Genomic DNA, 72,089 nt, shown 5'->3' on the forward strand with positions numbered 1-72,089 from the left:
CAACCCTGCAACCAAATAACAAAGAGTCTCTTGTGTCCCCAACACACCTAATACAATGGTAAGTTGTATAGGTGCACTAGTTCGGCAAAGAGATGGTGATACAAGTGCAATATGGATGGTAGATATAGGTTTTTGTAATCTGAAATTACAAAAACAGCAAGGTAAAAAATGGTAAAAGTGAGCACGAACGGTATTGCAATGCGTGGAAACAAGGCCTAGGGTTCATACTTTCACTAGTGAAGTTCTCTCAACAATGATAGCATAATTGGATCATATAACTAGCCCTCAACATGTAACAAAGAGTCACTCCAAAGTCACTAATAGTGGGGAACAAACGAAAAGATTATTGTCGGGTACGAAACCACCACAAAGTTATTCTTTCTGATCGATCTATTCAAGAGTCCGTAGTAAAATGACACGAAGCTATTCTTTCCGTTCGATCCATCATAGAGTTCGTACTAGAATAACACCTTAAGATACATATCAACCAAGACCCTAATGTCACCTAGATACTCCATTGTCACCTCAAGTATCCGTGGGCATGATTATACGATATGCATCACATAATCTCGGAATCATCTATTCAACCAACACATAGAACTTCAAAGAGTGCCCCAAAGTTTCTACCGGAGAGTCAAAACATGTGCCAACCCCTATGCATAGGTTCCCAATGTCACGAACCCGCAAGTTGATCACCAAAACATACATCGAGTACTCACATGAATCAAACGTGTGCCAACCCATATGCATAGGTTCCCAATGTCACAAACCCGCAAGTTGATCACATCAGATAGACACGTGCAAGACATACATCAAGTGTTCTCAAAGACTCAATCCGATAAGATAACTCCAAAGGGGAAACTCAATTCATTACAAGAGGGAGAGTGGGAAGAACATCATAAGATCCAACTATAGTAGGAAAGCCCATGGTACATCGAGATCAAGACATCTCAAGAACACGAGAGAGAGATCAAATGCATAGCTACTGGTACATACCCTCAGCCCCGAGGGAGAACTACTCCCTCCTCGTCATGGAGATCGACGGGATGATGAAGATGGCCACCGGAGATGGACGCCCCCTCCGGCAGGGTGCCAGAACGGGCTCGAGATTGGTTTTTGGTGGCTACAGAGGCTTGCGGCGGCGAAACTCCCGATCTAGGTTTCTTTTTGGGGGTTTCTGAATTTATAGGAATTTATGGTGGTGGAATTGCGTCAATTGGGCTTACGAGGAGGTCACAAGCCTACGCACTAGCACCGGGGGGGGGGGGGGGTGGTGGTGGCGGCGTGAGGGCTTGTGACTCCCTCGTGGCCCATATGGCCTTCTCCCAAAGCTTCGGGGGTCTCTTTTGGTCCAAAAAAATCATCGTAAAGTTTCATTCCATTTGGACTCCGTCTGAAAATGGGCCAAAAACACGGAAAAACAAAAACTGGCACTTGGCACTGAGTTAATAGGTTAGTCCCAAAAAAGATATAAAATAGCATATTCATGCATATAAAACATCCAAAGTTGACAAGATAATAACATAGAACCATCAAAAATTTATAGATACGTTGGAGACGTATCAGCTAGATCCACCACTTCGAACGATACTCCCGAGAACGAAGTTCTCAATTTCAAACAAATTGAGGAAGAAAACTTAAAGGACGCTTGGTATAGGATTTGCAATGCTCAAAGTAGATCCACTCATAAGCAATCCACTACCGTCCTGCTTCGTAGTTTTTATGTGGGTATTTCTCCTTGGAATAGGTATATTCTTGACACCATCGTAGGCGGAAATTTCTTGGGTAACCATATCGTTGATTCTTACGGAGCTGTAATAAATTTGGTAGGCTCACCCCCACTCATGGTTAATGGAACTACCTTAACTCTGGAACATGTGATGCGTAGGCTGGGTGTCATTGAAAATAAAGTTGCTACGATCGAACTTATTGAGAATTTGGATAAAAAGATCCACAATCAAATCACTCAGTACAGATCCAAGGTGGGAATGGTTTTGAAAAATTTAAAGGAGAAGGAACGCACAGTTAACAAAAAATTAGGTCATGACTCCGCTAGGATTGGCAAACTAGAGGATGTTATAACTAACTTGGGTTCCGCTTTTGCCGTTGTGCAGAATACTCCAAATTTTTCCCACAATAAATTCACCAAGTCTGCTTTTGTTCCTAGAAGTAGTGGTGAATCATCTAGTAAGAAAGATGAAGACCTGAAGATGATGAATGATCACGCTACTTATGGTTTGAGCAGGAAAGACGACGATACGTGATTCTATCGCTTTATGCCTAGCTAAGGGCGTTAAACAATAGCGCTTGTTGGGAGGAAACCCAATGAATTTATCTTTTTCTTTCTGTTTTGTTGCGTCCACACCATCATAATTCTGTTATGATAGTGTCTTTTTGTGTTTTTTTTGTGTTTGAGCCAAGCAAAACCTTTATGACTAGTCTTGGTGATGGCTGTTTGATCCTGCTGGAAAAAGACAGAAAATTTTCACTCACGAGATTATTTTCATTTTTATTCAGAAAGAGCTTTTGAGTTGATTCTTTTTGCTGCTGGTTTATATGCCTTTTGCCTAGGTAGTCGTAATTTTTCAGAATTTTTGAGGTACCAGAAGTATACAAAGTATACAGATTGCTAGAGACTGGTTTGTTTTTGACAGATTATGTTTTTGTTGAGTTGGTTGCTTGTTTTGATGAAACTATGGATAGTATCAGGGGGTACTAGTCATGGAAAAGTGAGAATACAGTAATCTAACACCAATTTAAATAGAAATCAAGATTTCTACAGTACCTAAAGAGGTGGTAGTTTGTTTTCTTGTGCTAATGATATCATGAGTTTCTGTTTAAGTTTTGTGTTGTGAAGTTTTCAAGTTTTGGGTGATGTTCTCATGGACAAAGGGATAAAGAGTGGAAAGAGCTCAAGCTTGGGGATGACCAAGGCATCCCAAGCCAAATTCAAGGACACCAAAAAGCCTAAGCTTGGGGATGCCCCGGGAAGGCATCCCCTCTTTCGTCTTCAATCCATCGGTAACATTACTTGGAGCTATATTTTTATTCACCACATGATATGTGTTTTGCTTGGAGCGTCTTGTATCGTAGGAGTCTTTCCTTTTTGTTGTGTCACAATCATCCTTGCTGCACACCTTTTGAGAGAGACACGCACTCATCGTGATTTTGCTAGAATGCTCATTGTGCTTCACTTATATCTTTTGAGCTAAATAATTTTGCTCTATGTGCTTCACTTAGATCTTTTAGAGCACGGTGGTGCGTAACTTGGTAGTTGGCTTGTGCTATGAAAGTAGTCCCAAAGGTGATTAGTACCCAGAGAGGATACAAAAACCTCCATCTTCATGTGCATTGACTAGAAAGAGAAGTTTTGATTCCTCTGAATTAGTTTTGAGATGTGGTTTGGTAATATTAAGAGTTATGTTAGTAGGGTGTTGTGAATCTAGAAATACTTGTGTTGAAGTTAGTGAATCCCGTAACATGCACGTATGGTGAACCGCTATGTTAGGAAGTCGGAGCATAATTGATCTATTGATTGTCATCCTTTGCGTTGCGGTCGGGATCGCGCGATGGTTAACACCTACCAACCCTTCCTTTAGGAGTATGCGTTTAGCACTTTCTTTCGATTACTAATAAAAACTTTCGCAACAAGTATGTGAGTTCTTCATGACTAATGTGAGTCCATGGTATAGATGCACTTTCACCTTCCACCATTGCTAGCCTCTCTAGTACCGCGCAAATTTCGCCGGTGCACAAACCCACCATATGCCTTCCTCAAAACAACCACCATACCTACCTACTATGGCATTTTCATAGCCATTCTGAGATATATTGCCATGCAACTCCCAACGTTCCGTCTCATGACTTGTGCCGTCACTCTCATATTAAAATTGCATGATCGTAAGATAGCTAGCGAGATGTTTCAACGTCATACGCCAAGCTAGATTATTGCACATCCGGGTACACAGCCGGAGCCAAGCGAGATGTTATATCTATTAATGGGCATCTCCATAATCCTTTGATACGCCGATTCAATGTGACCATCTCCTCCTTTTTTGTCTCACCACCACCACCACACTCTATTCCACCTATAGTGCTATATCCATGGCTCACGCTCATGTATTGCGTGATAGTTGAAAAAAGGCTTGAGAAAGTAAGAGTGCGAAAACAATTACACCGGGGTTGTGAATGATTTAAATTAGTTGTGTGGGGATGATGGAGCATAGCCAGACTATATGATTTTGTAGGGATAACTTTCTTTGGCCTTGTTATTTCGAAAGTTCATGATTACCTTGCTAGTTTGCTTGAAGTATTATTGTTTTCATCTCAATAGCAAACTATTGTTTTGAATCTTACGGATCTGAACATTCATGTCACATGAAAGAAGTTACAAAGGACAACTATGCTAGGTAGCATTCCACATCAAAAATTCAGTCTTTATCACTTCCCTGCTCGAGGACGAGCAGGAGTTAAGCTTGGGGATACTTGATACGTCTCCATCGTATCTATAATTTTTGATGGTTTCATGCTATTATCTTGTCAAACTTTGGATGTTTTGTATGCCTTTTATATCTTTTTTGGTACTAACTTATTAACTCAGTGCCAAGTGCCAGTACCTATTTTTTTTCCGTGTTTTGACCCTTTTCAAAGGAGGATTTTAAACGGAGTTCAAACGGAATAAAACTTCTGAAAAGTTTTTTTCCAAAACAGAAGACGATCGGGAGACTTGAGAACCAAGGTAGAGGGTCACCAGGGACCCCATAAGTTCCCTAGCCGCGACCAGGGGGCCCGCGCCTCCCAGGCTTGTGGGCTCCCTCGGCCTCCTCTACCCTAGGTCTTTCGCCTATATATTCCCTAAAATCCCAGAAAAAATCAGGAGAGCCACGAAAATACTTTTTCGCCGCCGCAAGCTTCTGTCTCCGCAAGATCCCATCTGGGGCACGTTCTGGTGCCCCGTCGGAGGGGGAATTCGGATACGGAGGGCTTCTTCATCAACAGCATGACCTCTCCGATGATGCGTGAGTAGTTCACCATATACCTACGGGTCCATAGCTAGTAGCTAGATGGCTTATTCTCTCTCTTGGATCTTCAATACAAAGTTCTCCGTGATCTTCATGGAGATCTATCTGGTGTAATATTCTTTTGTGGTGTGTTTGTCGAGATCCGATGAATTATGGATTTATGATCAGATTATCTATGAATCTTATTTGAGTTTCTTCTGATCTCTTATATGCATGATTTCATATCCTTGTAATTCTCTTCGAGTTGTGGGTTTTGTTTGTCTAGCTTGATCTATGATTCTTGCAGTGGGAGAAGTGCTAGGTTTTGGGTTCATACTGTGCGGTGACCTCACCCAGTGACAGAAGGGGTAGCGAGGCACGCATTGTGTTGTTGCCATCAAGGGTAAAAAGATGGGGTTTTCATCATTGGTTTGAGTTTATCCCTCTACATCACGTCATCTTGCTTAAGGCATTACTCTGTTCGTCATGAACTCAATACACTAGATGCATGCTGGATAGCGGTCGATGTGTGGAGTAATAGTAGTAGATGCAGAAAGTATCGGTCTACTTGTCTCGGACGTGATGCCTATATGTATGATCATTGCCTTAGATATCGTCATGACTTTGCGCGGTTCTATCAATTGCTCGACAGTATTTTGTTCACCCACCGTAATATTTTCTATTTTGAGAGAAGCCTCTAGTGAACACTATGGCCCTCGTGTCTACTTCACATCATATTTTCAGCCTTATACTTTTACTACGTTGCACTTTCTGCTTTCAGTTCTCACTTTGCAATCAATCTTGAAGGGATTGACAACCCCTTTATAGCGTTGGGTGCAAGCTCTTTTGTGTTTGTGCAGGTACTTTGGACTTGACACGATTCTCCTACTAGATTGATACCTTAGTTCTCAAACTGAGGGAAATACTTACTGCTCCTGTGCTGCATCACCCTTTTTTCTTCAAGGGAAAAACCAACGCAAGCTCAAGAGACGACAGAAGATTTTTGTCGCCGTTGCAGTAGCCGAAAGAAAGAACCGTACTCGAACTGATTTGGTTAACGCCATGTTAGAGACATTGGGTCTCTCCAAGGCATGGTAGGGGGAGGCGATATTGACTGCATGTCATCTCCTAAACCAAGTTCCCACGAGGAACATAGATATAACTCAATTCAAGGAATGGGATAAGAAAAGGTTAAAACTCTCTTACCTACGAACTTGGAGCTGCTTGGCAAAAGTCAATATACCAATTCCAAAGAAGCAAAAGCTTGGACCAAAAACTGTCGATTGTGTTTTCTTGGGTTATTCTTTTCATAGCATTGGTTATAGATTCTTGATTGTAAAATCTAAGGTATCTGACATGCATGTCGGTACAATCGTGGAGTCGAATGATGCGACTTTCTTCGAAGATATCTTTCCCATGAAGGATATGTTGGAAATATGCCCTAGAGGCAATAATAAATTGGTTATTATTATATTTCCTTGTTCATGATAATCGTTTATTATAAATGCTATAATTGTATTGATTGGAAACTCAAATACATGTGTGGATACATAAACAACACACTGTCCCTAGTGAGCCTCTAGTTGACTAGCTCGTTGATCAAAGATGGTGAAGGTTTCCTAGCCATAGGCAAGTGTTGTCACTTGATAACGGGATCACATCATTAGGAGAATGATGTGATGGACAAGACCCAAACTATAAACGTAGCATATGACCGTGTTAGTTTATTGCTACTGTTTTCTGCATGTCAATGTATATCTTTCTATGACCATGAGATCATGCAACTCCCGGACACCGGAGGAATACCTTGTGTGTATCAAATGTTGCAACGTTACTAGGTGACTATAAAGGTGCTCTACAGGTATCTTCAAAGGTGTCTGTTGGGTTGGCATGGATCAAGATTGGGATTTGTCACTCCGTGTGACTGAGAGGTATCTCGGGGCCCACTCGGTAATACAACATCACAACAAGCCTTCCAAGCAATGTGACTAAGGAGTTAGTTACGGGATATTGTATTATGGAACGAGTAAAGAGACTTGACGGCAACGAGATTGAACTAGGTACGGAGATACCGACGATCCAATATCGGGCAAGTAACATACCGAAGGACAAAGGGAACAACATACGGGATTAATTAAATCCTTGACATAGAGGTTCAACCGATAGAGATCTTTGTAGAATATGTAGGAGCCAATATGGACATCCAGGTCCCACTATTGTTTATTGACCGGAGAATGTCTCAGGTCATGTCTGCATAGTTCTCGAACCCGCAGGGTCTGCACACTTAAGGTTCGGTGACGTTTTGGTATAGTTGAGTCATAGGTGTTGGTAACCGAAAGTTGTTCACAGTACCGGATGAGATCCCAGATGTCACGAGGAGCTCCGGAATGGTTCGGAGGTAAAGATTGATATATAGGAAGTCCTGTTTTGGTCATCGGAAAAGTTTCGGGCTCATCAGTAGTGTACCGGGAGTGCCGAGAGAGTACCGGGGACCATTGGGAGGGGTGTCACACCCCGAGGGGCCTTATGTGCTGTGGGAGGATACAAACCAGCCCCTAGTGGGCTGACATAAGCTCCCACTAAGGCCCATGAGGTTTGAGAGGCAAAACACAAAGGTGGAAAAGGTGGAAAGGGTTCCCAAGTGGAAAGGAGGAATCCTACTCCTAGTAGGATTGGAGTAGGACTCCTCCACCTCCAATTTTAGCCAAACCTTGAGGGTTTGAGGCTGCCTCCTCACCTCCGTCCCTCCTATATATACTAGAGGTATTGAGGGTTTTTGAGACACACAATTTCAGCCACATGCTACCCTCTCCTCTAGTTTGTAGTTCTTCCTCTAGATTGGATTTCTACGGTGCTTAGGCGAAGCCGTGCAGGAATAGATCACCACCATCACTAGCGCGCCATCACGCTGTCGGAGAACTCATCTACTTCCCCGTCTCTCTTGCTGGATCTAGAAGGCGGGGATCGTCATCGAGCTGTACGTGTGCTGAATAGGTACAATCCGTTCGGCACTAGATCGGGATGGATCGTGATGGGATCGTGGGACAGATCATGATGAGATCAAGGGATGGGCTGCGATTTGAATCGCGAAGATGTTCCACTATATCAACCGCGTTATATGCGCTTCCGCTTAGCGATCTACAAGGGTATGTAGATTCACTGTCCCCTCTCGTAAATGATCATCACCATGGATAGGTATTGTGTGTGCGTAGGAATTTTTTTGTTTCCCATGCTATGTTCCCCAACAGTGGCATCATGAGCTAGGTTCATGGGTAGATGATATCTCGAGTAGAACACAAAAGAGTTTGTGGGTGTTGATGTTCGATTTGCTGCCCTCCTTAGTCTTTTCTTGATTCGGCGGTATTGTTGGATTGAAGCGGCCCGGACCAGCCTTACTCATGCGCTTACGAGAGACCGGTTTCATCGATTAACATGCAACTTGTTGCATAAAGATGACGGGCGGGTGTGTGTTTCTTCAACTTTAGTTGAATCGGATTTGACCGAGGCGGTCCTTGGAGAAGGTTAAATAGCAAATTGTATATCACCGTTGTGGCTTGGGGTAAGTAATGTGCGATCATACTAGATACCCATAGCAGCCACGTAAAACATGCAACAACAAACTAGAGGACGTTTAACTTGTTTTGCAGGGTATGTATGTGATGTGATATGGCAAAGACATGATATGATATATTGGATGTATGAGATGATCATGTTGTAATAGTTAAATATCGACTTGCATGTCGATGCTACGGCAACCGACAGGAGCCATAGGGTTGTCTTTAAACTAACGTTTGCGCTTGCAAATGTGTTTACTATATTGCTAAGTAGTAGCTTTAGTAGTAATACCATAGAAAACACGACAACCTCGATGGCGGCACAATGATGGAGATCATGATGATGTAGATCGTGGTGTGGCGCCGGTGACGATGAAGATCATGCCGGTGCTTTGCTGATGAAGATCAAGAAGCACAAGATCATGGACATATCATGTCACTTATAATTTGCATGTGATGTTAATCCTTTTATGCACCCTAATTTTCTTAGAACGACGGTAGCATTATAAGGTGACCCTCACTAAAATTTGAAGATAAAATTGTGTTCTCCCTGACTGTGCACCGTTGCGAAAGTTCGTCGTTTCGAGACACCACGTGATGATCGGGTGTGACAGACTCAACTTTCACATACAACAGGTGCAAAATAGTTGCACACACGGAACACTCGGGTTAAACTTGACGAGCCTAGCATGTACAAACATGGCCTCGGAAGACAAGAGACCGAAAGGTCGAGCATGAATCATATAGTTGATATGATCAACATGGAGATGTTCACCAGTGAAACTATATTCAACTCACGTGATGATCGGACTTGAGTTAGGATTTGGATTATGCGCCACTCGAATGACTAGAGGAATGTCTATTTTGAGTGGGAGTTATTAGTAATATGATTAGCTAAACTCAATTATCATGAACATAGTCAAAAGGTCTTTGCAAATTATGTTGTAGCTTGCGTTGTAGCTCTATTGTTTTTGATATGTTCCTAGAGAAAATTTAGTTGAAAGATGATAGTAGCAATTATGCGGTCTGGGTCCGTAAACTGAGGATTGTCCTCATTGTTGCGCAGAAGGCTTATGTCCTTAATGCACCGCTCGGTGTGCTGAATCTCGAGCGTCGTCTGTGGATGTTGCGAACATCTGACATACACGTTTTTGATGACTACATGATAGTTCAGTGCATAATGCTTAAACGACTTAGAATTGAGGCACCGAAGACGTTTTGAACATCATGGAACATGCGAGATGTTCGAAAAGATGAAATCGGGATTTCATGCTCGTGCTCTTGTTGAGAGGTATGAGACCTCCGACAATATTCTTTGCCTATAAAGTAAGGGAGAAAATCTCAATCATTGAGCATGTGCTCAGATTGTTTGAGTGCTCCAATCGCTTGAGTCGAGTGGGAGTTAATCTTCCAGATGAGATAGTGATGGTTCTCCAAAGTCACTGCCACCAAGCTACTAGAGCTTCATGATGAACTATAACATATCAAAGATAGATATGATGATCCTTAAGCTATTCACGATGTTTGACATCACGGAAGTAGAAATCAAATAGGACCATCAATTGTCGATGGTTAGTAAAACCATTAGTTTCAAGAAGGGCAAGGGCAAGAAGGGATACTTCATGAAATGGCAAACCAGTTGCTGCTCTAGTGAAGAAACCCAAGGTTGAACCCAAACCCGAGACTAAGTGCTTCTGTTATGAGGGGAACGATCACTGAGGCGGAACTATCCTAGATACTTGGTAGATGAGAAGGCTGGCAAAGTCGACAAAAGTATATTGGATATACACGATATTGATGTGTACCTTACTAGTACTCCTAGTAGCACCAGGGTATTAGATACCGGTTCAATTGCTAAGTGTTAGTAACTCAAAATTATAGCTACAGATTAATTGGATACTATCAAGGGTGAGGTGACGATGTGTGTTGGAAGAAATTCTAAGGTTGATGTGATAAAACATCGCACGCTCCCTCTACCATCGGGATTAGTGTTAAACCTAAAAAATTGTTATTTGGTGTTTGCGTTGAGCATGAACATGATTACATCGTGTTTATTGCAATATGATTATTCATTTAAAGAGAATAATGGTTATTGTATTTGCTTGAATAAATACCTTCAATGGTTTATTGAATCTCGATTGTAGTGCTACACATGTTCATAATATTGATGCCAAAAGATACAAAGTAGTAATGATAGTACCACTTACTTGTGGCACTGCCGCCTGAGTCATGTTGGTATAAAATGCATGAAGAAGCTCCATGCTGATGGATCTTTGTACTCACTCATTTTTGAAACGTTTGAGACATGCAAACCATACCTATTGGTATAAACGCATGAAGAAACTCCATGCAGATGGATCGTTTGGACTCACTTGATTTTGAATCACTTGAGACATGCAAATCATACCACATGGGCAAGATGACTGAAGGCCTAGAATTCTAGAGAGATGGCATTTATTGACTCGAAAAAATCGATAGAAAAAAGTTATCTTTTGGGCAAACAAAATTGGAAGGAAGAAAATTTCTTTTTTTTTATTTAAGAACTACTTGAATTACTAGAAAGTAACTTATTGGAAGTAATACATTTGGATGTATGCAGTCCAATGAGTGTTGAGGCAAGCAGTGGATATCCTTATGTTCTTACTTCGATTTGTGTAGATACTAGTGTGTTTGCTTGATGAAACACACGTCTGAATTATTGAAAGGTTCAAGTAGTTTTAGAGTGAAGTTGAAGATTGTCGTGACAAGAGGGTAACATGTCTACGATATGATCATAGAGATGAATATCTGAGTTGCGAGTTTGGTACACAAGTAAGAAAAATGTGAAAATTGTTTCACATCTCATGCCACCTAGAACACCATAGTGTGATGGTGTGTCCGAACATCATAGTCGCGCCCTATTTGATATGGTGCACACTATGATGTCTCTTATCGAATTACCACTATCGTTTATGGGTTATGCATTAGAGACAACCACATTCACTTTAAATAGGGCACCACGTATTTCCGTTGAGATGACACCGTATGAACTATGGTTTGGAGAAACCTAAGGTGCCATTTCTTAAAAGTTTGGGGCTGTGATGCTTATGTGGAAAAGTTTCAGCATGATAAGCTCGAACCCAAAGCGGATAAATGCATCTTCATAGGACACCCAAAACTGTTAGGTATACCTCCTATCTCAGATCCGGAAGCAAAGTGTTTGTTTCTAGAAATGGGTCCTTTCTCGAGGAAAAGTTTTTCTCGAAAGAATTGAGTGGGACGATGGTGGAACTTGATGAGGTTACTAAACCGTCACTTCAACCAGTGTGTAGCAGGGCGCAGGAAGTTATTCATGTGCCGCCTACGCCAATTGAAGTGGAAACTCATGATAGTGATCATTAAGCTTCGGATCAAGTAACTACAAACCTCGTAGGTCGACAAGGTCGCGTACTGCTACAGAGTGGTACGGTAACCCTGTCTTTGAGGTCATGTTGTTGAACAACAATGAACCTACAAGCTATGGAGAAGCGATGGTGGGCCCGGATTCCGGCAAATGGCTGGAGGCCATGAAATCCGAGAGAGGATCCGTGTATAAAAACAAAGTCTAGACTTTGGAAGAACTACTTGATGGTCGTAAGAATATTAAGTACATATGGATCTTTAAAAGGAAGACAAACGATGATGGTGAAAAGTCACCATTAAGAAAAGCTCGACTTGTTGCACAGATGTTTCCGACAAGTTCAAAGAGTTGACTATGATGAGACTTTCTCACTCGTAGCGATGCTAAAAGTCTGTTGGAATTATGTTAGTAGCTGCTGCATTATTTATGAAATATTGCACATAGGATGTCAAAACATTGTTTCCTCGACGGTTTCCTTGAGGAAAGGTTGTATGTGATACAACCAGAAGGTTTTGTCGATCCTAAGGATGCTAACAAGTATGCAAGCTCGAGCGATCCTTCTATGGAATAGTGCAAGCATCTCGGAGTTGGAATATACGCTTTGATGAGATGATCAAAGCTTTTGGGTTTATACAAGGTTTATGAGAAACTTGTATTTCCAAATAAGTGAGTGGGAGCACTATAGAATTTCTGATAAGTATATGTGGTTGACATATTGTTGATCGGAAGTAATGTAGAATTTCTGGAAAGCATAAAGGGTTGTTTGAAAGGAGTTTTTCAAAGGAAAACATGGATGGAGCTACTTGAACATTGAGCATCAAGATCTATACAGATAGATCAAAACGCTAAATAGAACTTTCAATGAAGTGCATGCCTTGACAAGTTTTTGAAGGAGTTCCAAATAGATCAGCAAAGAAGGAGTTCTTGGCTGTGTTGTAAGGTGTGAATTTGAGTAAGACTCAAAGCCCGACCACGGCAGAATAAAGAGAAAGGACGAAGGTCGTCCCCTATGCCTTAGCCGTATGCTCTAAAGTATGTCATGCTGTGTACCGCACCTGATGTGTGCCTTGCCATGAGTCTGTCAAGGGGTACAAAGAGTGATCCAGGATTGAATCACTGAAAAGTGGTCAAAGTTATCCTTAGTAACTAGTGGACAAAGGAATTTTTCTCGATTATAGAGGTGATTAAAGAGTTCGTCGTAAAGGGTTACGTAGATGCAAGCTTTGACACTAATCCGAATAACTCTGAGTAGTAAACGGGATTCCTATAGTGGAGTAGTCATTTGGAATAGTTCCAAATGGCACGTAGTAGCAGCATCTATAAGATGACATAGAGATTTGTAAAGCACACACGGATCTGAAAGGTTCAGATCCATTGACTAAAAACCTCTCTCACAAGCAAGACATGATCGAACCCCATAACTGCATGGGTGTTAGATTCATTACAATCACATAGTGATGTGAACTAGATTATTGACTCTAGTGCAAGTGGGAGACTGTTGGAAATATGCCCTAGAGGCAATAATAAATTGGTTATTATTATATTTCCTTGTTCATGATAATCGTTTATTATCCATGCTATAATTGTATTGATTGGAAACTCAAATACATGTGTGGATACATAGACAACACAATGTCCCTAGTGAGCCTCTAGTTGACTAGCTCGTTGATCAAAGATGGTGAATGTTTCCTGGCCATAGGCAAGTTTTGTCACTTGATATGGGATAACATCATTAGGAGAATGATGTGATGGACAAGACCCAAACTATAAACATAGCATATGATCGTGTCAGTTTATTGCTATTGTTTTTCTGCATGTCAATGTATTTGTTCCTATGACCATGAGATCATGCAACTCCCGGACACCGGAGGAATACCTTATGTGTATCAAACGTCGCAACGTTACTGGGTGACTATAAAGGTGCTCTACAGGTATCTCCAAAGGTGTCTGTTGGGTTGGCATGGATCAAGACTCGGATTTGTCACTCCGTGTGACGAAGAGGTATCTCGGGGCCCACTCAGTAATACAACATCACAACTAGCCTTGCAAGCAATGTGACTAAGGAGTTAGTTACGGGATCTTGTATTACGGAACGAGTAAAGAGACTTGCCAGTAACAAGGTTGAACTAGGTACGGAGATACCGACGATCGAATCTCGGGCAAGTAACATACCGAAGGACAAAGGGAACCGCATACGGGATTAAGTGAATCCTTGACATAGAGGTTCAACCGATAGAGATCTTTGTAGAATATGTAGGAGCCAATATGGACATCCAGGTCCCGCTATTGGTTACTGACCGGAGAATGTCTGCATAGTTCTCGAACCAGCAGGGTCTGCACACTTAAGGTTCGACGACGTTTCGGTATAGTTGAGTTATAGGTCTTGGTAACTGAAAGTTGTTCGGAGTCCCGGATGAGATCCCGGACGTCATGAGGAGCTCCAGAATGGTCCGGAGGTAAAGATTGATATATAGGAAGTACTGTTTTGGTCACCGAAAAAGTTTCGGGCCCATCAGTAGTGTACCGGGAGTGTCGGAAGGGTACCGGGGACCATCGGGAGGGGTGTCACGCCCCAAGGGGCCTTATGGGCTATGGGAGGATACAAACCAGCCCCTAGTGGGCTGACATAAGCTCCCACTAAGGCCCATGAGGTTTGATAGGCAAAAACCCAAAGGTGGAAAAGGTGAAAAGGGTTTCCAAGTGGAAAGGAGGAATCCTACTCCTAGTAGGATTGGAGTAGGACTCCTCCACCTCCAATTTTGGCCAAACCTTAAGGGCTTGAGGCTGCCTCCTCACCTCCCTCCCTCCTATATATACTAGAGGTATTGAGGGTTTTTGAGACACACAATTTCAGCCAAGTGCTACCCTCTCCTCTAGTTTGTAGTTCTTCCTCTGATCGGATTCCTGCGGTGCTTAGGCGAAGCCGTGCAGGAATAGATCACCACCATCACCGGCGCGCTGTCACACTACCGGAGAACTCATCTACTTCCCCGTCTCTCTTGTTGGATCGAGAAGGCGGGGGTCGTCATCGAGTTGTACGTGTGCTAAACGCGGAGGTGCCGTCCGTTCGGCACTAGATCGTGATGGGATCGCCGGACGGATCATGAAGAGATCGCGGGACAAGCTGCGATTTGAATCGCGAAGATGTTCCACTACATCAACAACGTTATATACGCTTCCGCTTAGCGATCTACAAGGGTATGTAGATTCACTCTCCCCTCTCGTAGATGATCATCACCATGGATAGGTATTGCATGTGCGTAGGAAATTTTTTGTTTCCCATGCTACGTTCCCCAACAGGATATGGGTAGCTAATCAAATCAGGAGATGACTAGTTCATCGAGTCAAGATGTAATTGCAATTTCTGAACCTACCATTGCAATGCAACATCTTGAAGATCTCGCGGAGGACAATAATGAGACTCCTAAAAGGAGCAAGAGATAGAGAACTGCAAAGTCCTTTGGTGATGATTTTCTTGTATATCTCATCGACGACACTCCTAGTTCTATTTCAGAGGCGTATGCATGTGAAGATGCTGACTATTGGAAGGAAGCGGTTCGTAGTGATATGGATTCTATCCTGGCAAATGAAACTTGGGAGATAACTGATCGTCCTTTTGCGTGCCAATCTATAGGACGCAAATGGGTATTCAAGAAGAAGCTTAGGCCTAATGGTACTATTGAGAAATACAAGGCACGACTCATGGCCAAGGGTTATACCCAAAAGGAAGGTGAAGACTTCTTTGATATTTACTCATCTGTGGCTCGATTGACCACTATTTGAGTACTACTTTCACTAGCTGCCACACATGGTCTACTCGTTCATCAGATGGATGTTAAGACTGCTTTCCTAAATGGAGAGTTGGACGAGAAATTTATATGGAACAACCAGATGGGTTTATAGTGGCCGGCTAGGAAGGAATAGTGTGCAAATTGTTGAAGTCCTTGTATGGACTTAAGCAAGCACCTAAGGAGTGGAATGAGAAGTCTGAAAGAACTTTAACAACTGCAGGCTTTTTTGTAAACGAAGCTGACAAATGCGTGTACTATCACCATGGTGGGGGCGAGGGAGTTATCCTTTGCTTATATGTTGATGATATATTGATTTTCAGAACAAATTTGAATGTTATTAAGGAGGTCAAGGATTTCCTATCTCGTTGTCTCGACATGAAGGATTTAGGAGTAGCTAACCTGCTGAGAAGTGATGATGGTGGGATTACATTGCTTCAATCTCACTACGTGGAAAAGATCTTGAGTCGCTTTGGTTATAGTGACTGCAAGCTCTCTCCAACACCTTATGATGCTAGCGTGTTGCTTCGAAAGAATCAAAGAATTGCTAGATATCAATTGAAATACTCTCATATAATTGGCTCGCATATGTATTTAGCAAGCGCTACGAGACCTGACATCTCTTTTGCTGTTAGCAAACTGAGTAGGTATGTCTCAAAACCAGGAGATGATCATTGGAAATCTCTAGAAAGAGTTATGCGCTATTTGAAGGGCACTACGAGTTATGGAATTCACTACACTAGGTACCCAAAGGTACGTGAATGGTATAGTGACTCAAACTGGAGCTCTGATGCTAATGAGATAAAGGCCACGAGCGGATATGTATTCACTCATGGTGGTGGCGCTGTTTCTTGGAAGTCTTGCAAGCAAACCATCTTAATGAGGTAAACAATGGAAGCAGAACTCACAACACTAGATACAGCTACGATCGAAGCACATTGGCTTTGTCGGCTCTTGAATGACTTACCGGTTGTTGAGAAACTTGTACGGGGTGTTCTTATGAACTGCGAAAATCAAACTCTGATCGCCAAAGTGAGCAGTTCAAAGGATAATATGAAGTCATCAAGACATGTTCGGAGAAGGTTAAAGTCTGTCAGGAAAATGAGAAACTCTGGAGTTATTGCATTGGATTATATCCAAACATCTAAAAATCTGGCAGATCCTTTTACTAAGGGTCTATCATGTAATGTGATAGAGAATGCATCGAAGGAGATGGGTATGAGACCCACAATATGAGTTGTTCACGGTGGTGGCCTATTCTATGTGATCGGAGATCCCGTGAATTAGATGTGGAAGACAAGCTGTTGGTCAACTAAGAGGAAGGTATCCTTACCATTGATAATGCCTCTCCATGAAGATGCAATACTTTCCTAATCTGCATGACAGGTTGATATATATCTTAATGTGTTCTAAGTGGCTTATTGAAGCAGAGATGTTGTCCTGCAAAACATGTTTTGAAGAACACACCTATATGAGTCTGACTGTTAACGTCCTAATCTATGAGAGTAGGGTGCTCTCTAGTAAACTCATGAAAGGCCTCGGAGTATGACGCATAAGCTCCACCCGCGGGGAAGTCCCACGGTAGCCTAGATTCGCAGAAAACTTGGAGTTTAAGGCATAGTCCATTGTTTAAGTTGCTTACTAGTATAGCATAGAGTTCTAGGTGAAAGTTCAACTTAACAGTCTCCAGTGCAATACCGGTATATAAACAGTGTTTTGGAATCAAAGGTAAATTTTTATGTACCTATGGGATCTGGTGGGGGATTGCTAGAATTTAATCTATATGGGCCAGCCCAATAACCATTTTTAGAATTCCTAATAAATCCTAGAGGCCCACTGTGGCACCCCGACTCAGAGGAAACCGGAACATCCCATATTCCAGCCCAAGGACAAGTCTTTTGGAATACGGCACCGTTGGCATAGAACAAATCAACTCTTTATTACTATGGAAAAGATTACAAGGCTTCTTAGATTACATCGCCAAGGCGATAATACGCCTTCCTACGGTAAACCCTACACTAGCAACGGAACAACGATGAATGTGATGAACTCCACTCCACAGGGACTCTGGCTGGAACGCGCATCCTAGCTCGCAACTCGGAATCCTCGACAAGCAATCATGGCATGACCTGCAAACTGGCATGACACGCCAGGTGAGTACTTTGAATGTACTCGCAAGCTCACAACAAACATCAGCATTAAGGCAAGACAACATCATAACAATCAAGATTAGGTAAAGATTTGCTATCACTAAAGGGGTAGTTGAAAAAAACTATACCAGGCTACTACCACCGTACTCTGTTGATACCAACTCTTGTGATCTTACTCAGAACCTTCAACGAGTATCCTCAAGACGGATACCAAGACTTGTCACCAGCACGATGCCCAACTGTTACCATATTCAGACGAGTTCTTCCATCATTAATATCATAGTTACGATTGACCACCTACTGAGGTCTGGACGGGTTGTCCAATACCGTGGACGTGGCTATTCGAATAGATTTGACACTCTGCATAGGTTGCACACTTTACCCACATCATGGAGCACTGACCTCGTGATCCCATTCGGGTGGACCGACATTCATCCTCCCCCGGAGTCCTGCCCTGGGTGGCCCTGTGTCCTCATGACACCTGCCACCGTCGTGGCCAAACTAAACTGTCCCAAACGGGGATGTGCGCACAAACAACTAAACTGGCTCACAGGGTTATCACCGCCTTCCGGGCCAAGGTAGCATGCATGCATAACCCTCCCTCTTTGGAGGTACCGGTGAAAGGTCACGCGATCAGACCAAGTCAAGGCCGTCCCATATCGCCAAATGTGGCTGCACGGATGAGCCCGGACAGGTGACTCTCGATCAACCAACTAAGTAGCTTATCCCCGAATAATATCTCTCTCATAACTGACACTCCGATGTCATAGTAATCCGATAACCAGTAAGCTCAAGCCACTACTGTTGATTCATATCCATAAATTGTCGGATGAAACCTCGAATAATCATAGACAGTAATCTCAACAGTATGGTGTAAACTAGTGGGTAAAATACTAGTTACTAACAGTCTTGTACTCAACACGGTAGTCATCTATTCAAACAGTGCATACTCAGATTCCAGACTATAAACAGATATACTTGTGATTAAAATAGTTAATTAAACTATGGTATTGCAATACGGTTAAGCAAATGAGAGTTGTGGCTTGCTTGGGATGAGGGATCCACCGAGAAGAAGTGTGAGGAGCTTGCGGAAGGAATCGTCGAAAACAGTTCTCTCTCGGAGGAGGGGATGTTTACGGCAATGGCAACATGGCCATTTCCACTGTGGGAACACATAGTCGAAATGGTACCATCTTGCCGGGCTCGACGAGACGAAGACGCGGGCTTTGGAATCACTGGAATCGGAGTTATGGGTAAAAAGATATGAGTGCTTTTCTGCCAGGGACCTATTTGCGAAAAGGAATATTTCCACTGGGGTCCCTGGCAGCCCAGCGGGTCACGCACTCTGGAAGAATACACTTTCCCTAGGGGAAAGCAACTATGCCGGGACGTCTCCACTTAATCCAGCTGGCGGCGCCTTCTCTCTCCTCTCGTCTCCTTCTTCCTCCTCCCCCATCTGTCCTGACCGAGAGCAGCAGAGGCGACAGCCTCGCCGGTGCCGGCGACGGGAGACCACGTCGGCCTTGGGCGCCGATGGGGATGGATGCGCTGATCCACCCCGCGCCCGTGGGTGGTCGAGGCGGAGACGACGATGCCCTGAGGCGGTCGGTCGAGGTGGAGGAAAAAGGGCAGCGGTGGTGAGCTTGAGCCGAAGCTCTGGTCTATCCTGAGAGGAAATGGAGGCGGGCGGAGCCTGCTGCTGATGGTGGTCGTCGGCCGTGGTGACTGGCGAAGAAATGGGGGCCGGAGGAGAGCGAATTTTGGCAAGGGGGAGTGGCGTCCAGAGCGGCCATTGGAGGGCAAGAGAGCTCCTCGAGCTCGGGCAGGAGGTTGGGAAGGGGTAGAGGAGAGAGGGAAGGCTCGGGGTGAGCTCAATTAGGGCTCCGGGGAGGGTTATAAATAGATGTCCGACGGCGAGCAGATGGGCTCGGCCGCCGTGGCGACCTTATCACCTCACTGGAGCTCGGGGGATGGCGTGGCCGGTCGTTTGCGGAGTTTAGAAGACTCACGGAAGAGGAGGGGAGGCCAGTTGGGCTTCGGGACGGCTCGGGGAGGAAGAAGATAACGGCGGTCACTAGTGGAATAGGGCGAAGCTCGTTGCGGTGCGGCGATGAAGAATCCAGAGGGGGAGAGGGCTCCAAGAGGAAGGGGCGACGAGGGGGAGCTGCTGGACATGACTAGAGCTCGAGGGAGAGAACAAATCGATGAAGCCGAGGGCCCCAATGCACAGAGCGCGTGTTTGGCATGCCAAAGGCGTGGTCACCGCGTGCACTGGCACTGAGAGGACAAGAGAGGTTGGCACACCATGTCTAGCAGATAGTCCTTCCAAAAGGGGGGGGGGGTCCAACTGAACTGATAGATCACCAAAAGATACCAAGAGTTGATGGGAAACTTCACTGAAAGTTTCCTGTAGCAGACTTGGTCCTGTTGCTGAGATCAACAGGGAAGAGACAAGGGCAAAGAATCATGTCTGGGAGGTTTAGGGTAGGAAGGACTACAATCCTGTGAAGTTTGAGAATCACAGGACCAAGATTTAATAGGGTTGCTTTGCAACTGACTAATCTGGTCCAGAACAAGAATTTTGATGTGGCACTCACATAGTGGCTTGGATGGAGCTGAAACTTGGAAGAGATGAGTTATTTGGGATTAGGAAGACACCGTATAAATTTCATACCATCTGGATAAACCAAAGTGGTACTTGCTTTACATAGTATCCTACTGGACAAAATCTTAGAAAAATTACTAGGAATAATTGGCTAGATAAAATGAGCTCAAATTTGGTTGAGAGAGGTTTTATAGGTAGGAGAATGTCCTGGTAGAATTTCAGAATTTATGAAGCAACATAAAATATAGTTGCTTCATAATCCAAAGTAATGACCAGAGACAAAGATTTGCTACTATGGTCACATGGTTGAAGGAGTGATGCTCAATTGGTGGAGAGGCATGATTGAACATATTGAGATAATGGCAAAGTTTCAACTCATTTGAACACTCCTAGCTAGCACTCAAAGCTTCCTCTGAATCAGAAACTTTGAAAATTTGTCAAGAAATATTTACTAGCTAAATTGAGTTAAATTTTGGCATGAGGCAATGATATAGATAGGAAAGAGTGCCCACATATTTTGAGAGCAGGCAAGCAAATAAAAAGGGTACTTGCTCCACAATTTGAGAAATAGAGCAGAATCAGAAAAGGAATATTTAATGAATATTTTTGAACATGACAAGGAAAGATTTTGTCATATTTGAGAAATATATGACCCAAGAGATTTAGGAAAATTACTTAGGATTTTTTTTGGAATGATAGAAATGTGGGTTGCTTCACAACCCAGAGCAACATGGTTATTCCTTTAATAAGAAAAAGGAATATTCTCAGGGAAAAGAATATTGGAATTGGCTCAAGATGGAAATGACAAGGTCTTGGGATGGTTTGGGGATTGGCAAGCTACTAGGGTAGATAAATCAAGGGTGATCCCTTTAGGTTTCAAAACTATTAAGACATAGAAAAGCAGAACCATACCAAATTCAAAAGAAAAAGAAATGGGTAAAATCCAGGGTGTTACACCCATTTAGCCCATTCGTGCAAGACAAGAGGTGGAACTAAAGTTTAGTCCCGCATTGATAGTTTGGTAGGAGTAGATGTTCTTATAAGGGAGGATGTTTTTCCACATGTATGGGCATGAGAACAAGAGAGACATACACACGCGTTCCTCCTCCTTCGTCACCCGCCTCGCCACGCCGCGCCGCGGGTTGCGGGAATGAGCCGAGCCGATGACTAAATTTTTAGCACGCATGACTAGTATATGAAAGGTCGCTCGGGAGCTGAAACATTTTGTTGTAGTGGAGATTAAATACGAACGATGCACCCTTCGACTGATGTGTGTTCATTTCGTCTTCCTCTTTTGCTTCGCCTCCCGTCGCTGCCTGTTCGCCTCCTTCTCCCGTGCCTATAAAAGGGAGGTCGCTCCTTGAAAGAGAGACACACAAGAACATCATCTTCGTCACGCGAGCTGCAACTCGGTACGTGTTCGTGTTTTTCTTGTTTAAGTTCGTGCCGCAACTTCTTATTCTAATTTCTGTTCTAGATATGTTCCGTCTTACTCACTTGATCCCATGACTTGTCTTACAATTTGTATGATAGTCATAATTTATTTATTATTTCTGCTAGTAAAATCATATGGTAAATCGCTGGTATTTTCAACAAGAAGATCATTCTTGTACGAGCCCTTGTGAGTGAATCTGATCTCAGGAGCATGAACGACCACATAATATAATCAGCAAAGTGACAAAGGGGGGTGAATTAAACAAATTTAGCTCCCACTTCAGGTTCTTAGTCGCCAAGTCACCCAAGCGTGGAAAGCCATACAAAAGAGGAACAAGGAGTCAGGACACGCTCGATCCAGCACAACAATCACTAGCCGAGCACCGAGCAGAGCAAGCCGCTCCCCTCCCGGCCGATGATCTTGGCCGGAGCTCAGCGAGCCCGCGCCATGGCCTCGCCCGACACCCTGAGCTTCTACTGCCACAGCTGCGGCGCCAGGTTGGAGCTCCCCGCCCCGTCCTCCCCGTTCCACTTCACCCTCTGCCCCCGCTGCCGCCGGGACTACCTCGACGACTCCCCCGCCGCGCCCCACCACTCGACGTTCTTGTCGCTGCCGCCGCCGCCGCCTCCACCGCCCCTGTGCGACGTGCCCTGGCCGCCTGCCCCGTTCACCTCCTCTCCCACGCCACCGCCGATCCCGCGCGTCTCGTCGTCGCAGTCTTCTTTCACGACGGCGCGGCCGCGGGCTCTGGTGTCCCCGTGCACAGGACCCTCGTCGTCTTCCTCCACAAGGCCGCGTGCGACGTCGAGCGGCAGTGCCACCTCGCCGCCTGTTCCTCCCTTGTCGTCCTGCTGCCCCGAGCGCTCAGCGGCATGTCGCGAATTCCGGCTGCTTTGCTCCCACGAGGAGCAGCGCCGGTCCTCCCGGGCCGTCTCTCCCCTGTCGTCCCCATACTCCACCGCCTGCTCCTCCCCTCTGCTGGGGTCGCCACCGCCGCCGCCGCCGCCCCCGTTCCACCACGGCGAGCTACTATCCGAGACCGAGCCCTCCTCCACCGCCGAGGAGGAGACCATGTCACCGCCTCAGGATCTGCTCCCTCCTCCGCCACCGCCTTGGCTGCCGCTGGCGTCCGCTGACACATGGGACGAGTACTTCCTCAACCCCTCCGACTCCGATGACGACACCCCGCCACGGCCTCCTCCGCCGCCGAACGTTTCCACCTACCACGCCATGTTCGACATGCCGCTCCAAGCCCAACGCGGCGGGCCACAGGCGGCGGCGGCGGCGTCCACCAACGACACCGTGTTCGAGTTCGACGCGTCGTTCCAACGCGGCGGGTCACAAGCGGCGCCGCCGGAGTCCATCGCCGCGCTGCCCACCGTCGCCGTCACGGACGCCGGGCTGGACTGCGTGGTATGCACCGACCCCCTCCCGCCCACGGCGCCCGCGCGCCGGCTCCCCTGCGGCCACCTGTACCACTCCCACTGCATCGTCAGGTGGCTGTCGGAGCACAGCAACTCCTGCCCAGTCTGCCGCCGCAGCATCCCGACGAACACCTCCGCCACAAGCGATGTTGCATCGTCGTCGTCGTCGCAGTCCCCCGGCGGGAGGCGAAGGCGGTCTCTGCCGGTGCCAGGGGGGCGCCGGATCAGAAGGATCTGCAGCCGGCTGCTAAGAAACATGGAGATCGGCCGCGATCGTCAGGCCAACAGCGGCCGCGATCGCCAGACAAACAGCAGCGGCGGCGATGTGCATGCGTGATGGCTGGCATTGTCCTGCTGCACATGTACGGTCGTCGGTGTCTCAGCTCGTTGCACCGAGATCATAGCCTAGCCTAATATTATAATTACAGAACATGATTATCGAGTGTTGATAAGTAAGTGTGTTTTTACAACGGAAGAGAGAACTGTGCTGGCCTTCGCTGCCATGGGGTGAACACAAGAAATTATTAAAACATGTGGCAGGCAAATGAACTAGGAAGAGGTGAGTGACACGCAAACGAAAGATTGAAGGAGTTGCTTGCTTACAGTTGGTTGTTTTTCAATTCAGCAACAATCAAGATCTTTTATGAGGGCTGCTACCAATTCACCGGTGGATATTTACTAAAAATCCATCACCTCCACACCCGTTCGATCTCGTCCATAGCCGTCCGATCCGTTCCTGATTTAATTCCTGAAACGACGTTCGAGTTCCGGAAACAATCGCTTTGTTGTAAAAAATAAACTTTGGATCCATTAAATCCTGAAACAACGGTCGAGTTTCAGAAACAATTGCTTGTTTCAGGAAAAAAAATGTTCGTCTTTCTGCAAACATGGGTGCTGTTGCGGAAGAATTTTTTGCAACAAAGGTCATGTTTCAGGAATTTTTTGCAGCGGGCTGGGACGGGGCCGGGCTACGGCGGTGCGGGGCGACGAGCGGCGAGGCGTCTAGCCCCCGGTTGCGGGAGCTCGCCGGCGTCGAGAGCGGGCTGGGACGCCGCAGCACTCCGGCGAGCTCTTGGCGGCGGGGCGGGGCGGCCGGCGGCGGGGCGGCCGGCGAGCTCTTCCCGTGGAAGCCGTCGTCGCCATGCCTGGGTCCCTCGTTCTGCAACTACTTTCAAGTTGCAGAAACAATGGAGTTGTTTCAGGAAACGGGTCATGGCTCGTCCGCCCGGCCACGTGGCGAACAAAGGAGACGGTGGACGCGAAATCAGGATCCGTCGGTGGGACGACAGCGTTTCCCATCTTTTATTTAGGTTCTTTTCCTTCAAAAATAGCTGGTATTTTCGCTACATGACAGTTTTCTCTACCTACCATGGCAGTTTCTTTAAAATTGCTATGGCAACTTTAGTTGAAAATCGCATGTCTAGAACCTTTTTAAAACACTCCCACGGAGCGGTCATCAGATATTGGCATTTATGTTTGGGCAACGAAGACACAGTCCAGAACCTTTTTAAAACCTAGGAGCCACATTGATGTATAGGCTGCAACTTCCATCTAATTATAGGTCTTATTAAGACGCATCAGAAGTTCAGAGCAGCAACAATACAGAAATGGAAACATTTGCCAAAAAAGTAGACAAAACAAGGATCACAAGAAAGCAAATGAGTAGCTCATCTTGAATGCCAAATAAGGTGCCACTGTCCTACAAAAGGCAAGTAGGCAACACTCTACCAAGCAAAGATGACCACAGGCCTCACCCAGAATGGGAACCACCACCAGTATGCATGTTCGATTTCACCCTAGTAATTCTCTCGACACATTAAGCTGCTTGAAGCATGGGTAGAATAAAATTCCTTGAATCAAAGAGGCCCTTTGAGATCTGAATGTCATTGACAAAACACAACCTTACCTGCCTTTGAAGCGAAGCAGCCCATGAACAAATATGACCGTTGCCGACAAATATGGCTTGCGCATGAACAAATATGAACGTTACTGACAAATATGACTTTGCCCATGAACAAATATGAAAGTTACTGACAAATATGACTTTGCCCATGAACAAATATGAATGTATGTATGTTGTAGAGACGGAATGAACTCACAGAGGGCACTACATGTCACGCCCCACCATATGGAATGCAGAAGCCAACGCAATAATCTGACGGGCAAGTGATTCAGAAGGCTGACCACGCATCATGAACTGTTTCATGTAAAAATCGGGCAAAAGGTAATTGCGAATCATAGTGGGGGGAAGCAGCATGTCCCATTTCTCACAAGAAAAGAAAAAAAAACAGCGTGTCACCAGAAAATGCCCATTTCACACCCTCCAAAAACTGAAGTACTGACACACTCAAACAAAAGCTCATGGCAAAGAGGTTGGGTTGCCAGCTATGCCTCATAGTGATTTTGCTCGCAAGAGATCTTATCATTCTCAATACAAAGTAAAACACTCAATATGACCTTTGCTTCATCGTCATTAATCAGATTTGTAGGATTGCGACGCTGAGGCATGATCAGAGGAAGTTTCTTTCGTGCCCACGGGAGCAGCATCCACAACACTTCCTCCAGTAACCATGGTTTGTGCATCCTCCTAAGACACAAAAGGATAGTTCAGTGTAAGTAAAGGATTCACGTACTTGTATAGACAACTCGCGCAAGGCTACAAATTCCAAAGCTAGTCAATGAAAATAAGATTTGTTACACCAATGCCATCTTCTCATAGTGTACAGCTTGGGCTGACCCACAAATTCGAGAATCACACTGCACTGTGAGGCACCAATCAAGCTTGGAGTACATGATGCGCTTGCTTCCGGCATCATATACAAGCTTCCTTCTTAAGAATAATAATAAATGTTTCTTAGTCACATAACATATACTCCCTCTGTACCTAAATATAAGTCTTTTAAGATATTTTACTAGGTGTCTACATACGAAGCAAAATGAGTGAATCTATACTCTTAAGTATGTCTATATACATACGAAGCAAAATGAGTGAATCTATACTCTTAAGTATGTCTATATACATCCGTATGTAGTTCATTAGTGAAACCTCTAGAAAGACTTATATTTAGAAACGGAGAGAGTACTAACTAACAAAATACTTGCCACTAAAGATTGACTGCATCTAGGAAACATAAGATAAGCCTGGTAACATGAGGACACTAGAATGGCTGTTCGTCCATCAAGATGAAGAAAAAAGGGGACCAGTTGACCAGCATCACAGCACTAATCTATTATATGAGTATCATGAAAAATAGCATATGGTTTTCTTACTATTTTTTATGTATCTCCACATCAATAGGTTGATAGCCCCCATAAAACTCAAGGCTATGATCTCAACCCTAAATTTAGTTGCAACAACAGGCTAACTTGACTTAGAGCATCTCCAACCGCAGCACAAAACAAGCGCGGCGTCAAAAATAGGCCGTTCTAGCGCGCGCGCGACGCGGCGGGAGGCTCCAGCGGGCGCGCAAAAACCACGCGCGCGCGACGCGGCGGGAGGCTCCAGCGGGCGCGCAAAAACCACGCGCGCGCTATAACAAGTTGGGCGCGCGGTCGGATGCCCTATCCCGCGCGGTGTATTTGGGACGCCCACTTCCGCGCGCGGCAGACTCGAGCGCTCGCGCCGCACTCTCTCCTTTCCTCCTCCAACGCACCGCGCGCGCCGGCGCCCCTGCAACCCATGGACTAGCACACCGGCACCCCGCTCACCCCGTTGTACAGCCGTGACCCCCCCCCCCCCCCGCCGCCGCCGAAAACCATAGCGCGGGGAGCGTTGGCGTCGCCACCACCGGAGCTCCGCCGAGCGTCGGCCTCGCGCGCAGCCTCTTCTTGCCGCCGCGGATAACCATGGCTACGGGTGGCGTCGCGCCGGCGCCGTCCCGTGCCGCCGCCGCACCGTCGAAGCTTCCCAATGCGGCGGGGCCGAAGAAGGGAAAAACATCCGCGAAGAAGAACAAGGCGGCGGACGGCTCCGGCAGCTCGAAGGCGAAGAAGAAGCTTGCAGGGCGGCGGACGGGCGCGGCGTCTACCGAAGCGCCGGCGAGCTCACTCGTTGAGCCGGCGGCCGACGCGCACCACGTGTTCGACGAAATGCCCCCAAGGTGAAAAAAATTCCAACTTTTATTTTCTTGTTATTTTTTCAATGCATCATCATATAGATAGCTTATATTTGCATTGTTCAAAAAACTTAGTAGTCTCAACGATGATGCATACATGTCAACTATGGGTGTTGGGTCCAACAATTCGCATTGGTCTCAAACCAATGACATCCATTTCGACGACCATGAGTTTGAGGTGGACGAGGAGGGTGAGGGCATTGTCGAGGCGCCGAAAGGAAGAGCGGGCAATTACACCACCAACGATGACAAGTTACTATGCAATACTTGGTTGCAAGTGTCGAGGGATCCATCCGTTGGAGGTGATCAAAGTAGAGATGCTTATTGGGGGCGAATGAAAGAACACTTTGATGCTCAGAACATGAGTGGAATTGACCGCTCCGAGAGATCACTTCGGTCCCGATGGTCGACAATCAACTCGGATTGTCAAAAGTGGGCGGCCGCACAAAAGGCAGTTGACAAGCTTAACCCAAGTGGCACAAATGAGGATGATAGAGTAAGTGGCATCTCATACATGTTCATCATACTTGTTTTTGGTGTCCGAAGTGCTAACTTGTTTTGTTTTTCTTGTAGTACAACATTGCACAAAACTTGTTCAAAGAAGAGACGAGGACAACCAAGAAGGGGAAGATCAAGAAAGGAAAGATCTTTACCTTGCCTAATTGCTATGAAGTGTTGAAGGATGATGAGAAATGGAAGAAGCGTGCAGATTTGGATGATTTGCATTTGAGCAACAAACGCAAGCGAACAATTGAGTTGAATGATGATGATGATGAGGATGATGCATCAAGTGATGACGGCAAGAGAAGCCCCACACCCAACTCGGTTTCATACTCGAAGCCAAAACGACCGGATGGGTGCAAGAAAGACAAAACCGAAAAGAAGAAGAGGAAAGGAGATGACGAGCTCACAAATGCTATGGAAGCTATTGTGAAGGCAAGAAAAGAAGCCAACGAGGTGAGGAAAATGGCAAGGAACGAAGATGCCGCGGCCGAGGAGAGGAGGTTGGCGGCCGAGGAGAGGAGGGTGGCCGCCGAGGAGAGGAAAGTGGCATTGGAGGAGAGGAAGGTGGGCATGGAGGAGCGAGCTAAGTTGTTGGAATGGGAGAAGCACTCGTTCTTCTTGGACACATCTTTGTTCAATGATGCGTAAAAGGAATATGTCAACCTTGCCCGTGAAGAAGTCTTGATTCAAAAAAGAACCATGATCCGCACAATGGGTGGTGGTGGCCTCGGCGCCATGGGTGGCAGTGGCCTCGGCGCCATGGGTGGCGGTGGCCTCGGCGCCATGAGAGGCATGGGTGGCTTCGGAGCCATGGGAGGCATGGGTGCACCTCCGGCCGCCATGGGAGGCATGGGTGGCTTTGGAGCACCCTCCAACGCTATGGCCGCCATGGGAGGCATGAGTTTTGCTTCTCTCATGGGAGGCATGGGTGCACCTCCGGCCATGGGTGGAATGTCTTTCGATGTGCCTCACACACATATCCATGAAGATGCCGTTGAAGATCTTGCCAACACCGTCGGAGCTTCACGTGATGCGGTGCGTGATGAGGTTAGGGAGGAAGATTCATCTTCGAAGGCGGAAGAATCGTCTTCGGAAGAAGAGGAAGAAGACGAGGAAGATGATTGATGTGTCTTTCATTTATGTCTTGAACTTTGTTGGATGAACTTGTATTTTGAACTTGGTGTGAAGGTGAGAGTAATCGTTGGAACTTGAAAGGTGTATTCCCTTACTAGTGATTTCGTAGTTTTTATAGATTTTGTAAACCTTCTAAGGGTTTTCTAAACCGAATTTTCTTGTGGGATTTCTATATATTTCCCTTTTCAGAATTTTTATTCCTATTTAGTTTTTATTTCTATTTTCTATTTTTCTTTTTCAAACATTTATAAATAAGCAAATATTTTTTTCAAAAGAAAAATCGCATTTTTTAAATTTTGTTTAGATCCCAACACACGCAAGGCAACATCTCAAACCTCTAGGTTGCATCAAGATCGTCATTTTCCCCTCTTCTTGATAAAGCTTCAACTTAACTTTGAGAAGTTTCTATATTTAGAAAAAGCTTATCGAAGGACATCATGAGCACTAAGGGCATCTCCAACGTCCGCATATATCTGGAATGCACGGTCCAAATGTGTTTTGTCATTTAATATGATTTTGTATCGATCTGTTTGAAAGTTCGGACGCATTTTTTCCTGTAAGGTGGAGACAAATTGGGGGGGGGGGTGCCGGAGTCTGGACAATAGCCATATTGGACTTCGATGCTCTAGGCTCACTAAATCCGCCCTCTCGATCCATTTTATTCCACTTTGCCCCTCCCCCTTAAAGCATCTCCAATAGATGGTCCAAATGTAAAAGTAACTAACTTTTCGACTTCCTGAGGCTAAAAACGTAGCTCCAACAGACGGTCTATATGTAAAAAAATTTGGACCACGACCTCCTCGTGATGTAAAATGCAACACCTCGCGGTGTAAATTTACATCACGAGATGCATGTGGTCCAAAACCAGCCGCCGCCCGCGAACACCCAACCGCCACTTCATTTCCTTTCCCGCCCGCCCGCACGCGACCTCCCGCCCGTCCGTCGTCGCCCCGCGGCACGGCGCCCGCATCAGATCCGGCATCGCCCCGCCCCCCGTCGTTGTTTCCACGCTGCCCCGCCGCCCGCCCGCCGCGGATCCGGCCGCGGCCGCAGCGCACGCCGCCGCCCCGTGTGTCGCCACCCCGTTCGCCCCGCCCCGTCCGTCCGACGCAACTCCGCCCGGCCCCGGCCCGCCCGCCGTAGCTTCGACCCGCCTCGTGCGTCGCCGCCCCGTCCGCCCCGCCCGGCTCGGTCAGCCACCGCTCCGGCCGCACGCCGCCGCCGGTCCACCGCTCTCAGATGGCGCCGAAGGGCAAGTCGGGCTTCTTCGGCGTGAGGCAGAAGCCCTCCGGTAACTGGGGAGTGGAGTTCTTCGATGCCGGGAGCCGTTGGTGGATCAGCACGTACCCCTCCGCCCACGAGTCCGCGCGTGCCTACGACGTGGCGGTGTGGCGTGCCGAGAGGCCTCGGGAGCACCTCAACTTCCCAGAGATGGAGATTCGGGTGGAAGCGGAGATGCTTGTGCCGCAGGGCATCAAGATGAAGGAGATCACGACGAAGAAGAAGACGACGAAGAAGCCGTCGGTTGTCGTCAATGTCGGCGAGACCGACGAGGAGGCAATGGAGAGGTTTGCTCGGGAGCATCCGGAGTACGTCCAGGCCGAGCAGGAGCACTACTGGAAGCGTGAGGCGGAGCAGAAGGAGGACGAGGGCGCTCCCTCGATGGTGATCCCCATCCAGTCTTCTTCCGAGGAGGACTGGGCAGACTTCGAGGAGGAGGAGGAGGAGGGGTGCGACGACCCAGAGAAGGAGGAGTTTTGGGAGCAGTTCCGCAGCTCCAACGATGAGGAGTAGTTTATCTAGAAGTTTGATGTAGTAGTTGAAGTTCATGTATGAAACTATGTTGAATTTGATGTTTGAACTATGTTGAATGGACTAGTAGTTTGTCGTTTTAAGAAATTTTACATCTTCATTTTGGACCATCTATTGGAATTGCTCTTCTGGACCATCAATTTGAATCATCCGTTGGAGTAGAGCTTTTTTTGGAGCTCCAAAACGAACTTTTTGATGGTCCAAATTTTACATCTTTGATTTTAGACTGCCAAATTTTGAACCATTTATTGAAGATACTCTTAGTTTTTTATCCACACCCTTCACCTTCACCGCCACAAATGTACCTCTCTGACCGCCACCCAGGCATTGCCGGACGTTCGCAACTAGTACCGACGCGCCCGCTCGCCTTTTACGGCGATGATGTCCATCCTGAAGCCGTTTGTACTCAGCTATACATTTGACCTCAGCTATACATTCAAATAAAAAGCTCACGTCAAAGGGGCTGGGTTGCCAGCTATGCATCATAATTCATAAGTAGTGATTTTGCTGGCAAGAGCACCTGTCATCCTCAATACAAAGTAAAACACCCTATGTGATTTTTGCTTCATCGTCATTAATCAAATTTGTAAGATTGCCACGCTGAGACATGAACAAAAGAAGTTTCATTTGTGCCCACAGGCGCGGTATCCGCAACAGTGTCTCCTAACCATGGTTTGTGAATCCTCCAAAGACATAAATGGATAGTTTAGTGGGAGTAAAGGATTCACGCACATGTATAGACAAATCGCACAAGGCTACAGATTTCAAAGATAGTAGGAGCAACTCCATCGAGGCCATCCTTTTCATCCGCTGCCGTCTGCTAGGGACTGTGCGCACAAAAATGATAAACGCATTCGCGCCGACCAATTTACGGCTTAAATTTGGAACTGAAATGCGTTGGTGCGGATGCGCGCGCGTTCTTTCGGTGTCTGCCTCAACCACCGCGGTCAACATAATTTATGACAGCCGCCCTCCTTGGACCCACGCGTTAGCGTCCGCGGTCGGTCTTTTCTAAGAGCATCTCCAACAGCCGCGCTATATTAGCGCCGCGCCGCAAAAAAAGGGACTATAGCGCGCGCGCAACGCGGCCGACAGCTCCAGCGGGCGCGCAAAAAACGCGCGCGCGCTAAAACGAGTTGGGCGCGCTCGCCATAGCCTCATCCCGCGCGGTTAATTTCGGGCGTCCACTTCCGCGCGCGGCAGACTCGAGCGCGCGCGCGAACTCGCCCTTTCCTTCCTCCTTCGCACCCGCGCGCGCCGGCGCCAGCGCCCCGGCCACCATGGACGCGCACACCGGCGCCCCGCTGACCCCGCTGTACAGCCGCGACCCTCCCGCCCCCGCCGCCGCCGCCGCAGACGACGCCGCTGCCGCCGCCGCCGCCGCCGAAAACCCTAGCGCTGGCGCCGCCGCCGCCACCGGAGCTCCGCCGACCGTCGGCCTCGCGCGCAGCCTCTTCTTACCGCCGCGGATGACCACGCCGACGGGTGGCGTCGCGTCGGCGCCGTCCCGTGCTGCCGCCGCGCCGTCAAAGCTCCCCAATGCGTCGGAGCCGAAGAAAGGAAAAACATCCGCGAAAAAGAAGGCGGCGGACGGCTCCGGCAGCTCGAAGGCGAAGAAGAAGCTTGCAGGGCGGCGGACGGGCGCGGCGTCTACCGAAGCGCCGATGAGCTCACTCTTTGAGCCGGCGGCCGACGCGCACCACGTGTTCGACGAAATGCTCCCAAGGTGAAAAAAATTCCAACTTTTATTTTCTTGTTATTTTTTCAATGCATCATCATATAGATAGCTTATATTTGCATTTGTAGTCTCAGCGATGATGCATACATGTCAACAATGGGTGTTGGGTCCAACAATTCGCATTGTCTCAAACCAATGACATCCATTTGGACGACCATGAGTTTGAGGTGGACGAGGAGGGTGAGGGCATTGTCGAGGCGCCGAAAGGAAGAGCGGGCAATTACACCACCAACGATGATAAATTACTATGCAATACTTGGTTGCAAGTGTCGAGGGATCCATCCATTGGAGGTGATCAAAGTCGAGGGATCCTCCAACGCTATGGGAGGCATGGGTGGCATGAGTTTTGCTTCTCTCATGGGAGGCATGGGTGTACCTCCGGTCGTCATGGGAGGCATGGGTGTACCTCCGGTCGTCATGGGAGGCATGGGTGCACCTCCGGCCATGGGTGGAATGTCTTTCGATGTGCCTCACACACATACCCATGAAAATGCCGTTGAAGAACTTGCCAAGACCGTCGGAGCTACACGTGATGCGGTGCGTGATGAGGTTAGGGAGGAAGATTCATCTTCGAAGGCGGAAGAATCGTCGGCGGAAGAAGAGGAAGAAGAGGAAGAAGACGAGGAAGATGGTTGATGTGTTTATGTCTTCAACTTTGTTGGATGAACTTGTATTTTGAACTTGGTTTGCATTTTGAACTTGGTTGGATGAACTTGTGGGCATGACTTTTATTCATCAACTTGTTTGTGTTAAAAATTTCACATGTTCATTGCATTTTGATGAATGTTTCAAACTATTTTGTGTCCATATGCCCTATATTTGAAAGCTGCTGGAGCGGCGCGCGCGCTGCATTTTAGCGCGCTGCTGGAGCGGAGCGCGCGCGCTGCATTTTAAAGCTGCCGCTGGAGCCAGCGCTGCGCGACGCGGCAAACCAGGCGACCAGCACGCGGCAAACAGGTTTTTTAGGCGCGGCGCGTAGCGCGGCTGTTGGAGATGCTCTAATCCGAGCATGCGGTGGGGTTCGGCCATCTGCTTCCAGAACCCCCCAATCCCCATCTCGCCATCGCTCTGTTTCCTCGTCGCGACCCTAGCCAGCAGCCATCGACGGCTCCGCCCAAAACAACGGTGACACCCCCGTGGTCTATGCCCGTACGCTGCTCCCGGAGGAGGTCGCCTACCTCCATGCTAAGAGGGCGCTACGCGTGGCGCACGAGCGCGCCCGTGCTGCGCCCGACAACGCCCAAACCAACAGCAACACCCCCGGCGTCTATGCCCACGCGCTGCTCCCGGAGGAGGTCGCCTACCTCCATGCTAAGAGGACGCTGCGCCTGGTGCACGAGCGCGCCCGTGCTATGTCACCGCCGGCGCAACCCGACCTCACCGCCGACGACAAGGACGCCTAGTTTTTTTCAATTATAATGTAGTGAGGACGCATGGACTCTCGGTGACCTTCGTGGTCGGCATTTAATGTTTAATTAATGCTTGTTAATTATTTTCAAAAATGCTTTATTTATTTTTTAACGCGCCGGCAAAAAATGGATCGGGCCAGCGTTGAGCGCATGCGCCGACCCAAACGCCGAAGCGGCCGTTGGTGCCCGCCGGGCCGACCCAAACGGACGAAAAGCGGACAAAATCGCCGTTCGTTTAGGTCGGCCCGCTGGAGTTGCTCTCAATGAAACAAGATTTGTTACACCAATGCCATCTTTTCATAGTCTACAGCAAACCTGGGGGCCGGGTCGGGCTTTGTAAAGCCCGAACCAAAAATCTTAGGCCCGAGGCCGGCTCGGCCAAAAAATGCAAATCTCAAGCCCGAGCCCGGCCCAAATGAACTAAAAAGGGAATTGTTGGGTCAGGCCGGGCCGGGTCTCCGTGTAAAATGATAATTTGTACAAGCCCGAACCCGGCCCGAACTGCAAGCCCGGCCCGGCCCTGCTTTTTCGGACCAGGTCACCGGGCGGGCTGCCCATGCCCAGATTTAGTCTACAGCCTGGGCTCACCACAAATTCAAGGAGGATCACACTGCACTGTGAGGCAGAAATCAAGCTTGGAGTACATGATGCGCTTGCTTCAGGTATCATATACTCTCTCCGTTCCTAAATATAAGTCTTTTAACCGATTTCACTATGTGTCTACATACGGAATAAAATGAATGAATCTACACTCTAAAGTATGTCTATATACATCCGTATGTAGTCCACTAGTGAAATCTCTACAAAGACTTGTATTTAGGAACGGAGGGAGTACCAGCTTCCTTCTTAAAAATAATAATAAATGTTTATTAGTCAAACATCATATATCAGCTAAGAAAATACTCCCTCCGTCCTAAAATAAGTGACTCAACTTTGTACTAAAGTTAGTACAAAGTTAAGTCACTTAATTTGGGACAGAGGAAGTACTTGCCACTCAAGATTGAATGCATCTAGAAAACATAATACAAACATGGTTACAAGAGGATACTAGAATGGCTGATGGTCCGTCAAGAAGAAAAAAGAGGACCAGTTGACCAGCATCACAGCACCAATCTCGTATGAGTATCATGAAAAATAGCATCTGGTTTTCTTACTAATTTTCATGTATCTCCACATCAATAGGTTGATAGCCCGCATTAAATTCAAGGCTATGATCTCAACCCTTAATTTAGCTGCAACACTAGGCTAAGTTTGACTTAGGGAGATGAAAATGCACCAATCTGGGACCTTTTGCTCACATGCTTAATGTTTTCTAATAAATCTTACTAGTTCCTGAGAAAACTATAAAAACACTAGGCAAGCAGACACGGAGAAGCAGAACTATGCAAATAACTTATCTCCCCGTGTAAATATAACCCATACAATTGCTGCTAAACTATAAAAACTTGGCAACTTCAGTGACATGGTGATCCGTTTCAAAAGAAAAACTACGCAAAAGGAAATTAAGTACCGTAATGGAAAAAACAAGGTGTAAGATAAGTGATAAATTGACTGGGTCAATAAAATATAAATAGAGTGGACATAGGATGGATGACTATTCAAGCTAAAAGAGGGCTGGAACTCAATTCACAACAAAGAGCCAAAGATGGCATAAGTTTCATGGCTTAGCCTCTTACTAACTAGACATACTTCTAGTTACATTAACTGGATTACATTCATTAGACGTAGCTTATGACTCCACTGTTTCCTTGATATATAAGTATATGAAACTAACACATGAGCTTTTCACAGCACCGAAAAGTGAAGTACCAACACATTTGTAAGAAAGCTCATTGTGCGAGAAAAGGTACAGTATGATTAGTCCAAAGAGACTAGTTTCAACTGGTAAAGAATTGGTCATAGGAAAGATATCGACAACTTCCCTCGTGCTCTCCCCATAAACCCTGTTTCCGCCTTTTCCCTCAAACTATCAACGTCGGCACTGATCAGATTATACAATCACTCGCGGTTGTCAGTTATGCAGCATATGTAGTGACTTTGCTTACCAAAGAATTGTCAAATCAGACATGATAGTGTGTTACTGTATTAAGACTTGCAATCAAGCCATTGCTGTGTAACAATTCTTTTAATAAAAAATAGTTGACCCAAAGCACAGATTATTAGAACTACCATAATCCAATGTTCGCAAGTAATTTAAATAAAATAATCAAGTTCTGGAAACAGCCTCTTACAAAACCATAGGAAAAGGCTGCATACAATAGACCCAAAGTGGTCGGCCCTTTTCCCAGACCCTACGCAAGCGGGAGGCCCTTTTTTTAATCTAAAGACCAAACTTCTAGAAACTTGACCAGGATCTTCAGGATAGGCTCACCTTGTTGCACACAAAAGAAGGAGGCCACTCCATGATGTAGGGATGCGCGGGGCTTACATATGTATCATCAATGAGCTTGTTTAGCTTGGCTGTTTCCAAACAGAGGGATAGCAGAGACTCAGTATGCTCATCGTCAGTATTCTCATCGTACTTGGTTGACAAATAAACAAATCCGTCGATAACCGCCTCAATCTGCACTGTGGGATCATCCTCTGTTGAAGACTTGGTGGAATCAATAAATGTACTGAGTGGAAAAGTATCTTCCAGAACCCATGTCTCAACACCGTCATCGTCGGCTCTCCAAAACCAAACATGAAGAGTTCCATCGTTGGCATCGGAGGTATCTATGCCAACCATACATAGCATCCCATCCTTGGTCTTTCCAAGCCTAAATCGCGAAGACTCAAGCTCACCCAAGAATGGCAGCAAATCCACTCTTGAGAATTGCACTGTCGCAGTGTTGAGAACGAGTACATAGGGTTGACTCGTGTGTTTCCAATAAACGAATCCATTCAGCTGCGTGCCAGGGTAAAACATGATAAAATCGTCTTCGTCATCCTCAGGTTGTGGCGGTGGTGGTGGTGATGGCTGTGGCGGTGGAGGCGGGGTCTCCACCCATGGCAAAACCTGCCACTCCGTAGTCGCCGTTGAGAAGACAGCTACGCAAGCTGGCACCCGCCCTAGCGTGTCCTGGTGCTGGACACAGACCATACGGAACACTCGCTGGTCCTCTTCGGAGAAGACAATGTGGAAGTCAGGAGAATTGGAGAGTAGGATCTCCTCGGGCGGTTGGGGTAAAAGATGCAATGCCTGCGTGACAGGGTTGTAGGCAGCGATCTGGTTGGTGGTATCGTCGGCGAGGACGACGTAGCCGCCGTGGAGGCTCTGTAACTCCCACCCGAGGGTGGAGTCGCCGCTGTCTTCCGGGAGACGGGTGAGGAAGAAATCGGAGCCGCGGACGGCGGCTGCGAGGTCCGGGTCGGAGCGGCTGCGGAGGGGGGCGAAGGGAGGTACGGCGGCGCGGCGGGGTTCCCCGAAGAAGCCAAGGAGCTGCGGCGGGTGGAGCGCCCGGAAGCGGCGGCGGAAGGCGGGGGACGCGCGGACGGCGTGGAGGAAGGTGCGGCAGGCGAGGGCGGCCCGGACGAGGCTCGGTAGGGAGGGCAGGAGGAGGAAGATCTCGAAGAGGAGGTCGTCGCTGATAGAGGCAATGGTGGTGGGTGTCGCCGGTGGGCGTTTCGCCGGCGGCGGTAACCCTAGCTCGGAGGCCATGGCGCCTGGAGAAGAGAGGCGAGCCGCACGGGCACGGCAGGGCGGCGCGTGTCCCAGTTCACGCCGCCGCGGTGGGCTACAACTGGGCCTAGTCTACGTATAATCGGGACTATAAACTGGGTTGTGCTTTCTGTGGCCCAACATTCATCCATCACAGTCGTATAAGAGAAATCAACAGTAGTCCTGTGTCGTCTCTAGTCAGCACATTGTAATTTCCTCGTGTTAGGGTTTCCTAGCCTCTCGGGCGGCGACGTTGATCGCCACAACTGTAGAGACCTTCCCTATCCTAAAACCCCGCTCGCTGATCACCGGGGGCCTTGGAGCGTCGGGATCGGAGTTGGCTTGGAAACCCTCGCCCGCGGAATCCTGTTCTCGGGCAAGAGATCTCATGGATGGAAAAGCGTCATGCTCGGGCTCGGCTCCATCCGAGCTAGATGCGACGATGGCAAAGCTTGGTCTGAAATAGGAAGATCTTCAAGATGTCGTCGTAGACGATGTGTAGTTGCCAAAGGAAGCGATGCGATGGATGGCGATCGCCAGAGTGCACACCGAGAAACCCCACAGCCAATATTGGTTCTATCGTAACATGAGGGTCGCTTGGGACTTGGCGCAGGTGGTCAAGATCTGTCCGTTGGAAGAGAACATGTATACCTTGCAATTCTCGTGTCTCGAGGACTCGGAACGAGTGATGGAAGAAGGGCCTTGGAATTTCAAAGGAAAAGCAGTTGTAATAACTCTTTATGACGGTTTTACTAGACCCTCATCAATTGTTCAACATGGTGGATATATGGGCGCAGATACATGACCAGCCAAAGGGATATTTTCCACTCATCAAATCCTTGTCAGCAACGCTTGGAGAGTATATCTATGCTGAACCCAAGTCCCAAGATTTTGAAGGTAATTTTTACCGAATCCACATCAAAATTGATGTTACAAAGCCCCTTAGAAATGTTGTCTCACTCGTAAAGAAGAAGAAGAGAGAGATCTTTTTTGTTAAGTATGAAAGATTGCCAAACTGACGCGTCGTGTGTGGTCATTTGGGCCACTTGTTCAAGGAATGTGGGGATGGTGTACACCCTCCACAAGTGCTGGTGTTCAAAGATCTTAGAGCAAGCTGGTTCAGAGGTCCAGGTCACGGTCCCGGAGAGGGCAGGGCAAGTCGGGGAGGCCGAGGCAGAGGTCGTTCAGGCAGCACTCGAGGACATGGAGCATATCAGTATCAGCGGGGTTGGACAGAGGAATATGAGATAACTGATGAAGAACAGGTGGACGCTGAGATGGAAGAATCTGACAAAAACCAAAAGAGAGTAGCGGCACAAAATGTTGGAAAGGTCTCACAAGGGACTGCTCAGCCTAAGTGTAACGAGTCAGATGCGGTCCTTTCCGATTTAGGGAACGAGGCCCCGAATTGGAAAGAAGCGCATCTAAGCGTTTCGCAAGCACGGTAACATAGCACATACAAGATAATAGAAATGACAATTAGGGACTCAACTGCCTTCTCATATGTAATATCAGAGTTTACATCACGCATCCAAACAAGGTAGTTCTGCTACGGACTACAAAACATGAGAAATGGCTATGCTACCCTGCATGCTCGCCCACGATCACGACCACGCCTCAGTCTTCTGGATAGTTCACGTACAGGCGGTCGTTCTCCTCATCGTACTGCCACGCCAGCTGCGTGCCGTCGGGATCACCTGTCTCGGGGGTACCTTCCCTGTTGGTGTGTTGAAGTAATCTGTGAGCCACAGGGACTCAACAATCTATGACCTCGGTTCCAGAACTAGTCAAGTTATTAGGTAAGGAAGGTTTAGTGTTTAGGTTGCAGCATCCTAAGCATATATGGTGGCTAACCTACGTAGAAGAAATATTGAAGGTGGTATATCCTAGCGGTCGATGATTAGCTGATCACTAAGTGATCCTGAACACCTACTTACGTCAATCATAACCCCACCGTGTTCCCGATCGAAGAGAGGTCTTCGAAGGGGACAATCACGGTTACGCACACAGTTGGCAATTTTATTAGATTAAGTTCAAGTTATCTATAACCGGATGTTAACAAATATTCCAAGTTGCCACATAACCGCGGGCATGGCTTTCCGAAAGATTAAACCCTGCAAGGGTGCTCCAACTAGTCCATCACAAACGGTCACGGGCCGCAAAGTAATCCTCTATCACGAATCTCATGATCTCGTCGGATTCCTTAGAGGAAAACCTCAACTCTGGGGAGAACCAAAGCTTCACCGGGATTCCTATACGCAAGATATATCGCTAAGGTAAGACAAGACTAGCAGGACCTCCCGACGTGTCGACGACCCTGATAAGCGTCGTGTATCTTAGTCTCAGGACACGTCGGATAAGCGAAGCGTACAGTGGCGAGAGAAATCTCCCGAGTTGCCCCGGGATGGCCCCGCACTGTGCTCTAGTTTGGACCAACACTCATGAGGAGCATTGGGTCGGGTTGTTGATTAAATTCCTCGGGGTAGCTATTCCCTATGCAGATTATTATTAAGTGATTAGCAAATTAACACCAATGTTGGATCCTGCCGGACAAGTCTTAATACTACGCGATTTATCAAGGGGGTCCCCATAACAACCCCGAACGTGTTAGGAGCGATCAGTTATGGAATCAAACACCGGTAGCCGGTAACTATGGCGGTAATAACGGAACAAAACACCCGGCAAAAGGCTAGGCCTTCCGTTATTTACCAAGTATATAGGTGCATTAATTAAATAAAAGATTTAACATAATGATATCAACTCATGTTATCACATGAGACAAGGCACCTGCAACTAGCAACGCTAACATTAGAAGCTTAACAAAGCCTACTTAGCCATTGAAGATTTGCTAGGAAGGGATAAGTGTTTGGGTTTCATGGCAATTTCAGGAGGCAATTATTTCAGTGGTAGGCAGCGAGCATATGACGAAAGAAACGTAATCTAGCATAACGAGTCTAGATATGGAATCAAGGTCATATCATCTTGCCTGTGATGTCCTCAGCTTGGAACTGCTCTTGTTCGTCCTGCACGTACTCTCCCGGATCCACGTACTTGTTCTACGATCCCGGTGCTACCCAACACAAAAATAGCATCCAATGAACAACAACACCTCAAGATGCAACAAGCACATGATGCATGAGATGAAAATGAACATGCACCTCTATTCTAGGCACTAGCACAAGCATGAGAAGATAATACAAGTTCCTGGACAAAACTGCACTCTAAGCTATCTTGACATGCATGAGGATGACATGAACAGATGCGTCACGCGAAAACGATGCAAAAACATATAAAGAACGTTATGAACGGAGCTACGGATCAAGCGGAAACAACAAAACAAGAAATAGGATCCTACGTATCGAATCCATCACAACACACTCCAATGGCATACTTCTGGTATTTCCCGGTTGCCAAGACATAAAACAAACAAGAATGGATTGAGGGGTGCAAGGAATATCACCACACCACCATCGATGCACTCACAAGCATCAAAACATCAAAACTATACAATCTGTCCTAAACATCATCATAGCAGTTTGAGGGCTACATGCAAAGCACCTACAACCACCCAAATATGTCAAATAGGATATGTGGCAGAAGCTATCCAAGAGTAATACAAGCATGAGCAAAAAGCTAATACAAAGGAGTTACACACAGAAAGTTACACAGCTGCTAACTTGGACAAAAATATCAGTTTTCAGGGACTTAGTGAAAATTCCAGATTCTCACTAGTTGTTTATGCTCTGAAGCATTTTGACAACACCCAAAACAATATCTACAGGACTCCAAATGGAATGAAAATCGACAGAGAGCTAGACAAACACAAAAGCTACAACTTTCCAGTTGATAGCCAGGGCTGATTCCCAACAAATGGACTTCTACAAGCACAACAACAAGAGAAGAAAATATAAGCAGATTCTCAGACTTAGTGAAAATCACAGATTTTCACTAAACTGGAATTTCAGCCACATGCCTACTTTGACTAGGCACAACTTGCACTTATGAACTCCTAAGCATGAAACAAAACCAACATGTTGTAGAGGGGTTCACCCTCTACTGCCACAACAAAGAATCAACCTCTTAGGCTCATCACATCACATGGAACCAAGCTCTAAACATGGAACAAAACTGAAATATGACATTCCCAAAAAGTGTTCCAAAGTGGAATCTGAACCCACCATTGGATTCCTGGGATGATTCTACCCCAAAGACATATATAATACCTATGTACTTGCATAGAACAATTGCGCACAAACTTGAAAGGTAAATCTACATGGAATCACATATAGTGAATAGTGCAACATCACATGTGCTTCTCACTAGAACATTACCAACACATGCATATGCACACACTCACATATCCAGTGGTTGCGTCGGTCGGAGAGGAAGTAGAGGAAGAAGGGGAAGGAGCCGCTCGGGGAGGATCATCACGGAGGAAGGCCGTCGTCGTCGAGGTAGTTGTAGTAGGGTCGTTCTCGTCGAAGTAGTTGTGGGAATGGGCTCCTGGAAGATCCCGCGTTCTCGCCGAGGTGTTGGAGAGCCGCAGGTGTACGGGCACGACGGCGAGGACCCCTCAGCTTGCGGCCATGGCGGAGGAGGTCGATCCCCTTACCTGATGTCGACGCAGAGAGGAAGAAGGAGATGGGAAGGAAGTGGCGGCGCAAGGGGAGGAACCCTAGGCTGCACGGACGCCAAGGGGGCTTATATGGAGGAGGAGAGGTGAGGGACGCATGCCTCGGCGTCTGCAGCTGCCGCGCTCTCTGAAGAAACCTGACGGAGGAGGGGGAAAGGGAGACGGCGTCTACAGGCACTGGCTGTGCCCGAGAGGTAGGTAGTTGGGCCTTCTAGTGGGAGCAGGCCCACTAGTTGGCGCCACATAGAAGAAAATTAAAACCCCTGGGGTTTTCTAATTTAAATAAACCAGAGAAAAGATTTAAAGCAAAGGCAAAACTGATGGGGTTTAAAATAAAACAAAATACCCCCTGGTGATAAGGGAATTATGACCCATTTGAATAAAATAAAAAGGAATTATTTGGAGCAATTAAATATTTACAAAACAACATTTATTTGAACTGTTTTGTGAATATTTGCGCCTTTAAACTACAGATTCAAAACAGCAAAATCACAACCTCACAATCACCACAATACATACTAAAACATGGGAATTTTTGAAATAGAGAAGGAGCAAAAGAATCTTGGCTTGAGATAAATAGAGTAAGGGAGTTGTTTTTGAAACCCATGCACACCACATAGTTTTCCCTACTAACCAACCACATCCACATCACTCCACTTATCAACACATATCATCATCACATGACAACTCATGTCATCACACACCACATATGAACACATAGCAACAAACACAATAGGCATGGATGAATGGAATGCATGCATGCAAAGGAACAACAAAACAAGGGGACATCACATGAAATCATATGCATTGAGCTCTCATATCAATGACAAGTTGGACCCACATAGAGAAGGTTCCAAAGATGGTAAGCTACACTCTTGGGGCATTACACTAAAGCAGCAATTGGAAATACTTTACTTGTGCTTCCGCCTCCAGTAGTGCCCCTTAGCCCTTCTTCGAAGCACGAGCCGAAGTGGGTTAAGTCTAGTCAGGTTACCGTGGACCAGACCCCTGCAATAAACAATAACCTACCAAAAAACTCAGATGCCTGTATGGCGGACCTCCCAGAGGGGTCGCGCCTAGCGCAATGAGTCTATTATGTTGGAACTGTCGCGGGGTTGGCAAACCCACGATGGTTTGAGAGCTTCGTGGTCTCATGAGGCAACTTGCCCCCTCTATAGTTTGTATCCTGGAAACCCAAATAGAGGGCTCTCGTGTTGAGAATTTGGTAGGTACTCTAGGTTTTAATAAAAGTTTCGCTGTAAGCAGCTCGGGACGGAGCAATGGAATTGGCATTTTTTCGAACGAGGAAATAAAGCTTGAAATTATCGGTTATTCTGAATGCCATATTGATGTGATGGTGAATAAATTGACACAAATACATACCCGAATAACTTTTGTATATGGTGAAGCTCAAGTGAACCAACGATACAAAACATGGGATATGATGCATGGAATCGCAAGATCCGGGAATGGACCATGGATGGTAATAGGTAATTTTAATGAGGTCTTACATGGACATGAGCACGACGAAGTGGGCAACCGGAGCCATGCCCAAATGGATGGCTTCAGGGACGCCCTTGAAACATGTGGCCTCTTTGATATCGGATACATTGGAATGGACTGGACGTTTGAAAAAAAACTTGTCGGTGGAACATATACGAGAGTTATACTGGATAGATGTGTGGCTAATCCAGCTTGGACCCTAGCCTATCCCTCAGCAACACCGGAACACAAAACAATAGAGAGTTCTGACCACGTCCCAATTCTTCTCAAGCTTGACGTAGTGCACGTGTGCAGGCGGCCACGACGACCCTTTAAATATGAAGTATGCTGGGAACGAGATTCAACGCTCACGTTAGTAGTACAGGGAGGCTAGGAACAAACAAATGGAGATTCCGTGGAATCAGTGTGCAGCAAGCTCCAGTCCTTCTCGACAGGTCTCACCACTTGGGACGGTTCTCACTTCGGTAGTATCCGACGGGAAATTGCAAGATTAAAGAATGAGCTACAACTTTTACGGGAAATCCCAGGTAGAACTGGTCCATCGCGGGAGGAAACGAAAGTGGCTGACCAATTGGTTGAGTTGCTCCATCGAGAGGAGAAAATGAGGCGCCATAGGGCACGCATTGAGTGGCTCATGCATGGAGATAAAAACACTTATTTTTTCCATCCGCGTGCTAGCCGGTGCCGTCACAAGAACCAAATAAAATCCTTAAAACTGCCAGATGGGAGGATGACCGAAGATACAAGAGAGATGGAAGAGTTAGCGACAAATTTGTACAGTCATCTGTATGCATCTGAGGGAGTCGAGGGCATAGATCAAGTTCTTCAAGTTGTGCCAGCTAAAGTGACATCGGCCATGAATGACATTTTGAATGCACCATACAATCACGCCTTGTTCCAAATATTCCCGACCAAGGTGCCTGCTACTTCTCAAACAACAGAGCCATAAATTGGCACGTTGACGGAGATTTGACTTGCGTTGGTTTCTCCCTTGAAGAGGAAAGGGTGATGCAGCACAGGAGCATTAAGTATTTCCCTCAGTTTGAGAACCAAGGTATCAATCCAGTAGGAGGATCGCGTCAAGTCCAGAGTACCTGCACAAACACAAAAGAGCTTGCACCCAACGCTATAAAGGGGTTGTCAATCCCTTCAAGATTGTTTGCAAAGTGAGAACTGAAAGCGGAAAGCAAAACAAAGTAAAAGTGTAAGGCTGAAAATATGGTGTGGAGTAGACCCGGGGGCCATAGTGTTCACTAGAGGCTTCTCTTAAAATAGCAAGTATCACGGTGGGTAAACAAATTACTCTCGAGCAATTGATAGAACCGCGCAAAGTCATGACGATATCTAAGGCAATGATCATACATATATGCATCACGTCCGAGACAAGTAGACCAATACTTTCTGCATCTACTACTATTACTCCACACATCGACCGCTATCCAGCATGCATCTAGTGTATTGAGTTCATGACGAACAGAGTAACGCCTTAAGCAAGATGACATGATGTAGAGGGATAATCTCAAACCAATGATGAAAACCCCATCTTTTTACCCTTGATGGCAACAACACGATACGCGCCTCGCTACCCCTTCTGTCACTGGGTGAGGTCACCGCACGGTATGACCCAAAACCAAGCACTTCTCCCATTGCAAGAATCATAGATCTAGTTGGCGAAACAAAACTCACAACCCAAAGAGAATTACAAGGATATGAAATCATGCATAAGAGAGATCAGAAGAAACTCAAATAAGATTCATAGATAATCTGATCATAAATCCACAATTCATCGGATCTCGACAAACACACCGCAAAAGAAGATTACATCGGATAGATCTCCATGAAGATCATGGAGAACTTTGTATTGAAGATCCAAGAGAGAGAAGAAGCCATCTAGCTACTAGCTATGGACCCGTAGGTCTATGGTGAACTACTCACGCATCATCGGAGAGGTCATGGTGTTGATGAACAACCCATCTGTGTCCGAATCCCCTCTCCGCCAGGGCACCAGAACGTGCCCCAGATGGGATCCCGTGGAGACAGAAGCTTGCGGCGGCGGAAAAGTACTTCCGATGATCTCTTGATTTTTACTGGGATTTTAGGGAATATATAGGCGCAAAACCTAGGGCAGAGGTGGCCCAGGGAGCCCACAAGCCAGGGTGGCGCGAGCCCCCTGGCCGCGCCATGAGGGCTTGTGGGGTCCCTGCAGGCCCCCTGCCCTGATTCTCCGGCTTCCCGATATTTTTCTGTTTCGGAAAAAATCTTTTTGGCAGTTTCATTCTGTTTGGACTCCGTTCAAAATTCTCCTCTGAAAGGGGTCAAAAACATGGAAAAAATAGGAACTGGCACTTGGCACTGAGTTAATAAGTTAGTCCCAAAAAATATATAAAAGGCATACAAAACTTCCAAAGTTTGACAAGATAATAGCATAAAACCATCAAAAATTATAGATACGTTGCAGACGTATCAAGCATCCCCAAGCTTAACTCGTGCTCGTCCTCGAGTAGGGAAGTGATAAATACCGAATTTTTGATGTGGAATGCTACCTAGCATAGTTGTCCTTTGCAACTTCTTTCACGTGACATGAATGTTCAGATCCGTAAGATTCAAAACAATAGTTTGCTATTGACATGAAAACAATAATACTTCAATCAAACTAGCAAGGTAATCATGAACTTTCAAAATAACAAGGCCAAGGAAAGTTATCCCTACAAAATCATATAGTCTGGCTATGCTCCATCATCCTCACACAACTAATGTAAATCATGCACAACCCCGGTATTGGCCAAGTAATTGTTTTTGCACTCTTACTTTCTCAAACTTTTTATAACTATCACGCAATACATGAGCGTGAGCCATGGATATAGCACTATAGGTGGAATAGAGTGTGGTGGTGGTTGTGAGACAAAAAGGAGGAGATGGGCACATTGACTCGGCATATCAAAAGGCTATGGAGATGCCCATTAATAGATATCAATGTGAATGAGTAGGGATTTCCATACAAGGGATGCACTAGAGCTATAAGTATGTGAAAGCTCAAATAGAACTAGTGGGTGTGCATCCAACTTGCTTGCTCATGAAGATCTAGGGCAATTTTGAGGAAGCCCATCATTGGAATATATAAGCCAAATTATATAATGAAGATGCCCACTAGCATATGGTAGTGACAAAGCAAGAAGCTCTCAATCATGAAGAACATGGTGCTATTATGAAGCACAAGTGTGGAAAAAGATAGTAGCATTGTCCCTTCTCTCTTTTTATCTCTCTTTTTTTGTTTGGGCTCTTAGGCCTCTTTTTTTTTCTTTTCTCTTTTTTTGGGCTCTTTGGCCTCTTTTTTTATTTCCTCACATGGGACAATGCTCTAATAATGATGATCATCACACTTTTATTTACTCAGAGCTCAAAGCTTATAACGATGATGACTCTATAGGAAATGCCTCCGGCAGTGTACCGGGATGTGCAATGACCTAGCTTGGCGTATGACGTTGAAATATCTCGCTAGCTATCTTACGATCATGCAATGGCAATATGAGAGTGACGGCACAAGTCATGAGACGGAACGGTGGGAGTTGCATGGCAATATATCTCGGAATGGCTATGAAAATGCCATAGTAGGTAGGTATGGTGGCTGTTTTGAGGAAGGCATATGGTGGGTTTGTGTACTGGTGAAAGTTGCGCGACACTAGATAGGCTAGCAGAGGTGGAAGGTGAAAGTGCATCTATACCATGGACTCACATTAGTCATGAAGAACTCACATACTTGTTGCGAAAGTTTTTATTAGTAATCGAAAAAAAGTGCTAAACGCATACTCCTAGGGGAAGGGTTGGTAGGTGTTAACCATCGCGCGATCCCGACCTCAACACAAAGGATGACAATCAATAGATCAATTATGCTCCGACTTCCTAACATAGTGGTTCACCATACGTGCATGATACGGGAATCACTTAATTCAACACAAGTATTTCTAGATTCACAACACCCTACTAACATAACTCTTAATATTACCGAATCCACGTCTCAAAACTAGTTGAGAGGAATCAAGACTTTTCTTTCTACTCAATGCACATGAAGATGGAGGTTTTTATATCCTCTTTGGGTACCTATCACCTTTGGGACTACTTTCATAGCATAAGCCAACTACCAAGTCACGCACCGCCGTGCTCTAAAAGAAACACGTGAAGCACATAGATCAAAATTATCTAGCTCAAAAGATATAAGTGAAGCACTATGAGCATTCTAGCAAAATCACGATGAGTGCATGTATCTCTCTCTTAAAAGGGTGTGCAGCAAGGATGATTGTGACACAACAAAAAGAAAAAAGACTCCTAAGATACAAGACGCTCCAAGCAAAACACATATCATGTGGTGAATAAAAATATAGCTCCAAGTAATGTTACCGATGGATTGAAGACGAAAGAGGGGATGCCTTCCTGGGGCATCCCCAAGCTTAGGCTTTTTGGTGTCCTTGAATTTGGCTTGGGATGCCTTGGGCATCCCCAAGCTTGAGCTCTTTCCACTCCTTATCTCTTTGTCCATGAGAACATCACCCAAAACTTGAAAACTTCACAATACAAAACTTAAACAGAAACTCGTGATATCATTAGCACAAGAAAACAAACTGCCACCTCTTTTGGTACTGTAGCAAACTTGAATTCTATCTATATTGGTGTTGGGCTACTGTATTATCACTTTTTCATGGCTAGTACCCCCCCGATACTAACCAACTCAACAAAAACAGAATCTGTCAAAAACAGACCAGTCTATAGGAATCTGTATACTTCGTATACTTCTGGTACCTCAAATTTTTCGAAAAATTACGACTGCATGGGAAAAAGGCATATCAACCAGCAGCAAAAAGAATCAACTCAAAAGCTCTTTCTGAATAAACATGAAAAATCATCTCGTTAGGGAAACGTTTCTGTCTTTTTTCAGCAGGATCAAACAGCCATTACCTAGACTAGTCATAAAGGTTTTGCTTGGCTCAAACACAAATAGAAAGACAAAAAACACAATCACAACAGAATTATGAAAGTGTGGATGCAATAAAACAGAAAGAAAAAAGATAAATTCATTGTGTTGCCTCCCAACAAGCGCTATTGTTTAATGCCCTTAGCTAGGCATTGATAATTCAATGATGCTCACGTAAAAGAGAAGAATTGAAGCACAACGAGAGCATAATAAAGCATGTGAAAATCACATCTAAGTCTAACATACTTCCTATGCATAGGCATTTTATAGGAAAACAGATTGTCAAGACAACCAATAGTTGCCATATGCAAGGAAGAAGAAAGAGACAATAGCAATCTCCACATAACGAGAGGTAATTTGGTAGCATGAAAGTTTCTACCACAATCTTTTCCTCTCTCATAATAATTACATGTGGGTTCATATTCAAATTCAAGAATATCGCTATCGCATAGGATATTCTTTTCATGATCCACATGCATGCAAAGTTGACGCTCTTCAAAAATAGTGGGATTATCATCAACTAAAGTCATGACTTCTCCAATCCCACTTTCAACATTATTGCAAATATCATATTCATCATGAGGCTTAAACAAATTTTCAAGATCGTAAGAAAAATCATCGCCCCAATCAAGATTATTGAAACAAGTAGTGGACATAGCAAAACTAGCATCCCCAAGCTTAGGGTTTTGCATATTTTTAGCATGATTGTCACTAATAGGATTTATAGTGAAACCATTGCAATCATTCTTTTCATTCAAGGAGCCCTCATGAATCACTTCATAAATTTCTTCATCACGATTTTCAGATTCACGCATCTCAAGCAAAACTCCAAAGAGAAAGTCAAGTGCACTCAACTCACTAGCAATTGGATCAACATAATTGGATCTCTTAAAGAGATTAGCAAGTGGGTGAGGATCCATATCACTAGATTTTCAGGAAGCGAAGATGCAAGCATATTGAAGGCACATAGCACACAAGCAAAGGAAAGGCAAACGAAGAAGGCAAATTGGTGAAGTGGGGGAGAGGAAAACGAGAGGCAACTGGCAAACAAAGTAAATGCAAGAGATGAGTTTGCGACACCTACTTGGATTAGTTCATGACTTGATCCTCCCTGGCAACGGCGCCAGAAATCCTTCTGCTACTTCTCAAACAACAACGCCAGAAATTGGCACGTTGACGGAGATTTGACTTGCGTTGGTTTTCCCTTAAAGAGGAAAGGGTGATGCAGCACAGGAGCAGTAAGTATTTCCCTCAGTTTGAGAACCAAGGTATCAATCCAGTAGGAGGATCGCGTCAAGTCCAGAGTACCTGCAAAAACACAAAAGAGCTTGCACCCAATGCTATAAAGGGGTTGTCAATCCCTTCAAGATTGTTTGCAAAGTAAGAACTGAAAGCGGAAAGCAAAACAAAGTAAAAGTGTAAGGCTGAAAATATGGTGTGGAGTAGACCCGGGGGCCATAGTGTTCACTAGAGGTTTTCTCAAAATAGCAAGTATCACGGTGGGTGAACAAATTACTGTCGAGCAATTGATAGAACCGCGCAAAGTCATGACGATATCTAAGGCAATGATCATACATATAGACATCACGTCCAAGACAAGTAGACCGATACTTTCTACATCTACTACTATTACTCCACACATCGACCGCTATCCAGCATGCATCTAGTGTATTGAGTTCATGACGAACAGAGTAACGCCTTAAGCAAGATGACATAATGTAGAGGGATAATCTCAAACCAATGATGAAAACCCCATCTTTTTACCCTTGATGGCAACAACACGATACGTGCCTCGCTACCCCTTCTGTCACTGGGTGAGGTCACCGCACGGTATGAACCCAAAACCAAGCACTTCTCCCATTGCAAGAACCATAGATCTAGTTGGCCAAACAAAACCCACAACTCGAAGAGAATTACAAGGATATGAGATCATGCATAAGAGAGATCAGAAGAAACTCAAATAAGATTCATAGATAATCTGATCATAAATCCACAATTCATTGGATCTCGACAAACACACCGCAAAAGAAGATTACATCCGATAGATCTCCATGAAGACCATGGAGAACTTTGTATTGAAGATCCAAGAGAGAGAAGAAGCCATCTAGCTACTAGCTATGGACCCGTTGGTCTATGGTGAAGTACTCACGCATCATCGGAGAGGTCATGGTGTTGATGAAGAAGCCCTCCGTGTTCGAATCCCCCCTCCGGCAGGGCACCAGAACGTGCCCCAGATGGGATCTTGCGAAGACAGAAGCTTGCGGCGGCGGAAAAGTATTTTCGTGGATCTTCTTCGCAGTTTTGGAATTTTTCTGAATCTATAGGCGGAACAGGTAGGGCAGACGTGCCACAGGGGGCCCACAAGCCTGCTAGGCGCGGGGCCCCTTGGTCGCGCCTAGGGGGCTTGTGGGGTCCCCTGCTGGCCCCTGCCTTGGTTCTCAAGTCTGGCTCGTATCTTCTGTTCCAGAAAAAATCTTATCGGAAGTTTTATTCCGTTTGGACACTGTTTAAAATCCTCCCCTGAAAAGGGTCAAAAACACGGAAAAAACAGGAACTGGCACTTGGCACTGAGTAAATAAGTTAGTCCCAAAAAAGATATAAAAGGCATAAAAACATCCAAAGTTTGACAAGATAATAGCATGGAACTATAAAAAAATATAGATACGTTGGAGACGTATCACGCCCCAAGGCACCCCCTTCTTGTTATGCGAAAATACATGTGGATGCGGCTGTTGCAAAAACACACAACCGAGGGGTTGCAGCGGCGGTGTGTAGAGACACAAATGGAAACTACATGGGCAGCTCTGCGTTGGTAGTGCATGGAATAACAGATGTGGCAACATTGTAAGCTATTGCTTGTCGGGAAGGGTTAGCTCTTGCCCAAGACCTGATGATACAGAGTTTTGTTTTGGCCTCGGACTCCAAGCAGGTTGTTTCACACATTCAGAAGGCAAGCCAGGGAAGCTATGGAGCAATAATAATGGAGACTAGGCAACGCTTATTACCTTTCAATTGTAATATTACTTTCGAAGGCAGAGCTGCTAATAGTGATGCCGATAGGTTAGCCAAGTTCGCACATTCACCGGATCGGGGTCGTCATCTTTGGTTGGTCGAGCCCCATGATCCCTTTTGTATCCCACTCAGTGTGGCTTTTGAGCAATAAAAACTTGGTTTAACCCCTCAAAAAAATCACAGTCGTATAAGAACATCTCCAACAGCTGCGCAACCGACGCACGCGCTAAAAACATTTTGCAGCGTCAAAATAGCGATTTTAGCGCGCCGGAGAGCGCTGGCTTCAGCGTCCGCCGCTAAAAAATGCGTGCATGAGCCACTCCAGTAGGCGTTGTAAAAAAACAACCCACGCGTCCAACACAAACAACATATGACACTCCAAACCAAACCAGAAAATTCCAAAAACGTAAAAAAATCAACAATAAATAGTTCAATTATTGACAAATAGTTTATCTTCAATACAACATATGACACTCCCGTCGCCTATCTGCTTCGAATCCCGGCATGCTGGCATCCCCACATTTATATTATCTACTTTACTATTCACCCCGACGCTAGCTAGTCTCGGCCCGGGGTTGGCCGCTTGGCCCGATACGTTTGTTCCCACGGGATGTCTTAGTAGCGTGTACGGTACCATATGCCCACTCTTTGTTTCAGCTACAGACCGCATCGTCGCTGTCCGGCTAGCGAGAGCAAAGGATGGAGGTCACCACATTCAAAAAGCGTGCAGGGAGAAAATGGCTTGGGCGACACGGTCGTTTCATTTGTGAAGTATTTGCTCAGTCGAGTCTGTTCCCACAGTCCGAGTACTGTACGCTCCATTTCGTGGCCCACTCTTCGCCTCACCTCTAAATCGGCTCCCGACTGTCCGGCTGGCAAGAGCAAAAGCCAAAGAGCGGAGAGAACACGAAAAAGATGGAAGGGGGCTCGGATAAAACCGAGTTGGCACCCTCTGCATAAAACTTGCACTGCAAAAACCAAATATTTGACATGTGTGCATCGACTAACCTTGTCTTTTGCACGATCATCTTTGCGGAAACCCCCCATCGCCCGGCTGGTTGGAGCACTGCCCGTTGCAGCTCGTAGCCGGCCGCCATCGACAACTTTTTGCTACAACAACAGAAAGAAGCCTTCACAAGATTCTTCGAGTCGCTCGGAGGCTCGGAGGCTACCGCTACTTCTCGAACAACAGCGCCAGAAATTGACACGTTGACGGAGACTTGCTAGCGTTGGTTTTTCCCTTGAAGAGGAAAGGGTGATGCAGCACAGGAGCAGTCAGTATTTCCCTCGGTTTGAGAACCAAGATATCAATCCAGTAGGAGAATCTCGTCAAGTCCAGAGTACCTGCACAAACACAAACGAGCTTGCACCCAACGCTATAAAGGGGTTGTCAATCCCTTCAAGATTGATTGCAAAGTGAGATCTGAAGACGGAAAGTGCAATGAAGTAAAAGAGTAAGGCTGAAAATATGGTGTGAAGTAGACCCGGGGGCCATAGTGTTCACTAGAGGCTTCTCTCAAAATAGCAAATATTACGGTGGGTCAACAAATTTATGTCGAGCAATTGATAGAATCGCGCAAAGTCATGACGATATCTAAGGCAATGATCATACATATAGGCATCACACCCAAGACAAGTAGATCGATACTTTCTGCATCTACTACTATTACTCCACACATCAACCGCTATCCAGCATGCATCCACTGTATTAAGTTCATGACGAACAGAGTCATGCCTTAAGCAAGATGACATGATGTAGAGGGATAAACTCAAACCAATGATGAAAACCCCATCTTTTTACCCTCGATGGCAAGAACATGATGTGTGCCTTGTGATGACCCACAAGTATAGGGGATCAATCGTATTCCTTTTGATAAGTAAGAGTGTCGAACCCAACGAGGAGCAGAAGGCTCTAATAAAAGGATTTCAGCAAGGTAATAACAGCAAGCACTGAAAGTAGCGGTGACAAGTGATTGTGTAGCGAGGTGAAATGTAGCGAGCAAAAAGTAACAAGTAACAAGTAGTAGCAATGGTGCAGCAAGTGGCCCAATCCCTTTTGTAGCAAGGAACAAGCCTGAACAAAGTCTTATAGGAGGAAAAACGCTCCCGAGGACACACGGTAATTTCTGTCATGCTAGCTTCATCATGTTCATATGATTCGCGTTCGTTACTTTGATAGTTTGATATGTGGGTGGACCGGCGCTTGGGTACTGCCCTTACTTGGAAAAGCATCCCACTTATGATTAACCTCTCTCGCAAGCATCCGCAACTACAAAAGAAGAATTAAGACAAAGTCTAACCATAGCATTAAACTAGTGGATCCAAATCATCCCCTCACGAAGCAACGCATAGACTGGGGTTTAAGCTTCTGTCACTCCAGCAACCCATCATCTACTTACTACTTCCCAATGCCTTCCTCTAGGCCCAAATATGGTGAAGTGTTATGTAGTCGACGTTCACATAACACCACTAGAGGAAAAACAACATACATCATATGAAAATACCGAACGAATATCAAATTCACATGACTATTATTAACATGACTTATCCCATGTCCTCAGGAACAAAAGTACCTACTCACAAAACATAATCATAATCATGATCAGAGGTGTAATGAATAGCATCAAGGATCTGAACATAAACTCTGCCACCAAGTAGTACAACTAGCATCAACTACAAAGAGTAATCAAGACTACTAGCAACCTTACAAGTACCAATCAAAGTTGCAAGACGAATATTGGTTACAAGAGATGAACTAGGGATTGGAGAGGAGATGGTGCTGATGAAGATGTTGATGAAGATGCCTCCCCTCCGACGAGAGGAGTGTTAGTGATGACGATGGCGACGATTCCCCCCTCCGAGAGGGAAGTTTCCCCGGCAGGATCGTCCTACCGGAGCTCTAGATTGGATCTGCTCAAGTTCCACCTCGTGGCGGCGGCAGAACCATGAAAAAGCTCCCTAATGATTTTTTCCAGACCAGGACGCTTCATATAGCAAAAGAGGGGGGCTAGTGGGCCGCCAGGTAGCCCACAAGCTTGCCCTGCGCCACCAGGGGGGGGTGGCGGAGTGGGGGCTTGTGGAGTCCTGGTGGCCCCCCTCCGGTAGTTCTTTCGCCCAGTATTTTTTATATAATCCAGAAAAAATCCACGTAACTTTTCAGGGCATTTGGAGATGTGCAGAATAGTGGACTAGGATTTGCTCCTTTTCTAGTCCAGAATTCCAACTGCCTGAATTCTCCCTCTTCAAATAAACCTTGCAAAATAAGAGAGAAAAGGCATAAATATGGTACCACAAGTAATATAACAGCCCAAAAAAAAATAAATATCAACATGAAAGCATGATGCAAAATGGACGTATCAGCTCCCCCAAGCTTAGACCTCGCTTGTCCTCAAGCGAAAACCAAGTTCCATAAACATGTCCACATGTTTGGGGACGAAGGTGTCGGTAAAACATAATATGGACATGAGGGCATCATGATCACACATAGGACAGCAATATATCATAAAGATTCTTATGGGAAAGTAACAATTCCTTCACAAAGGAAAGCATGAAGCAAAAAACCTTACCGAGAAGTAACCAACAATAGTCCATAGTCATTGAAGCAATTGCAATTTATCACAACATCAGAAAGAGTCAAATAATAGCTTGTAAGGCAAACCCACATACTCAATCATCTCTTTTGTTTTCCACAATTTTTACAACTCACGTGGTACTCATGGTGTCAAAGTTTCAGCTCGACACAAAGGAAGATAAGGGCTTAAGTTTTGCCTCCCAACGGTTTACCTCAAGGGTAAAGTCAACAACAATAAAGCATGAGTACTCAACTCCAAGTTGATATATGAATATAGATCTTTCCCAAGCATGTGACGGTAGCCAAGACAAAGGCAAAAAGGGAATTGGTGAAAATCACCATGACTCTTTCAAGGGCAAAAAGTAAAGGTACAAGATAGGCCCTTCGTAGAGGGAAGCAGAGGTTGTCATGCGCTTTTGAGGTTTGAATGCATGTCCTCTTAGTGCGGAGGAACGTCACTTTATATTGCCTTGTGTGATAAAGAACTTTATTATGCAGTCTGTCGCTTTTATGTCTTCCTCATCACAGGTTCGTACAAAGCTTATTTTCCACATACTAATAGATCATACATATTAGAGAGCAATTTTTAGTGCTTGCACCGATGACCACTTACTTGAAGGATCTTATTCAATCCATAGGTAGGTATGGTGGACTCTCGTGGCAAAACTGGGTTGGAGGTTTATGGATGCGCAAGTAGTATCTCTACTTGGTGCGGGAGTTTTGGCTAATATGAAGTGGAAGCAATCGTCACATGCTAAGGGATCTCTAATCATATAACATTGTTTGGAACCAAGCAAACACAATTCATTATGTTGTCTTCCTTGTCCAACATCTACTCCTAGGCATGTAATAGTTTGGTGAGTGCTCACAATTGCAAAAAGTGTCTAAGATGATATATTTATATGTGAACCTCTCTTTCCTTATTACTTCTTATTAATTGCAACAATGACTAATGTCTATGTTGATTTATTCTCAACAAGTTTCAATCATCATACGTGTCATATGTGAAGTTATCACTTTCCATAAGATCGTCTCATGATCTTTCGTGCTATCGTTCTTTTCATACTTTTGATCATGGCACAAAGCAAAGCCCTTGACTAAGACACTCTTTATTATATAGCTCGTAAGATCGAATACATCGGGGGAGAGACAAAAGCAAAAGACTCAAACTAAAAACGAAAGACTTAATCCTCTAAAAGAAGAAATAAAAACTGAAAAGGATAGAACTAAAACAAAGGTAAAAGCAAAAGATATAAAGGTGATACGATACCAGGCCAGCTCCCCCAAGCTTGGCGGAAGCCAAGGGGATTGCCCATACCAATGCTTAGTTGTCTTCCTTTGGTGGTGATGGTGGTGTTGTTGTCGCAGTCTTGAGCTTGTCTAATTTCCACTCGAGCAAAAAGTTCTGCTCCCTTAGATCGTCATTTTCCTCCTCAAGTTTCAAAACTCTATGGCAAAGCTCCGTCTTACTCTCCTGCAAGAAACGAGAAGGGATAAACAAGGTCTTAGGCTTCTTCCTATGGTCAGGGAGGCTTGACTTCTTGAACTCCACATGGGTGTTTGCAGGTTGAGGTAGAGGAGCCTCCTCTTCATCGGAACTCGTTTGCTCCTTCCCTTTGGGCTCATAGTCCTCTTCCTCATCAGTGGTCCATCCATATGGTTCCAAGTCCCCAAAGACCTTGGGGTTTGCAAGGTAGTCAGCCACATAGCTCTCTAACTCTGAATCTTGAGAAGACATCTTGACCTAGATCTGCGGCAGAACAAGCTCGAAACGAAAACACAGGAAAACTGCGCGATACGGAGATCAAAACCTTCGGGCGACTATATATTGATTTTTTCTGGGCCAGAAAGAATCCTCCGCAAGAAAATGGAGTCCGGGAGGCACACGAGGTGCCCACAAGCTTGTCCTCCGGCACCAGGGGGTAGGGGGCGGTGGCAAGGCTTGTGGCCGCCTCGTTCGCTCTCCGGACTGCCTTTTATTTTTCTAATTTTCCAAAAATTCCAAAACGGAGTAAATTTCCTATTGGAAAAGTATCGGAGTCCAATTTCTTACCGAAACAGATACATCTTCGTTTTCAAGGTCTGAAATAGGCTGATAAACATCCCTTATGTACTCCTCTGGAGTTATGACATTGATGATATTGGTCTCAACATTTATGGGAGTACCAGAGATGCAATGCTTGATTCTTTGCCCATTTACCACTCTAGGAAAATTTCATTCTGTGTTATTGATTTTGATGGCACCGGAACGATATACTTCCTTGACAACATAGGGACCTTCCCATTTAGAGAGAAGCTTGTCTGCAAAGAATCTCAAACGAGAATTGTATAGCAAGACATAATCACCTACATTGAACTCTCGTTTTTGTATCTGTTTGTCGTGCCATCTCTTAACCTTTTCCTTGAACAACTTGGCACTCTCGTATGCCTGGGCTCTCCATTCATCTAACGAGCTGATATCAAACAACCGCTTCTCACCGGCAAGTTTGAAATCAAAGTTGAGCTCTTTGATTGCCCAATAAGCTTTGTGTTCCAGCTCAAGAGGTAAATGACAGGCCTTACCATAAACCATTTTATACGGTGACATGCCCATGGGATTCTTATAAGCAGTCTTATATGCCCATAGTGCATCGTCAAGTTTGCTAGACCAGTTCTTTCGAGATCTATTGACGGTCTTTTGTAGGATCAACTTGATCTCCCTATTACTCAACTCCACTTGACCACTAGACTGAGGATGATAAGGAGATGCAACTCTATGGTTGATATCATACTTAGCTAGCATCTTGCGGAAAACACCATGAATGAAGTGTGAACCGCCATCAGTCATCAAGTATCTAGGGACTCCAAATCTTGGGAATATGACTTCCTTAAGCATCTTAATAGAGGTGTGGTGATCAACATTTTTAGTGGGGATAGCTTCTACCCACTTAATAACGTAATCCACAGCAACTAAGATGTGAGTGTACGCACTGGAACTCGGGAAGGGTCCCATATAATCAAAGCCTCAGACATCAAATGGTTCAATGACAAGTGAATAGTTCATAGGCATCTCTTGACGCTTACTGATGTTCCCTATCCTTTGGCATTCGTCACAAGACAAGACAAACTTACGAGCATCCTTGAAGAGAGTGGGCCAATAGAAACCTGATTGCAATACCTTATGGGCAGTTCTATCTCCAGTATGGTGTCCTCCGAAGGCTTCGGAATGACACTTCTGCAGGATCTGTCCATGTTCATGTTCAGGCACACAACGTCTAATAACACCATCTACTCCTTCCTTATAAAGGTGAGGATCATCCCAAAAGTAGTGTCTCAAATCAAAGAAGAATTTCTTCTTTTGTTGATAGGTCAAACTGGGTGGTATGTATTTGGCTACGATATAGTTTGCATAATCGGCATACCACGGTGCACTAAGTGAAGTGCGGATGACATTTAATTGCTCATCAGGAAAGTTGTCATCAATTGGTAGTGGGTCATCAAGGACATTCTCTAGCCTAGACAAGTTATCCGCTACAGGGTTATCAGCACCCTTTCGGTCAACGACGTGCAAATCAAATTCCTGTAGCAGGAGAACCCATCTGATCTGCCTAGGCTTAGCGTCCTTCTTCTCCATGAGGTACTTAATAGCAGCATGATCAGAGTGAATAGTGACTTTGGAGTCAACTATGTAAGATCTGAACTTTTCACATGCAAACACTACTGCTAAAAATTCCTTCTCCGTAGTGGCATAGTTTCTTTGGGCACTGTCTAGAGTTTTACTAGCATAGTGAATGACATTCAACATCTTGTCAACTCTTTGTCCTAGAACGGAACCAACAACGTAATCACTAGCATCACACATGATTTCAAAGGGCAAGTTCCAGTCAGGTGGTTGAACAATAGGTGTGGTTATCAAACCTTCTTAAGTATTTCAAAGGCTTCCTCACAATCCTCATCAAAAACAAAAGGAACATCCTTCTGCAAGAGGTTGGTAAGAGGCCTAGAAATCTTAGAGAAGTCATTAATGAACCTTCTATAGAAACCCGCATGACCTAACAAACTTCGTATACCTCTGATATCTGTGGGGCAAGGCATTTTCTCAATTGCATCAACCTTAGCCTTACCAACTTCAATGCTTCTTTCAGAGATTTTGTGCCCTAAGACGATACCTTCATTAACCATAAAGTGGCACTTCTCCCAATTCAAGACGAGGTTGGTTTCTTCGCATCTCTGTAAGACTCGATCAAGGTTGCTGAGGCAATCATCAAAGGAAGACCCATAAATGGAGAAGTCATCCATGAAAACCTCGACGATATTTTCACAAAAGTCAGAGAATATAGCCATCATACATCTTTGGAAGGTGGCAGGTGCATTGCATAAGCCAAAAGGCATACATCTATAGGCAAAGGTAGCGAAAGGGCAGGTGAAAGTGGTTTTTTCTTGATCAGATTGTGCAACAGGTATCTGCGAGAAACCTGAATAACCGTCTAGAAAGCAGAAGTGTGTGTGCTTTGATAGCCTTTCAAGCATTTGGTCGATGAACGGCAAAGGATAATGATCTTTCTGTTGGAATTATGCCCTAGAGGCAATAATAAATATAGTTATTATTATAATTCCTGTATCAAGATAATCGTTTATTATCCATGCTATAATTGTATTGAATGAAGACTCATTTACATGTGTGGATACATAGACAAAACACCGTCCCTAGCAAGCCTCTAGTTGGCTAGCCAGTTGATCAAAGATAGTCAGTGTCTTCTGATTATGAACACGGTGTTGTTGCTTGATAACTGGATCACGTCATTAGGAGAATCACGTGATGGACTAGACCCAAACTAATAGACATAGCATGTTGATCGTGTCATTTTGTTGCTACTGTTTTCTGCGTGTCAAGTATTTATTCCTATGACCATGAGATCATATAACTCACTGACACCGGAGGAATGCTTTGTGTGTATCAAACGTCGCAACGTAACTGGGTGACTATAAAGATGCTCTACAGGTATCTCCGAAGGTGTTAGTTGAGTTAGTATGGATCAAGACTAGGATTTGTCACTCCGTGTGACGGAGAGGTATCTTGGGGCCCACTCGATAATACAACATCACACACAAGCCTTGCAAGCAATGTGACTTAGTGTAAGTTGCGGGATCTTGTATTACGGAACGAGTAAAGAGACTTGCCGGTAAACGAGATTGAAATAGGTATGCGGATACTGACGATCGAATCTCGGGCAAGTAACATACCGAAGGACAAAAGGAATGATATACGGGATTATATGAATCCTTTGCACTGAGGCTCAAACGATAAGATCTTCGTAGAATATGTAGGATCCAATATGGGCATCCAGGTCCCGCTATTGGATATTGACCGAGGAGTCTCTCGGGTCATGTCTACATGGTTCTCGAACCCGCAGGGTCTGCACACTTAAGGTTCGATGTTGTTTTATGCGTATTTGAGTTATATGGTTGGTTACCGAATGTTGTTCGGAGTCCCGGATGAGAGCACGGACGTCACGAGGGTTTCCGGAATGGTCCGGAAACGAAGATTGATATATAGGATGACCTCATTTGATTACCGGAAGGTTTTCGGAGTTACCGGGAATGACGAATGGGTTCCGGGAGTTCACCGGGGGGGGGGGGGGGCAACCCACCCCGGGGAAGCCCATAGGCCTTGAGGGTGACACACCAGCCCTTAGTGGGCTGGTGGGACAGCCCAAAAGGGCTCTATGCGCCAAGAAGAAAAAATCAAGAGAAAAGAAAAAAAAAGGGAGGAGGTGGGAAGGAAGGGGGACTCCCTCCCACCAAACCAAGTCCAACTCGGTTTGGGGGGGGGGGAGTCCTCCCCCCTTGGACTCGGCCGACCCCCTTGGGGCTCCTTGAGCCCCAAGGCAAGGTCCCCTCCCTCCCACCTATATATACGGAGGTTTTAGGGCTGATTTGAGACGACTTTTCCATGGCAGCCCGACCACATACCTCCACGGTTTTTCCTCTAGATCGCGTTTGTGCGGAGCTCGGGCGGAGCCCTGCTGAGACAAGGTCATCACCAACCTCCGGAGCGCCGTCACGCTGCCGGAGAACTCTTCTACCTCTCCGTCTCTCTTTCTGGATCAAGAAGGCCGAGATCATCGTCGAGATGTACGTGTGCTGAACGCGAAGGTGCCGTCCATTCGGTACTAGATCGTGGGACTGATCGCGGGATTGTTCGCAGGGCGGATCGAGGGACGTGAGGACGTTCCACTACATCAACCGCGTTCACTAACGCTTCTGCTATACGATCTACAAGGGTACGTAGATCACTCATCCCATCTCGTAGATGGACATCACCATGATAGGTCTTCGTGCGCGTAGGAAATTTTTTGTTTCCCATGCGACGTTCTCCAAAAGTGGCATCATGAGCTAGGTTCATGCGTAGATGTCTTCTCGAGTAGAAAACAAAAGTTTTTGTGGGCGGTGATGTGCGTTTTGCTGCCCTCCTTAGTCTTTTCTTGATTCCGCGGTATTGTTGGATTGAAGCGGCTTGGACCGACATTACTCGTACGCTTACGAGAGACTGGTTTCATCATTACGAGTAACTCCGTTGCTCAAAGATGACTGGCAAGTGTCGGTTTCTCCAACTTTAGTTGAATCGGATTTGACCGAGGAGGTCCTTGGATGAGGTTAAATAGCAACTCATATATCTCCGTTGTGGTGTTTGCGTAAGTAAGATGCGATCCTACTAGATACCCACGGTCACCACGTAAAACATGCAACAACAAAAGTAGAGGACGTCTAACTTGTTTTTGCAGGGTATGCTTGTGATGTGATGTGATATATTGGATGTATGAGATGATCATGTTGTAATAGAAATATCGACTTGCACGTCGATGGTACGGCAACCGGCAGGAGCCATAGGGTTGTCTTTATACTAACGTGTGTGCTTGCAGATGCGTTTACTATTTTGCTAGGATGTAGCTTTAGTAGTAATAGCATGAGTAGCACGACAACCCCGATGGCAACACGTTGATGGAGATTATGGTGTGGCGCCGGTGACAAGAAGATCGTGCCGGTGCTATGGTGATGGAGATCAAGAAGCACGTGATGATGGCCATATCATGTCACTTATGAATTGCATGTGATGTTAATCCTTTTATGCACCTTGTTTTGCTTAGAACGACGGTAGCATTATGAGGTGATCTCTCACTAAAATTTCAAGACGAAATTGTGTTCTCCCCGACTGTGCACCGTTGCTACAGTTCGTCGTTTCGAGACACCATGTGATGATCGGGTGTGATAGACTCAACGTTCACATACAACGGGTGCAAAACAGTTGCGCACGCGGAACACTCGGGTTAAGCTTGACGAGCCTAGCATGTGCAGACATGGCCTCGAAACACATGAGACTGAAAGGTTGATCATGAATCATATAGATGATATGATTAGCATAGGGATGCTTACCACTGAAACTATACTCAACTCACGTGATGATCGGACTTGAGCTAGTCTAAGTGGATCATGAACCACTCAAATGACTAGAGAGATGTACTTTTTGAGTGGGAGTTTAGCGAATAATTTGATTAAGTTAAACTCTAATTATCTTGAACATAGTCTAAGTCCACTTTTAATATATTTGTGTTGTAGATCATGGCTCACGCGACAGTCATCCTGAATTTTAATACGTTCCTAGAGAAAGCTAAGTTGAAAGATGATGGAAGCAACTTTGTAGACTGGGCTCGTAATCTTAAGCTAATCTTACAAGCTGGGAAGAAGGATTATGTCCTTAATGCTGCGTTAGGAGATGAACCACCCGCTACGGCTGATCAGGATGTTAAGAACGCTTGGTTAGCACGTAAGGAGGACTACTCAATAGTTCAATGTGCAGTCTTGTATGGCTTAGAACCGGGACTTCAACGTCGCTTTGAGCGTCATGGAGCATATGAGATGTTCCAGGAGTTGGAGTTTATCTTTCAGAAGAATGCCCGGATCGAGAGGTATGAGACCTCCGATAAATTCTATGCTTGCAAGATGGAGGAAAACTCATCTGTCAGTGAACATGTGCTCAAAATGTCTGGGTACTCAAACCGTCTAGCTGAGCTGGGGACTGAACTCCCGCAAGAAGCTATCACTGACAGAATCCTTCAATCACTGCCGCCAAGCTATAAAGGCTTTGTGTTGAACTACAACATGCAAGGGATGAACAAGTCTCCCGGCGAGTTGTTTGCGATGCTGAAAGTCGCAGAGTCTGAACTCCGTAAAGAGCATCAAGTGTTGATGGTGAATAAGACCACTAGTTTCAAGAGAAACGGCAAAGGCAAGAAGGGCAATTCGAAGAAGAGCGGCAAGCCTGTTGCCAATCCGACGAAGAAACACAAAGCTGGACCTAAGCCGGAAACGGAGTGTTACTATTGCAAGGGTATGGGTCACTGGAAGCGCAATTGCCCCAAGTATCTGGCAGATAAGAAGGCGGGCAAAGAAAAATCAGGTATATTTGATATACACGTTATTGATGTGTACTTAACCGGCTCTCGTAGTAGTGCCTTGGTATTCGATACCGGTTCTGTTGCTCATATTTGCAACTCGAAATAGGAACTTCGGAATAGGCGAAGGCTGGCGAAAGATGAAGTGACGATGCGCGTAGGAAATGGTTCCAAGGTTGATGCAATCGCCGTCGGCACAGTGTCACTTCAGTTACCGTCAGGATTAGTGATGAACTTAAATCATTGTTATTTAGTGCCTGCGTTGAGCATGAACATTATATCTGGATCTTGTTTATTGCGAGACGGTTACTCTTTTAAGTCAGAGAATAATGGTTGTTCTATTTCTATGAGTAACATCTTTTATGGTCATGCACCGAATGTGAAAGGATTGTTCATATTGAATCTTGATAGCAATACACATATACATAACATTGAGACCAAAAGAGTTAGAGTTGACAATGATAGCGCCATATTTTTGTGGCACTGCCGCTTAGGTCATATTGGTGTAAAGCGCATGAAGAAACTCCATGCTGATGGACTTTTGGAGTCACTTGACTTTGATTCACTTGACACGTGCGAACCATGCCTCATGGGCAAGATGACTAAGACTCCGTTCTCAAGAACAATGGAGCGTGCAAGTGACTTGTTGGAAATCATACATACCGATGTGTGTGGTCCGATGAGCGTGGAGGCACGCGGCGGATATCGTTATTTTCTCACCTTCACTGACGATTTACGTAGATATGGTTATGTCTACTTGATGAAGCACAAGTCTGAAACATTTGAGAAGTTCAAACAATTTCAGAGTGAAGTGGAAAATCATCGTAACAAGAAGATCAAGTTCCTACGGTCTGATCGTGGGGGTGAATATCTGAGTTTCGAGTTTGGTGCTCACTTAAGACAATGTGGAATTGTTTCACAGTTAACACCGCCTGGAACACCACAGCGTAATGGTGTGTCCAAACGTCGTAATCGTACTCTATTAGAGATGGTGCGATCTATGATGTCTCTTACTGATTTGCCGTTATCATTTTGGGGCTATGCATTAGAAACAGCTGCATTCACTTTAAATAGGGCACCATCAAAATCCGTTGAGACGACACCATACGAACAGTGGTATGGCAAAAGGCCAAAGTTGTCGTTTCTTAAAGTTTGGGGATGTGATGCTTATGTCAAAAAGCTTCAGCCTGAAAAGCTAGAACCCAAAGCGGAAAAGTGCGTCTTCATAGGTTACCCAAAAGAGACAGTTGGGTACACCTTCTATCTCAAATCCGAGGGCAAAGTGTTTGTTGCTAAAAACGGAGCTTTTCTCGAGAAGGAGTTTCTCTCGAGAGAATTGAGTGGGAGGAAGATAGAACTTGACGAGGTTGTCGAACCTCTCGTCCCTCTGGATGGTGGCGCAGGGGAAGGGGAAACCTCTGTCATTGCGACGCCGGTTGAGGAGGAAGTTAATGATGATGATCATGAAACTCCAGTTCAAGTTTCTGTCGAACCACGCAGGTCGACGAGACCACGTGCTGCTCCAGAGTGGTACGGTAATCCCGTCTCATCAATCATGTTGTTAGACAACAATGAACCTGCGAATTATGAAGAAGCAATGGTGGGCCCAGATTCCAACAAATGGCTGGAAGCCATGAAGTCCGAGATAGGATCCATGTATGAGAACAAAGTGTGGACTTTGGAGGTACTACCTGAGGGACGCAAGGCTATTGAGAACAAATGGATCTTTAAGAGGAAGACGGACGCTGACGGCAATGTGACCGTTTATAAAGCTCGACTTGTGGCAAAGGGTTTTTGACAAGTTCAAGGAGTTGACTACGATGAGACATTCTCACCCGTAGCGATGCTTAAGTCCGTCAGAATCATGTTAGCAATAGCTGCATTTTTCGATTATGAAATCTGGCAGATGGATGTCAAAACGGCGTTCCTTAATGGTTTCCTTAAGGAAGAGTTGTATATGATACAACCCGAAGGTTTTGTCGATCCTAAGAATGCTAACAAGGTGTGCAAGCTCCAGCGATCCATTTATGGACTGGTGCAAGCATCTCGGAGTTGGAACAAACGCTTTGATGAGGTGATCAAAGCATTTGGGTTTATACAAGTGGTTGGAGAATCTTGTATTTACAAGAAAGAGAGTGGGAGCTCTGTGGCGTTTCTAATATTATATGTGGATGACATATTACTGATTGGAAACAACTAGAGTTTTTAGAGAGCATAAAGGATTACTTGAATAAAAGTTTCTCTATGAAGGACCTAGGAGAAGCTGCTTACATTCTAGGCATTAAGATCTATAGGGATAGATCAAAACGCCTGATAGGACTTTCACAAAGCGCATACCTTGATAAAGTTTTGAAGAGGTTCAAAATGGAACAGTCCAAGAAAGGGTTCTTGCCAGTTCTACAAGGTACGAGATTGAGTAAGACTCAGTGCCCAGCAACTGATGAAGACAGAGAGCATATGTGCTCCGTCCCCTATGCTTCAGCCATAGGTTCTATCATGTATGCGATGCTGTGCACTAGACCGGATGTTAGCCTGGCCATAAGTATGGCAGGTAGGTTCCAGAGTAATCCAGGTGTGGATCACTGGACAGCGGTCAAGAATATCCTGAAGTACCTGAAAAGGACTAAGGAGATGTTTCTCGTGTATGGAGGTGACGAAGAGCTCGCCGTAAAAGGTTACGTCGATGCAAGCTTTGACACAGATCCGGACGACTCTAAGTCGCAAACCGGATACGTATTTATTCTTAATGGGGGTGCAGTAAGGTGGTGCAGTTCCAAGCAAAGCGTCGTAGCAGATTCTACATGTGAAGCGGAGTACATGGCTGCCTCAGAGGCGGCTAAGGAGGGTGTCTTGATGAAGCAGTTCATGACGGATCTTGGAGTGGTGCCAAGCGCACTGAATCCAATAACCTGTGGTGTCTCGAACCCGCAGGGTCTGCACACTTAAGGTTCGACGTTGTTTTATGCGTATTTGAGTTATATGGTTGGTTACCCAATGTTGTTCGGAGTCCCGGATGAGATCACGGACGTCACGAGGGTTTTCGGAATGGTCCGGAAACGAAGATTGATATATAGGATGACCTCATTTGATTACTGAATGGTTTTCGGAGTTACCGGGAATAACGAATGGGTTCCGGGAGTTCACCGGGGGGGCAACCCACCCCGGGGAAGCCCATAGGCCTTGAGGGTGACACACCAGCCCTTAGTGGGCTGGTGGGACAGCCCAAAAGGGCTCTATGCGCCAAGAAGAAAAAATCAAGAGAAAAGAAAAAAAAAGGGAGGAGGTGGGAAGGAAGGGGGACTCCCTCCCACCAAACCAAGTCCAACTCGGTTTGGGGGGGGGGGTCCTCCCCCCTTGGACTCGGCCGACCCCCTTGGGGCTCCTTGAGCCCCAAGGCAAGGTCCCGTCCCTCCCACCTATATATACAGAGGTTTTAGGGCTGATTTGAGACGACTTTTCCACGGCAGCCCGACCACATACCTCCACGGTTTTTCCTCTAGATCGCGTTTCTGCGGAGCTCGGGCGGAGCCCTGCTGAGACAAGGTCATCACCAACCTCCGAAGCTCCGTCACGCTGCCGGAGAACTCTTCTACCTCTCTGTCTCTCTTGCTGGATCAAGGAGGCCGAGATCATCGTCGAGCTGTACGTGTGCTGAACGCGGAGGTGCCGTCCATTCGGTACTAGATCGTGGGACTGATCGCGGGATTGTTCGCGGGGCGGATCGAGGGACGTGAGGACGTTCCACTACATCAACCGCGTTCACTAACGCTTCTGCTGTACGATCTACAAGGGTACGTAGATCACTCATCCCATCTCGTAGATGGACATCACCATGATAGGTCTTCGTGCGCGTAGGAAATTTTTTGTTTCCCATGAGACGTTCTCCAAAACTTTCCTGGTTGCCTTGTTCAGTTTCCGGAAGTCTATCACCATTCTATAGCCGGTAATAATCCTTTGTGGGATTAGTTCATCCTTATCATTAGGAACGACGGTGATACCTCCCTTCTTAGGTACGCAATGTACTGGACTTACCCAATCACTATGAGCAACATGATAAATGATTCCTGCTTCCAGAAGCTTTAATATTTCTTTTCTAACGACCTCTTTCATCTTAGGATTTGATCTCCTTTGATGATCAGCAACTGGTTTAAAGTCAGGATCGGTTTTAATCTTGTGCTGACATAGAGTAGGACTAATACCCTTAAGATCATCAAGAGTATATCCAATAGCAGCGCGATGCTTCCTCAGAGTTTTTAGTAACTTCTTCTCTTCGCGCTCTGAGAGGAGAGCACTAATAGTGACAGGATATATCTCCTTCTCATCAAGATAGGCATACTTAAGAGTATGAGGCAACTGTTTAAGCTCGAACACAGGATCACCCATTGGTGGGGGAGGATCCCCAAGCAGTTCAACAGGCAGATTATTCTTGAGAATAGGATATTGTTCTAAGACAATTTTATCTATCTCATCTCTCTCCTCCATATGCATATCATTTTCATGCTCAAGCAGATATTGCTCTAAGGGATCCGTAGGAGGTACGGCAATAGAGGCAAGAGCAATGATTTCATCTCTACCAGACGACTCTCTTTCATGGGGTTGTCTTCCAAACTTGGAGAAGTTAAATTCATGAGACACACCCTCGAAACTTACCGTGACAGTCTGCTTAATGCAATCAATGTGAGCATTGACAGTGTTGAGAAAGGGTCTACCGAATATGATGGGACAAAAGCTATCTTGTGCAGTACCAAGGACGAGGAAATCAGTAGGATACTTCGTCTTACCACACAGGACTTCTACGTCTCTCACAATTCCCAGAGGGCAGATAGTGTCTCTATTAGCTAGCGTAATAGTGACATCAATGGGTTCTAACTCAGCAGGTGCAATCTCATCTTTGATTTCATCATATAGAGAACGGGGTATTGCACTAACACTAGCTCCCATATCACATAAACCATGGTAACAGTGATGTCCTATCTTAACAGAAACAACGGGCAGGCCAACTACAGGCCCGTGTTTGTCTTTCGCGTGAGGTTTAGCAATTCTAGCGGAATCCTCACAGAATTTGATAACATGCCCATCTATGTGTTCGGCTAAGAGATCTTTGATAATAGCAACACTAGGTTCAACTCTAATATCCTCAGGAGGTGCAAGTGATCTAATGTAACCCCTACGTATCACACTTGGAGCTTTAGAATAATCCTTTATCCTAGCAGGGTATGGTGGTTTCTCAGTGTAAGCACAAGGAACAACAGGATCACTAAAAGCAATGATTTTCTCCTCAACTAGATTGGTTTTGGCTATGTTGCTTTCTACATGAGGATGATATTTAAACCACTTCTCTTTGGGAAGATCAACATGAGCAGCAAAAGATTCACATAGAGAAGCTACTATCTCAAAGTCAAGTCCATACTTAGCGCTAAAATCTCTAGAAGTGTTTGTCTCAACAAAAGATTTAACGCAATCAAACTGGAAATTCATACCTGACTCCTTACCTTCCTCCAGCTCCCAATCTTCAGAGTTGCGTTTGATTCTCTCCAATAAATTCCACTTGTGATCAATATCCTTCTTCATAAAAGAACCGGCACAAGAAGTGTCAAGCATGGTACGATCTTCATGAGAAAGTCGAGCATAAAAGTTTTGAGTGATGATTTCTCTCGAGAGCTCATGATTGGGGCATGAATATAGCATTGATTTAAGCCTCCCCCAAGATTGATCTATGCTTTCCCTGTCACGAGGCCAAAAGTTATAAATAAAGTTCCTATCACGATGTACTAAATGCATAGGATAGAACTTTTGATGAAATTCCAATTTCAACCGATTGTAGCCCCATGATCCAGTATCATCACATAGCCTATACCATGTCAACGCCTTATCCTTCAAATATAAAGGAAAGACTTTCTTCTTTACCTCATCCTTGGGCAAACCTGCAAGCTTAAATAAACCACAAACTTCATCTACATAGATTAGATGCAAGTCTGGATGTGAAGATCCATCTCCTGTCAAAGGATTAGCCAGTAGTTTCTCAAGCATACCCGAAGGAATTTCATAAAAGATATTTTCAGTAGGTACCTCAGGTTGAGGAGCAACTCCTCGTGCTTCCGTTCGTGGTAAAGATACCCCGAACAAACTCCTCAAAGGAACAGTTTCCATAGTGACAAGTGACAATAAATTTCAGCACCGTATATAGATGTTTCCTTACCAATTTCCACTTACCAAAGGCGCTTCACTCCCCGGCAACGGCGCCAAAAAAGACTCTTGATGACCCACAAGTATAGGGGATCAATCGTAGTCCTTTCTATAAGTAAGAGTGTCGAACCCAACGAGGAGGAGAAGGCTCTGATAAACGGATTTCAGCAAGGTAATAACTGCAAGCACTGAAAGTAGCAGTGACAAGTGATTGTGTAGCGAGGTGAAACGTAGTGAGCAAAAAGTAACAAGTAACAAGTAGTAGAAATGGTGCAGCAAGTGGGCCAATCCCTTTTGTAGCAAGGGACAAGCCTGAACAAAGTCTTATAGGAGGAAAAACGCTCCCGAGGACACACGGGAATTTCTGTCATGCTAGTTTCATCATGTTCATATGATTCACGTTCATTACTTTGATAGTTTGATATGTGGGTGGACCGGCGCTCGGGTACTGCCCTTACTTGGACAAGCATCCCACTTATGGTTAACCTCTCTCGCAAGCATCCGCAACTACAAAAGAAGAATTAAGACAAAGTCTAACCATAGCATTAAACTAGTGGATCCAAATCAGCCCCTCACGAAGCAATGCATAGACTGGGGTTTAAGCTTCTGTCACTCCAGCAACCCATCATCTACTTACTACTTCCCAATGCCTTCCTCTAGGCCCAAATATGGTGAAGTGTTATGTAGTCGTTGTTCACATAACACCACTAGAGGAAAAACAACATACAACATATCAAAATACCGAACGAATATCAAATTCACATGACTATTATTAACATGACTTATCCCATGTCCTCAGGAACAAAAGTAACTACTCACAAAACATAATCATAATCATGATCAGAGGTGTAATGAATAGCATCAAGGATCTTAACATAAACTCTTCCACCAAGTAATCCAACTAGCATCAACTACAAAGAGTAATCAACACTACTAGCAACCTTACAAGTACTAATCGGAGTTGCGAGACGAAGATTGGTTACAAGAGATGAACTAGGGATTGGAGAGGAGATTGTGCTGATGAAGATGTTGATGAAGATGCCTCCCCTCCGATGAGAGGAGTGTTGGTGATGACGATGGCGACGATTCCCCCCTCCGGGAGGGAAGTTTCCCCGGCAGGATCGTCCTGCCGGAGCTCTAGATTGGATCTGCTCAAGTTCCGCCTCGTGGCGGCGGCGAAACCATGAAAAGGATCCCTAATGATTTTTTCCAGACCAGGACGCTTCATATAGCAAAGAGGGGGGCTAGTGGGCCGTCAAGCAGCCCACAAGCTTGCCCTGCGCCACTAGGGGGTGGTGGCGGAGTGGGGGCTTGTGGAGCCGTGGTGGCCCCCCTCCGGTAGTTCTTTCGCCCAGTATTTTTTATATAATCCAGAAAAAATCCACGTAACTTTTCAGGGCATTTGGAGATGTGCAGAATAGTGGACTAGGATTTGCTCCTTTTCCAGTCCAGAATTCCAGCTGCCTGAATTCTCCCTCTTCAAATAAAACTTGCAAAATAAGAGAGAAAAGGCATAAATATGGTACCACAAGTAATATAACAGCCCAAAAAGCAATAAATATCAACATGAAAGCATGATGCAAAATGGACGTATCACCTCGCTACCCCTTCTGTCACTGGGTGAGGTCACCGCACGGTATGAACCCAAAACCAAGCACTTTTCCCATTGCAACAATCATAGATCAAGCTGGCCAAACAAAACCCACAACTCGAAGAGAATTACAAGGATATGAAATCATGCATAAGAGAGATCAGAAGAAACTCAAATAAGATTCATAGATAATCTGATCATAAATCCACAACTCATCGGATCTCGACAAACACACCGCAAAAGAAGATTACATCGGATAGATCTCCATGAAGATCATGGAGAACTTTGTATTGAAGATCCAAGAGAGAGAAGAAGCCATCTAGCTACTAGATATGGACCCGTAGGTCTATGGTGAACTACTCACGTATCATCGGAGAGGTCATGGTGTTGATGAAGAAGCCATCCGTATTCGAATCTCCCCTCCGACAAGGCACCAGAACGTGCCCCAGATGGGGTCTTGCGGAGACAGAAGCTTGCGGCGGCGGAAAAGTACTTCCGATCGTCTCTT

General features: G+C 45.6%; 2 protein-coding genes across 2 annotated transcripts; one reads left to right on the forward strand and one right to left on the reverse strand.

Annotated features, from left to right (window-relative positions):
• Window positions 1-22,125: 22,125 nt before the first annotated feature.
• On the forward strand, window positions 22,126-23,987 carry LOC123397485 (formin-like protein 14). The gene has a single exon (XM_045092012.1). It carries the CDS (start codon window positions 22,326-22,328, stop codon window positions 23,670-23,672), a length of 1,347 nt encoding a protein of 448 aa, XP_044947947.1. The 5' UTR covers window positions 22,126-22,325; the 3' UTR covers window positions 23,673-23,987.
• Window positions 23,988-25,486: 1,499 nt separating this feature from the next.
• LOC123395388 lies at window positions 25,487-37,755 on the reverse strand. Its single transcript, XM_045090380.1, has 2 exons — window positions 36,419-37,755; window positions 25,487-25,922 (listed from the first exon to the last, which is right to left on the reverse strand). The coding sequence occupies exons 1-2, from the start codon at window positions 37,685-37,687 to the stop codon at window positions 25,809-25,811; spliced, it is 1,383 nt and encodes a 460-aa protein (XP_044946315.1). The 5' UTR covers window positions 37,688-37,755; the 3' UTR covers window positions 25,487-25,808.
• Between the last annotated feature and the right edge of the window lie 34,334 nt (window positions 37,756-72,089).

The sequence above is a fragment of the Hordeum vulgare genome, chromosome 5H (genome assembly GCF_904849725.1).
Source record: "Hordeum vulgare subsp. vulgare chromosome 5H, MorexV3_pseudomolecules_assembly, whole genome shotgun sequence".
NCBI classification, from domain to species: Eukaryota; Viridiplantae; Streptophyta; class Magnoliopsida; order Poales; family Poaceae; genus Hordeum; species Hordeum vulgare.

Excerpts from the sequence above, each read along its gene's own strand:
- LOC123397485 (XM_045092012.1), top strand. The coding sequence starts at position 22,326 with ATGATCTTGGCCGGAGCTCAGCGAGCCCGCGCCATGGCCTCGCCCGAC.
- LOC123395388 (XM_045090380.1), bottom strand. The coding sequence starts at position 37,687 with ATGGCCTCCGAGCTAGGGTTACCGCCGCCGGCGAAACGCCCACCGGCG. Across the intron at positions 25,923-36,418 it reads CTTCTTTTGTGTGCAACAAG|GAGGATGCACAAACCATGGT; the intron begins GTGAGCCTATCC and ends TTTGTGTCTTAG.